The sequence below is a fragment of the Bos mutus genome, chromosome 12, assembly GCF_027580195.1.
Source record: "Bos mutus isolate GX-2022 chromosome 12, NWIPB_WYAK_1.1, whole genome shotgun sequence".
Taxonomy (NCBI): Eukaryota; Metazoa; Chordata; class Mammalia; order Artiodactyla; family Bovidae; genus Bos; species Bos mutus.
The window spans coordinates 70,570,914-70,640,671 of NC_091628.1; the positions used below are offsets into that span (position 1 = coordinate 70,570,914).

The 69,758-nt window shown below is 53.5% G+C and overlaps 4 protein-coding genes across 6 annotated transcripts in view; 3 read left to right on the forward strand and 1 right to left on the reverse strand.

Moving 5' to 3' along the window:
- Positions 1–4,086: 4,086 nt before the first annotated feature.
- TMCO3 (transmembrane and coiled-coil domains 3) lies at positions 4,087–26,108 on the reverse strand. 2 transcript variants are annotated; one of them, XM_070380691.1, is made up of 14 exons: positions 25,000–26,108; positions 23,680–23,759; positions 20,492–21,014; positions 19,599–19,778; positions 19,088–19,279; positions 18,731–18,859; positions 16,526–16,618; positions 14,386–14,572; positions 14,188–14,305; positions 7,687–7,882; positions 6,372–6,522; positions 5,743–5,822; positions 4,857–5,006; positions 4,087–4,695 (listed from the first exon to the last, which is right to left on the reverse strand). In XM_070380691.1, exons 3-14 carry the CDS (start codon positions 20,933–20,935, stop codon positions 4,582–4,584), a joined length of 2,034 nt encoding a protein of 677 aa, XP_070236792.1. In that variant the 5' UTR covers positions 20,936–21,014; positions 23,680–23,759; positions 25,000–26,108; the 3' UTR covers positions 4,087–4,581. The 2 variants fall into 2 exon arrangements, with proteins under 2 accessions (XP_070236792.1, XP_070236791.1); XM_070380690.1 differs by having other exon boundaries at positions 20,492–21,061.
- Positions 26,109–28,015: 1,907 nt separating this feature from the next.
- DCUN1D2 (defective in cullin neddylation 1 domain containing 2) lies at positions 28,016–44,575 on the forward strand. Its single transcript, XM_014483230.2, is given in 7 exon segments — positions 28,016–28,156; positions 28,159–28,224; positions 30,162–30,330; positions 36,988–37,118; positions 41,138–41,220; positions 42,973–43,069; positions 43,786–44,575. Coding segments are annotated over 7 exon segments (819 nt in total). The 5' UTR covers positions 28,016–28,050; the 3' UTR covers positions 43,953–44,575.
- Positions 44,576–47,017: 2,442 nt separating this feature from the next.
- LOC102271552 (inactive ADP-ribosyltransferase ARH2) lies at positions 47,018–61,094 on the forward strand. Its single transcript, XM_005902247.3, is given in 8 exon segments — positions 47,018–47,626; positions 51,724–51,888; positions 57,082–57,207; positions 58,080–58,151; positions 58,154–58,219; positions 58,831–58,958; positions 60,182–60,314; positions 60,734–61,094. Coding segments are annotated over 8 exon segments (1,062 nt in total). The 5' UTR covers positions 47,018–47,412; the 3' UTR covers positions 60,892–61,094.
- LOC138990223 (collagen alpha-1(I) chain-like) overlaps positions 60,936–69,758 on the forward strand; it is a 13,355-nt gene continuing 4,532 nt past the window's right edge. The window contains exons 1-2 of one of the 2 annotated variants that reach the window (XM_070380689.1): positions 60,936–61,074; positions 68,799–69,758. The exon at positions 68,799–69,758 is cut by the window's right edge and continues 4,532 nt beyond it. In XM_070380689.1, the coding sequence (XP_070236790.1) occupies positions 69,055–69,758 (704 nt within the window). In that variant the 5' untranslated portion in view covers positions 60,936–61,074; positions 68,799–69,054. Of the gene's footprint in view, positions 61,075–67,133; positions 68,704–68,798 lie in introns of those variants that run through there. The other variant, XM_070380688.1, reaches the window with a different exon arrangement.

The following is a 69,758-nucleotide window of genomic DNA, read 5'->3' on the forward strand; positions in this document are numbered from 1 at the left end:
GATGCCATGATCTTTGTTTTATGAATGTTGAGCTTTAAGCAAACTTCTTCACTCTCCTCTTTCACTTTCATCAAGAGGCTTTTTAGTTCCTCTTCACTTTCTGCCATAAGGGTGGTGTCATCTACATATCTGAGGTTATTGATATTTTTCCCGGAAATCTTGATTCCAGCTTGTGCTTCATCCAGCCCAGAGTTTCTCATGATGTACTCTGCAAATAAGCAGGGTGATAATATACAGCCTTGACATATTCCTTTTCCTATTTGGAACCAGTCTGTTGTTCCATGTCCAGTTCTAATTGTTGCTTCCTGACCTGCATACAGATTTCTCAAGAGGGAGGTCAGGTGGTCTGGTATTCCCATCTCTTTCAGAATTTTCCACAGTATTTGAAATGATCCACACAGTCAGAGGCTTTGGCATAGTCAATAAAGCAGAAGTAAATGATTTTCTGGAATTCTCTTGCTTTTCAATGATCCAGTGGATTTTGGCAGCTTGATCTGTGGTTCCTCTGCCTATTTTATAATCTTTCTATAACCTTTTCTTGAACATCTGGAAGTTCACGGTTCACGTATTTCTGAAGCCTGGCTTGGAGAATTTTGAGCATTACTTTACTAGTGTGTGAGATGAGTGCAATTGTGTGGTAGTTTGAGCATTCTTTGGCATTACCTTTCTTTGGGATTGGAATGAAAACTGACCTTTTCCAGTCCTGTGGCCACTGCTGAGTTTTCCAAATTTGCTGGCATATTGAGTGTAGCCCTTTCACAGCATCATCTTTTAGAATTTGAAATAGCTCAACTGGAATTCCATCACTCCACTAGCTTTGTTCGTAGTGAAATGTTCCTAAGGCCCACTTGACTTCGCATTCCAGGATGTCTGGCTCTAGGTGAGTGATCACACCATCATGATTATCTGGGTCATGAAGATCTTTTTTGTACAGTTCTTCTATGTAGTCTTGCCACCTCTTCTTAATATCTTCTGCTTCTGTTAGGTCCATACCATTTCTGTCCTTTATTGAGTCCATCCTTGCATGAAATGTTTCCTTGGTATCTCTAATTTTCTTTAATAGACCTCTAGTCTTTTCTAGGTTGAAGTTCATGGGGTCACAAAGAGTTGGATGGACACAACTTAGCAATTGAACAACAACTGCCCCCCATGGCTTCTAGTGAAAAATTGGCTATTAATTTTACTGAGCATCCTTTGTAAGTGATAAGTCACACCTCATTGCCTTCACAATTCTCAGTCTTTGTCCTTTGAGTTTGATTATAAAGTGTTTCAGTGTGGCTCTCTGAGTTTATCATATTTGACTTCACTGAGTTTCCAGGATTTGTAGGTTCCTATTTTTCATCAACTTAGATACCATTTACTCCAGGAATACAGAGGTAGTTCAACATAAGAAAATAAATGTATCACACCACTAGAACACACACACACACACAGAGACACACACACTCACACATACACACATACACACAGACACAGACACACACACAGACACACACACAGACACTCACACACACTCACAGACACACACACTCACACACACACACATACACAGACACACACACACTCACACACACAGACACACATGCACAGACACACACACACAGACACACACACTCACACACACTCACACACACACACACACACTCACACACACACACACCTCTCATATATTCACATGCTCTGAGCTGCACAGTGGACTCCAGTCTGTGCTTTCTCTACTGAGGGCCTTGGTGTGGGGCCTTTGCTGTTCGCCTACATATCCTTGCAGACTGTCCCAGAGGGAGGGCTACGTTAGCGCTCACGGCACACCAGTGCCCTCAACAAGGTAAAAACCTCTCTCCCCCGGGTGAGAGTCTGGTCAGGCTGCTGAGGGCTGGTGTGAGCTGCATGGTCGTACCTCCTCTGACCCCAGTGCCCACCGCTCCCGGGGACCCTGTAGTTATGGTCGCTGTTTCACTGACAACGTGGTGCTGGTTCCCGGTGCCTGACACCGTGGCCTGACGCTTGTATACATTACAGATTGATCACAACTGTAAGTCTAGTTACAACCTGTCAGAGACACTAGTTCTTCACTATATTCCCCTCGTACATTTCACTGTGACTCGTTTGTTTCATAACAGGAAGTTTGTTTCTCTTAGCTTCCCTCACTTCACTCATTCCCTCGTACTCCTCCCCTCTGGCAACCTGTTTGTTCTCTGTATTTTTCTATTTTGTTGTGTTTGTTCATTTTTAAGTTCACATACAAGTGAAATTATATAGTATTTGTCTTTCTCTGACGTATTTCCCTCCCTCTACCCTCTAGTTCCATCTATGTTCTCACAAATGGCAAGGGTCTTTGTTTTTATTTTTTATGGCTGAGTAGCATTCCACTGTATATAAAAACACCATACCTTTTTTATCTACCCTTGGACACTTAGGTTGTTTCCGTATCTTGGCTATCGTCAATAATGCCACAATGAACACAGAGGTGCGTGTATGTTTTTGACTTCGTGTTTTGTAGAGTAGAATTTGAGATTCTCTTGTCTCCCGAGGTAGGCTTCTATCACTGTGAACTTCCCTTTCAGAACCACCTTGCTGCGTCCCGTGGATTTTAGGACCATTGTCTCGTTTTCACCCACCTCGGGTACTCTCCCCCCTTCAGTGACCTGTTTGCCGTTTAGCAGCATCGGTTAGCTTCCGCGTGCTTGTGTTTTTGCAGTTCTCATTGTCAGCTGATTTCTAGTCTCATACTGTTGTGGTTGGAAAAGATGCTTGATAGGATTTCACTTTTCTTAAATTTAGGGAGACTTGTTTTGTGGCCGAGCATGTGCTCTGTCCTGCAGAAAATCTGATTTGTCTGTAACATTTCATTTCTCCTTCAAACTGAGTAACAGCCTTACTAAGTAGAGTATTCTGAGTTGTATGTCTTTTCTTTTCACTTAAAGTATATCATGCCACTTCCTTCTGGCCTGAAGTTTCTGCTGGGGCGTGCACAGGCCCAGAGGAAATGGTGATGGGTCAAGGCTTGCTTCTGGGAGGCAGGTGGTCTGCAGTTCCACGCGCAGGGGTTAGCAGGGCTCTGGGCCTGCTTGAGTCTACACGGGAAAGGGAGCATGAGGACAGGGGTTGAGAGACGGGGTTGAGTTTGTGAGTTTGCGATGGGGTAGCCTGGAGCAGGCTTATGGATGCTAAGGACAGAGAGAGGCGAGGGTGAAGACACTGCTGAGTAAAAGGTGAGGAGGCCACGTCCCAGGGCCAGAGCGGGGTGGGCCCAGGCCGGTGCCGTCCTCATGACTCCGGGCAGTGCTAAGGGTCCAGGCCTCTCCAAGCACAGGGCTTTTCCAACAGCATTTCCTCTTCACAGAGGGCACGTCTATTAATTACTTCAGTGTCAGAGTGGTATTAACTCCACATTTGAGGGAACACTTGCTGCCCGCACATCAGATAGGTTTCACGTGGTCTTACGAGCTCCTGGCTCTGCCGTGGGTGCTGGAGACGCGAGAGCAGAGAGGACGCAGGCTGGAGGCGGAGGCACGTGGACAAGGTGCAGCGCAGCAGGGCCGGGCTCCCCGGGCAACCCCGAACCCCCAGTGTCCACGTGCCCAAGGGTCGGAGGCCATGGCACCATCTGGAACGGTTTAGAAACGAGCAAAACCAATGCTGGTTTCTAAAAATAAGCACATTCACGTCATTTCTCCATGGATTTACTTCACACTAGTTCAGTTTACTTCATCTTAATGTTTTAGTTTATATTACTGCAACTCCTAATTTATGTCTGTGATCCATAATCACCCTTCACGTGTCTCCCTCTATGCCAAGGGTTCTGGTCAAATTGTTGGGCTCTTAAGGCCTGTATTTATAGAAACTCTCCACTTAGGCACCCCTTCAGGAAAGCTTTGTAAGGATCAGATCTTAGCTGCATGGTTTTCTAAAATGGGGCACATAATCACCAATATACACTTAGAGAATTAAAGTCAGAACTTAGCCTTCACAGATAGCTATGCATCTATCCGATCTCTCAAATAGTGAGGTAACAGGGGACACATCTTTATTTAAAAAAATCAACGATGAGCTCAACATAAAAATCTAATGAAATCAATAAATTTCAATTATTTATATTTTGGTCATAAATGATCTTTATTAAGAATGCATAGTCTCATGACTCAAAACAAAACACTTTAAAGAAATGGTATTTCTAATACAAATTGACACGAGAGTGTTTTAAAATTGTAATAAAAAACAAACAGACATGTAAAAGACCTTTGTCTCTAGAAAACACAGACTTTAAGTATTAAAAGTAACTTTCCAAACTGTCAGAATTAAAAGCTCACATCACAGAAACGTTTAATAAGTACTGACCAACAGATTACAACAAAAAGTTGTTCAATAAATAAAAAAGCCTCCTTAATTTTTTCCTTACCAAGAAAACACACAAAGTGATGGAGTAACAACATGAAGTTAACGGTAATTTCAGGAGAAAAGGCACATCCAGGCACAACCGCCAAGTCAGCGTTACACGGAGGCAGCCTCCCCAGACTCTCCAGTGCGGGCACAGCAGGTCCAGGAGCGGTGAGAGCTCTGCCGGTCACCTGGCCGGGGTCCTCAGAGGCTGGACCGCCTCTCTGGCCGGGGCGCGCACCGGGCGACAGCAGCGCGCCAGAGCAGCGGGGCGAGGAGGAGGCTGAGCGTCGTCACGCTCAGGATGAGCAGGTACACCTGCGGGGGCGGGGCATCAGCGGGGGGGAGGGGCTTCCTGTGGTGGGGGCGGGGCACCAGTGGGTGGGCTGGGCTTCCCGCAGCAGGGGTGGGGCCATGGAGGGCCCGGGACCTCGACCTGCACCCCCAACCCCCGACCCCCAGCCCCGGGGCAGACTCACCTCTCGGGAGATGACTCGGGCTCTGCGTGCCCGGCTCCCCAGGACCAGTGCGAACTCGCTGACCTGGGCCAGCCCAGCGGCCACGATCCACTTGACGTACTGGCTTGTCTTGGGCAGGAGCAGGGACAGGACCAGGGCTGCCAAGACGAACTGCCCGGGAGGTGGGTCATGCAGCCCACCAGAGTGGCCCGCTCGGCCCCACCACAGCCCACCAGAGCGGCCCGCTCGGCCCCACCACAGCCCACCAGAGCGGCCCGCTCGGCCCCACCACAGCCCACCAGAGCGGCCCGCTCGGCCCCACCACAGCCCACCAGAGCGGCCCGCTCGGCCCCCACCACAGTGCCACACGAGAGGACACTGGACCACCCCCACCCTGGGGAGACCAGGCCTGCTGCCCAGGAGTATGGAGCAGTGGTCAGGATGCAACTGTCCTCTTAACACACTGTGGGTGAGGCCTGGGCAAAGCAGCCTGGGGGTGTGGCTCCTTCGCTGTAAACCCCTCCTCCGCCCTCCGCACCCGGGTCGCATGTTAACACAGGCACTTCAAGAGTCTGAAGCCACAAAGGATACAAGTGGGAAGTGGCAAGATAGTTCTCCAGGGCCGTTAAAATGCACGTTTGGTACAAGACTGGGGTTTGTGTTTATACTCCGGACAAGACAAAGCACAGAGTGAGGGCCCCTGGACGGTCCAGAGCTTCTCACTCCCAGCTTCTAAGACCCCATTTTCAACAGAGTCTGAGATGGAGCCTCACCCTGACCCAAGAAGCCCGAGCTGTCCCAGCGGCGCGGGGTGAAGGCGGGGAGGCAGGGGTCACACAGGCAGGAAGCGGCGGGCGGGGTGTTGGGTAAACCAAAGACAGAGTGGACCTCACAAGCACGACCGTACCTTCATGACCACCACCGAGAGCGTGAGGACCAGCAGGACAGTGAGCTCGTAGAGCACGAAGGTGGGGAACACGTGAAGGCCTGCGGGGACAGGGCGGGTGACCCTCCAAGGCCAGGCGGTCAGACTCCCTGCACCTCTGCGTCCAAGACAGGAAGGGACAGGGGGTCTCCCCACCCATCCCACCCAGAGCCCCGCGCGGCAGGCCTGGCCTTCAGGAACCAGGACCAAACCAGGAGCCCATTTACACAGCCACGCACTCGACGTCTCTGGGGCTGATCAGGCCCACCAAGCAGTGCCCGGCGTGAGTGAGGGGCCAGGCTGATTCCCCCACCCCACGGGTGTTCCCAGGGCAGCAGCCTGAACACCAGTTTGGGCTTTTTGTATTAAAATCAGAAATCCCCCCACACTTGGTGTGGATGCGCTGATGTGGACCTGCCACCCTGCTAAGCAGGGGCCACGCAGGACCACCTGTTAAAAGCCCATGTCCCTCAGCTCAGACCTGCCCTCCTCAGTGAGAGTCCCTCAGTCCCTAGCCTCCACAGGAACTGTTTTCACCGCACAAATTGTTAGTCGAAACACGAGTGAGCAGACAAGACCCAGCAGGGGCATCAGCCCTGGAGGACAGTCACCTATGGACGCGAAGAACACAATGGCCAGAAAGTCGCGGATGGGCTCCACACAGGACATGACCTCCTCGGCGGCCGCGTGGCCCTGGGAGGACACCAGGGCTCCAGCCAGGAAGCAGCCCAGCTCCATGGACACGCCCAGCAGCTCGGTGACCTGGGGGGAGGACACGGGACATGCCGGGTACACGCGGCAGAGTCTCTGCCAGGAGGCTCACGCCAGAGGGGTCCCCATAGCACCCCACAACCAGCTCCTTGGCCCCCGCCCAGCATCCTGGGAGGACCCCGGGGAGGACACAGTGGCAAATGCCAAGCCACTGCCCACAGGCAAGAAGGAGCAGCCATAAACCAGGTGAAACCACCATTCAGGGAGACTGCTGTGCGATTTCTGAGTGAGAACAAGTATTTGTCATACATTTTCTCTATCCTGAATCAATAAACTGCCCGACTCCTGAGCATTAAAAACGTGGCATAGGAACCTGTGCCCACCCCCTGGTGCCTGCAGGAAGGGAGCAGACGTGTGTTTAACTCGGGTTAAACCAAGACAAGAGCAGCACAGGCCCTACAGACGACGATGCTGGAGCCCAAAACACGCCCGGGAGGGAGCGGACAAAGTGCTCGCAGCCGCCACAGCAAACAGCGCGCACAGACGGCCGTGGACCCACAGCGGCCTCGGGCCTGGAGTCACGGGCCAGTCCCAGGACCGCGCGTGAATGCTGACTGGCTGAACACGAGGTGGGTCGGCCCACGTCGAGGGGCGCAGCTGCTGTCCTGCAGGTAATGTCGCCACAACTCGGACTATTTACAGGGTCTCCCGGAACTCCGCCCTCCTTTACAAGAAGCCTGTCCCTCAGCTGGGATGTGTATGTGTAAGTCGCTCAGTCATGTCTGACTCTTTGCAACCCCATCGACTATACAGTCCATGGAATTCTCCAGGCCAGAATACCGGAGTGGGTAGCCGTTCCCTTCTCCAAGGGATCTTCCCAACCCAGGGATCGAACCCAGGTCTCCCACATGGCAAGCGGATTCTTTACCAGCTGGAAAGGCTCCATCCAAAACCAGCCTCCATGTGAGCCTCTCATATCACAGCAGCAGAAGTTATGCTGCAAACTAGCTCGTTCTCATCAAACACGATGAAAACGATTTCACACTGACTCTTGCCTTAGGTGTAAGGCGTGCAGGACAGACACGCGGGCACCCCAGCCGGGAGCGTGAGCGCAACGGCGCACACGTGGAAACAGTGCCTCATGCGCCAGCCGTGAGCAGCATGAGCCAGAGAGCCCTGCCCCAGCCATGTGCATGCCGAGAGGCCGGGCGTTACCGTCAGCATGAGGAAGGTGAAGGCGGAGACGCCCAGGACCAGGATCTCCTTGTTCCCTTTGCTCTCCACGTGCAGCTTCCGGCAGTAAGGGCCTACGAGGTAGGTCCTCACCAGCAGACAGACGAGCAGAACGGCGGCAAGCGAGAAGAGGACCTGCCCGACCAGGGCCAGGAGCCGCAGGGCCTCCATGGCGACGCTGGGGAAAGAGACAGGCCTTATTCTCCCCAAGGCATGCCCCAGTCCAGCAGAAAGACCTTCCGTTCCTTTTCAAGGTTACACAACAAATTACCCAGATCATACACATCTTTATTCCCAAATGCTGGAATAAAATCTATTTAACGTTAACCTCAGAAACTCAGTTACTTGAATCAAATATAGAGGCTGAATTGTATTGTGATCAACAAACACTCTGGAGCAGGTATGCTGTTCAGGATGCAAAGATCCACGGCTGACAGCTCATGTGTCCCTGCCAAGGGCAGGGGATAGAATTCCTCTCCAAGGTTAACCGCCACCTGAAATCCTGCATAAGGCAACCGCGCCCTGAACACCGCAGGCTTCCCGCCTGGGGGTGCCAGTCCTTCACCCCAAGCCAGAGCTTGGAGGCCCCTGTCACTCCGTCACAGAGAAAAGGGCTCTGCACGAAGCTCTTTTTAGAATAAAGGCAGTGTGACCAATGCTGCCATGAATACTCACATGAGCGTTTCTGTTTACTGTGGTAACACATGTTCAGGTAAGACTCATCCCCATCAGTGTGTGATTCAGGCAGGACCGTGCTGCCGTCACTCACAGGAGACGCCTGGGGACAGGCGCTCCCACTTCTGCGGGGCACATGCCCTGGCGTGGAGGGGCCGGGGCACGCGGTAGCCCCAGCTTCACCCGAGAAACGCTGTACATGCTGCTGCCATTTCTACAGTCTTAACACAACGCAGGGGACTTTGCCTTGTCAGTAAAGTTCTCAGTCAACATAGCATTCGTGACTAAACTGGAACAAAATCAGCGGGACCAGGACCTGTACTGGATGAGCTTTAAATCAGGAAGATAGAAAAAGAACAGCTTTCCCAGTCTCTCTGCATGCGCTGCGGCTGTCTAGCCAGTAGGGGCCTGCTCCCAAGTGATGCCCACGCTCTGCAGGGGCCCAGCACCCTCGGTTCTGCTTCTGTTTTGGGAGGAGGCCCCTCATCTCCTGGGAGTGACTTACTGTACATCTCAAACAGAACTCAAGCGACCTCCAGCTAAAATTAAAATCCTTTTTCTGTCCAGAATTTTGTTCAGTTACCCTGAAAATCTGTAGGCAGAAGAAATAAGGTTGTGACTCAGGTTGCTTTTCTGACAGTTAAACAGCTTAGGGTCAAAGGGACAAACAGTTAGCTTGCCTTCCTGCTAAACAGACTCTGGTGGCTGCATGTCCGAGGGTCGCGCTCGCGGCTCTGCGAGTCTCCCGTTGGCGACCCCCACACACCATCCAGGAGGCAGGCTACTCCCACCGCGTCTGCATCCTGCCAGTGAGGACACTGACGCACTGACGTCCAGCGTGTCCAGGAAGCTACCTCACCCAGGCCGTGGGGCTGGCTGATGGCGAGCTGGGGGCCTCCACCCCTGGGAACCTCAGTTAACCAGCTGCCCTTCCTACCCTCCCCAATGGGATGAGCTACCTGGGAGTGGAGCAGATATCTGAATCACTTTTGGATTGCTGAAATTCAGTATAACATCTGGCGAAAGGCAAATATATAAAATATAAAATGCTTCCACCTGCCGACAGGTGATGAGCTCCCCCAGGCCGAGCCCAGCAGGAGGATGACCCCCCCACCCCCCACCACACCTCAACGTGGGGCCTCTGGCTTTAAAAATGAGTAAAGAATCAGACACTCATCAGATACAAAACTCCAACAATCAGGAAAACCACAACTTGAGTGAGATTCCAACATCAAGACCCAGTCGTCGTTAGAATTATCTGACAAAGATTTTAAAGCAATTGTCATAAAAATGATTCAATAGCAATTAAAAATCCTCTTGAAACAAAGGGAAGAAAAAAACAGAAAATCTCAACAATGAAATGGAAGTTTAAAAAAAAAGAATAAAATGGAAATTATACAACTAAACAACATACTAACCGAAGCTGGATGAGCTGAAGAGCAGAGAGGCAACGACAGGCGCTGGGGCCCGGGGACTTGACAAACCGACAGAATCTACCCAGTGTGAGCCACAGACGGAAAACAGGCGGATAAAGAAGCATCTGGACAGAATCTACCCAGTGTGAGCCACAGACGGAAAACAGGCGGATAAAGAAGCATCTGGACAGAGTCTACCCAGTCTGAGCCACAGACGGAAAACAGGCGGATAAAGAAGCATCTGGACAGAGTCTACCCAGTGTGAGCCACAGACGGAAAACAGGCGGATAAAGAAGCATCTGGACAGAATCTACCCAGTCTGAGCCACAGACGGAAAACAGACGGATAAAGAAGCATCTGGACAGAATCTACCCAGTCTGAGCCACAGACGGAAAACAGGCGGATAAAGAAGCATCTGGACAGAATCTACCCGTCTGAGCCACAGACGGAAAACAGGCGGATAAAGAAGCATCTGGACAGAATCTACCCACTCTGAACCACAGACGGAAAACAGGCGGATAAGGAAGCATCTGGACAGAATCTACCCAGTCTGAGCCACAGACGGAAAACAGGCGGATAAAGAAGCATCTGGACAGAATCTGCCCACTCTGAACCACAGACGGAAAACAGGCGGATAAAGAAGCGGACAGAATCTACCCAGTCTGAGCCACAGACGGAAAACAGGCGGATAAAGAAGCATCTGGACAGAGTCTACCCAGTGTGAGCCACAGACGGAAAACAGGCGGATAAAGAAGCATCTGGACAGTCTACCCAGTGTGAGCCACAGACGGAAAACAGGCGGATAAAGAAGCATCTGGACAGAGTCTACCCAGTCTGAACCACAGACGGAAAACAGGCGGATAAAGAAGCATCTGGACAGAATCTACCCAGTGAGCCACAGACAGAAAACAGACTGATAAAGAAGCATCTTGGAGGCCCGGGAGGCAAGAGAAGAGCCGTGTTGGCCCCATGGGGTCCTGGAATGAGGGCTGAGGGGGGACTGGAAAAGCACCTGAGGAAACCAGGGCTGAAATCCCCGAATCAGGCAAGAGACGGAAACCTGTGGCTGCAAGGAGCCGAACGAACGCCGCGCAGAGCAGACCCAGAGAGAGTCACAGGCTCACAGGTTCATTGCTGCGGCCCCAGCGCGTCCACGTAGAGGGAGGCCTCGGGGGGCAGGGCAGCAGTGGGATCAGTGGCCTCGCAGGAGAGGCCAGAGGGCGCCCGGGGACAAGTGAGAGGCCAGCGGTCTGGGAGGATGCCAGCCTCGGAATCGCGTGCGCCGTCAGCTCGACCGAGATGCCAGGACACGCTGTAAACCATGTCTGAAAACTAAAACAGAAGAAGAACAGCCGGAGCGGAGCCGTGTGCTGCTCCGGAGAAACGCAGCCCAAAGGAGCCAGTTCCCCGCTGGGCCGCCAGAGGGAGGGGCAGCACACACGACCAGGCCCTGGAAGGAAGACACCCCCCCTCAGACTAGACGGGGAAACCGAGAGAGCCTGCTGCCCCTGGAAGGAAGACACCCACCCCGTGGACAGGCACCCTCAGGACGAAGTGGGGAGACGCTCAGACGGGGAAACCGAGAGAGCCTGCTGCCCGCAGCAGGCTAACAGTGAGACAGGGGCCAGAGTCCTCAAGCAGGAAGGAGACCGCACAGAAGGGAGGAGAAGGAGAGTCAGATGGGTGAAAGACAGGAAGTATAGTAAGTAGTACTTCTCATGAGCTTCAAAAATCCTATTTCAGGGGAATTCCCTGGCAGTCCAGGGCAGTCCCTGGACTGCAAGCTTTCACTGCCAGAGGCCCAGGATCAATCCCTAGCTGGGAACTAATATCCTGTAAGCTGCATGGCAAGGTAAACAAAAATAAAATAAAACTTAAAAATCCTATTTAATCATTGAAGCAAAACTTTAAAAAGCCATCAGATAACAGTACTCAACATAAGTAGAGAAAAGACGAAATACAACAATTACATTTAAAAAGTAGGGGAGGAAAAAGCCCTAGAAGGAAACAGGATCCACATTTCACACAAGTCGTGGAACGTTCTCCAAGAAACGGTGAAATGCTAACAGCGGTGACCAAGTCCACGTGGGGATACTGTGGCGCCTGAAGAGTCACAGAAGGAGCCACAGGAAGCAACACATTAAAAATCACTCTAAACAAACTAAGACGGAATGCTTAAAAATAAGCAAGTGCCGCTGGGATGCAAGGGAAACGGAAAAGGACATGAAACAGAGACAACAAAATGAAACGTCAGAACTTAAGCCCCAACGTGACGGTGTTCACCTCAGACGCAAGTGGTCTCAACACACCGACTGAGCCCCAACGTGACGGTGTTCACCTCAGACGCAAGTGGTCTCAACACACCGACTGAGACACAAAGACTTGCTGAGTTGATCACAAAAGCATCATCCAAAAACACGTGGTCCATAAGAAACTCGCTTCAGATACAACAGTACAAGAGGCTGAAAGCTGAAGGAAAGAGAAGGTGTACTGTGGGCTGCGTGAATAAAAAATAATCAGGAGGGACTATGTGTATCAATATCAGATAAAGTGAATTTCAGAGCAAGAAAGATTACTAGAAACAAAATGATACTAAATATGAATGCACCAAACAACAGAGCCCCAAACACATAAAGCAAAAGCTGACAGGGCTAAAAGGAGGAGCAGACAACGGGGTTACAACCGAGGTTTCCAACCACTCCCTCAACAGGTGGCTGAACTACAGCAAGAATTCAGAGAGACTGAACAACGTGCGAACAAACAGGAATGGCTGATACACGTGAGCACTCAACAATGATAAAAATACACACATTTTGTTTCCAAGCGACTCTGAAGCATTTACCAGATCATATCTGGGGCCAGAAGACAAACCTCAACAAATGAAAAAGAGCTGAAATCATACAAAGTGTGTGTTCTCTTGCCATGGTGGAATCAAACTAGAAATCAATAAAATAAAGACAACAAGAAAATCACCAAACACTTAGAAATTAAGCAACACATTTCTAAACAATCCACAGATCAAAGAGGAAGTATCAAAGGAAAAATCCTAAATGCATTTAACTGAATGAAAATAAAAATTCAAAATGTTTAAATAAGTGAGTGCAGCCAACAGCGCTATGAGAGAAATTTATAGCACTAAATACTTGTAGTAGAAAAGAAGAAAGGTTTCAAATCAATAATCTGAGTTCATACCAAGAACCTAGAAAAAGAAGAGCAGAATAAACCTAAAGCGAACAGAAGGGAAGAAATGATATTAAGGAGGGTAGAAAACAATGGACGCGAAACCGCAGACAGACAGCAACCCGTGAAACAAAGAGCTGGTTCTGAGAAAGGGCTACTGCAGAATCAAAGAGGGGCAATCACTGCAGACCTCAGACACCAAAGGGAGAGAAAGTACAACAAACGAGTCTACACTTATAAACTTGACGATTAAATGGAACGGACCGATTCCTCAAAAAACCCAACTAGCACATTCAACAACAGGAACAGATAATTCCAGCAGCCCTGTAACTATAAAGCAAACTGAATTTCTAATTCCAGAAAACTCTCAAAAAGGAACTCTCAAGACCCAGATGGTTTCACTGGAGAATTCTGCCAAACATTTAAGGAAGAATTAACAGCAATTTTATGCAATGTCTTCCAGAAAATAGCAAACAGAAGAGGAATGAACACCTCCCAAATAATTTTACAAGCCTAGTATTACTCTAATACCAAAAGCAGATAAAGAGAATAAAAAAGAAAACAACATGCCAGTATCTTTCATGACACAAAAGTCCTCCACAAAATACTAGCAAATTAGATGATGCAATGCATAGAAAGATTTATATACCATAACCAAGTAGAATTTATTCTAGATACGCAATGCTGGTTCAACTTTCAAAAATTAATCAATGTAATCCACCATATAAACTGGGTAAAGAAGAAAAGCCATACAATCATATCAGTAGGTACAGAAAAAGCATCTGACAAAATCCAACATGCACTCAAGACAGAACTTCCGAGCAACCCGGGAACTGATAAAGAATAACTACAAAAATCCCAGTTAGCATCACACTAAATGAAGAAAAGAATGAATGCTTTCCCTTTCAGATCAGGAAGAAGCAAGGACATCTACTCTTACCATCTTCATCAACAAAGCACTGGAAATTCTAGCCAGTGCAATAAGGCAAGAAAAAGAAAGAAAAAGCATACAGGTTAGAAAGGAAGAAATAAAGTGAATGCCCACAGCCATGAAGCTGGATCTGAGCCCAGGGGTGTGACGGCTGTCACTAAGCTCTGAGCCTGTGCTGCACAAGTTCCATGTCTTTGGGAAAAAGTGCTAAGCAGTATTTCGATAAACAAATGATCTGAAGCCAGAAAAACAAACTGCACTAAAGCACAGCATAAAGCATACCTGGCATGAGCACCAGCTCCCGCCTGGATGAGCGTGGGCAGGATGGCGATGAACAGCCCCAGCTGCACGTCCTGAGTCACCAGCATCCCCAGCAGCAATGCCCCATAGTCGATGTCGCCTGCTCGGGAAGACACCACTAAGAGTGTGTGGACTCGGGTCAGGCAACTCCAGCATCACTTGGAACACACGCCCACCTACCTTCCTTGTCACTGCGGGCGCTGCCCACGAGGAACTTGGATACCAGAGGTGTGCTCGACAAGGACAGGCAGGCAGAGATAAAGACGCTCTGGGTGGGTCTGATCTGCAGAAGGTGGCCCCAGACCAAGCCGAAGGCCACCATGAGCAGAGTCATGTAGCAGGGCCCCTGCAGGGAGATCTTCCACACCTGGGGGAGCACAGGGGCGTGCACACACCTCAGCGCCCACGGCCCCGAGGAGCATGTGCGTACATGCCTCAGAGCCTATGGCCCCAAGTAACACGTGCACACATGCCTCAGAGCACTTGCACGCACACCTCAGAGCCCACGGCCCCAAGGAGCACGTGCACACACGCCTCAGGACCCATGGCCCCAAGGACCACGTGTACATGCCTCAGCGCCCATGGCCCCAAGCAGCAGAAGCGCCCCTGCTCAGGAACCAGGTGGCCCTGTAGAAAGCGATTCTGCAGTAAACGCAGGGCACAACACCAGGAAACTGAGGTGCTCACACGTGACCCCTGAGCCCCGGGCACTGCTGAGGACTAAGCACGCCCCTCCCTCTCCGTGTGCACCCCATCCTCAGAACACAACTGGAGCCGAGGACCCAGGGCCCCTCTTCTAATGGAAACAGCGCCTGTCCCTGATCCTGGGGTCGGGGTTGGGACACACCGGGGCGGCCCAGGTGGCTTAAGGATAAACGACAAATCCAGGGCGCCCAACGGCAGAACAGAGATGTCCTCAGCCACAAGGCCCAGGAAGGAGCTCGCAGAGCCAGGCATCTCTGAACAGCCTCTCATCAGGCGTCTGGGAGAATTCACCCAAGCCTCGAGAGGGGCCTGCCCACAGTTACTAACACCTCAAAGCCCTACCAGTAATCTCCCACACGTACCCAACACAGCGAGAGAACTGTCAGCTCAGAGCCAACACGCCGAGCCTCCAGCCTGCCTACGAAGCCGTGGGGTGTGCCCCTGGTGCAGGTCAAGGGTCAGGGCCGCCAGGCGGGGAGCAGCCAGAGCTCAGTGGCGCTTGGGGATGTCGGAGCTGAGGGGCCGTCAGAGACCCCAGCTCACCCCAGACCCAAAGGCAGCCACTAGGGGCCAGTCCCTCCCAGGCTCCTGCCCCAACTCAGGACACACACTTGCCCTGTAAGCCCTGCTTTAGGCTGCAGCGACAGGTGCAAAACCCCCAGAGCATCACAAACGTCACCCCGACAAAGACAGGGGTGTCACGGTGGGCGACACCGCGCTCGTTCAACACTGAAGACCTGAGTGCAGGAAAGGGTGAATCTCAGCACTCTGGGGCCAGAGGACACCTGCGTCTCCCCAGTGTTCACGGCCTGGATGAGGACGCCAGTGACTAAGACGGCCAAGCCAGGGACACGTGGGGGCCAGACGCTGGCCCCCTCGCTCCCACCCTCAAGGCAACACCATCTGCTGTGAACGTCTGTAAACTGAACACACGTGAAAACCCAGGGACCTGGGAGCTGCCCTTCCTGCAGCCAGCAGCGTCCATCACCACCCCATCCTGTCCCCATCAGCTTTTTCCTCCTACGTGATGTGTCTGTTCAAACACAGAGTGGTTTTCATTAATTTACTTCTAATCTAACTCCGTTTCCATTCTGGAATACGCCAGCTTTCCAAGTAATCGTTCTAGGAGCCGAGCCACTTAGGGGAGCTGCGGCTTCCGCTAATTTAATGCTTATCGATACACATAGCCCTAAGCGTGCCTATTAATCTTTCAGGTACTTTCATCTCACAGTGACAGAGCAGTTAAGTCAAAATCTGCCACTCATTTAGGAATTAGAACCAGGAACTTCCCCTAGAGTAACACGCTGACTTTTCAATCCCTATGGTATTTTAGCCTCTGGCAGAGTTGGACCCTCCTGGTGGGACCCATAAGTTAGTAAGTCTGAACGTATCCCTTCTAAGACCTGGTCTGGAATTAGACACATAAAAGCTAATTCCACTTATTCGTTGTATTTTCACTTAAAAAAAATTTATCTTTTGAAATTTATGTTCCAAAAATAACATCAAACTATAACATCATATTCTACTCTGCTGGGCAAGCCACGAACGTGGACGCTGAGCACAGAGCGTGTTAGGCTGGGGGGGGACACCACCACAAGCACACGAGTGGACTCACCTTTCTTAGCTTCTCTGGGGAAAATTCTAAGCCAACGAGGAACAGAGTAAAGAACACACCAAATTCTCCTAACGTCTCCACCTGCACAATCGACTGAAAAACAAGAGTTTAAAACCATGTAATTCAACGCATTTAAGATATTCACAGAATCATCCTAACTCAGTGGGACTACCCCAAAAGCCCAGTAAAGAAAACAAAAAAGAAAAGCGAGCGATCTGGACTTCCTCTGCGTCTGAGATCTGGGCTTCCTGAGTGCGGTGCTTTTCTTCCTTTTTTCTCGATCAGCTGGAGGAATATTTTTATTTATTTTCTAGGAACCAGCTCACAAATTCATGTGTTTTCAAGCTCATTAACTGCCACTACATTTCTATTACTTCCTCCCACTGGCTTCCTGTGGGGACAGGGAGGCACTAACGCTGAGGTTGAAGCTTAACTGATAAGAGTCTCACGTTCCCTGGGTCTGGTGAGAGGGAGTGTGGAATCCTCCTGGGCCACGGCGGGCACCCCCACAGGCCCTAACAGACGGAAGCGTTCACCCCGTGTCCCTGCTCTACAGGAGAGAACGCTGCTTGTGTATTTGGTGCTATGCACATTGTTTACATTTGAGGTTTTCGTGGCGGCCACCAACTGGTCAGTTTTTCCAGTGTTTCCTGAACACGTGAAACTAGAGTCCAGGTGTTCGTGCGACAGTTGCTGCCCTGGCCCCACCGGGCACGTCCATGGTCCACAGGCCGTGAACAGCAGCAACCCGGCCGCTTCTGCCAGCATCTTCCTCCTTTCACTCTCAACCTTCAGTCATTTTATTTTGAGTCGACGTTGTTTACGCTTTTTCCCGACACCATCTACGAACCTGCGTCTTTTCATAGCGAAGTTTATTCCACGTATATTTGTTATAAGACATGTTTGCTCTTGCTTCTCTTATGTCTTCTGCTTTTCACACTTCTTTACTGCTACTATTTTTCCGCTTTTGAAAACTGGGCTCCAACCTGACTTTAAAGTAACATACTTAAACCTACACTTCTTGACTTAGAAACTGAAAGTCTATTAACTCCCTATCAGGAAAGATAAATACTGGGGTACAGTTAAGTACAATTACACTTTCTCCATTACCCACTCCCACTTTTGGCTAGTATGATCTTGGATTTTTATCTTGGTATCTTTATCTATTATAATTATATTATTTTTCCATGGTATAGGTAATTTATCAAGAACAATTTTCATAGTACCCAGTTGGATCTGATAGCCTTAATTCTTTGCTATTAAGAGAAAACGGAAAGGAAAATACGTCTGTGTCTCTACTGTTGGCAAGAGGGAGAAACAGGGCAGGAGGGGATTTTCCACCGACAGCCTTTATGCCGTCTCATCACACGAAAACTGCCACTTAAAAGCCAAGTCATGAATGAAACCAGGCTCCCAGGCGGCGGCCATGTACGTCTCCCCGCCGAGTCTGGGCTCTCGGCCGGCAGCACGGCCCTTCTCACCCGGCAGCCTGTCCACAGTCAGGACTGCTCAGCGTGAAGGCCTCCCACCTGGCCTGTGTGGTCTGCGGGGAGCCTGGGTTGAGGCGGGCAAGGCCGCAGGGCAGTGTCGGGCAGGGTGGGGACGGACATGCCCTCCCACGCCCTGCGTTAGGGGTCCCGCGGCAGGGGACCAGGATGCTGCTTCCTGGCTTTCTCTTTCCCTCGTGTCCACACTGTGCTTTCCTGAGAGAACACAAGGCCGGGGACTCTCTCCTCACTGCCAGAAGAGCTGCTCGTCGGCAAGCGGCCTCCACAGGAGCTGGCTGGGTCGCCCTATACGCCCCTGGCCGCACGACACCACGGCCTCATCACTGCTCAGCTCTCAGCCTCTCAGCGTGCAGAGTACTTAATCCAGCACTGCAGAGTACTTAATCCAGCACTGCGGAGTACTTAATCCAGCACTGCGGAGTACTTAATCCAGCACATCCAGCTCCTTCAGCGTCTGAGTAACCCAGTCCGCTGTAGTACTGCACAGAGAATCTCTAAAACAAGTATCATCTTACAGACGTGAACAGGGTCATCTTCTCTGGGCAACACGCTCACTCATTAACGAACACAACGATGTTCCTATACTTTAGAGATTTCCTACTAAATTCTAAAGGACATCTCTGATGAGCTTTATAAGAAACGGCCACCTTCCTTGATTTAAGCTCAGCAGGTCCTGCACAGCAGATTCTGTTCTGACCTTGATGCTGTTGAGTCCGGAGGGCCCCAGCAGCACGCCGCAGATGATGTAGCCGAACATGGTGGGCAGTCCGATGGTGGTGCAGAGCCAGCCACAAGGCAGGGAGAGCATCACGATGCTGACGAGGTCCTGCACGAGGGCGAGACGCTGGTCAGTGGGGGAAAGGGGGCCGCCAGCCATGGGGGACAGTGCCCTGCCTTCCCTGAAGGGGAGACGGAGGCAAGGAGGTGCGGCGTGGTTCGCGGCGCCTCCCAAGCATCCGGGGAGGAGCTGCGGCTCGCTCCCGGGGGGTTCTAACAACTACAGAACCAGAACACATGAATCCCATCACGGGGCAGGGGCGGGGGGCCCTGCTACCTTTATGAGGTGGTGGTCAGCCCGTGGGATGGTGGCATCCCGGGGACGCGTCAGGATGTACTGGTTGTTCTGGGAGTCGATGAGCATGCTCAGGCCCAGGTCCTCCTCCACCTCCCGCCTGCTGAGGTTCTGTTGAGGGTCAGCCTCCTCCTCCTCCACCCGCAGGACCGCCTCAAAATTGACCCCTCTGACCTTCAGGAAGGAACAATGTCATGTCACTGAAACCAGCCAGATGCGTTCAAATTCATGTATCCCACAGAGAGAGAGACAGGAACGCCTCCAGGATTCTGTCAGGCAGGAGGCAGATGGGCCACGAGGGGCAGGGGTGCGGGGGTGCAACGATGGCCAGACTCGGGGCCAAGCAGGGGGACCAGTGCACATCTGCGGGGCCACACAAGGCCCTTTCCGGGGCGCAGTGTTGCCCTTCTGCCTGTGTTTCCAGCCTGTGCCAACACACACGTGTGAGCCGGCGCAGCCGCACACCCCTGCAGGGAGCACGGCAGCCACTCACCGACTTATTGTCATCGAAGGCGTGCTCCTCGATCTCCAGCTCCAGACGGTCGGCCGCCCTCCGCACGTCCTCAAGGATCTCGTCCAGCAGGGACAGGCTCTGGTTTCGATGCTGCGTGTGTTTAAGGGCTTCAACTTGATGTTTTTCTGCTGCCAGAAGTTCCACATATTCTGTCTCCTCCTGTTCATGAGTGGGAAATGAAGAGTGATGCTTATTAAGAAGGGAACCCGCCCGCCTGACGCGCCAGGAGCGAGCTCAGAGGTTCCCGGTCGCACACAGCAGGGAAGCACACAGGCAGGCAGGTCCCGGTCTGTGTCTCATAACAGACGGGCCACACCCGGGAGCTATACACCCCATCACCTTACTGCTGGCAGAAATACCCACTTGGGTGAAAAAAAGCTTAATCATTTGTATCCTCTCACTTTTAAAGCTTGTAATAATATAGCCTTTCCAGGAAGATCAATAATGATACTTTGTATATTTAAAGTGTCTGCCACATAATAGATGGCGTAAATGATAGCTTTAAAATGTTATATAAATATTACATCTGATACAATAGTTTCTTTTAATTTTAAAAGTATCCTTTATCAAAGTCCTTAATTCAAGTGTATACATTTGTTTAAAGCTACCTTAACACTTTAGTTTTCAGAGTGTGGGCCTTGAAGAAAATCAGCTTTTGCGCTAAAAGTTCTCATCAGAGACTCGAAACACGGCAGCAGCACAGGGGGCCTGCCTCCACGTGGGGTCACTGTAGAGCGCAAGCCGCTCTTCTCAGGACACAGGGATTTCCCACGGCAGGCGCGTGAGAGACCCAGCGAGCTCAGGTGTGGCCCTGCGCAGCGCGCTGGGCCGGATCACAGCCCTGGGCGCGCCCGCCCCAGCCCTGGACCTGCCTTGATGGCCGCCTCCCGCAGGGCCTCCAGGCGCTGCCGGCTGCTCTCCTTCATGTTGGCCACGTCCCTGTAGTCACCCTGGAGCGCTCTCTGGAGGCCATGCACGGCCTGGAAGACCGAGTTCTCGCTTTCATTCAGCTCTTTCTGGAAAATCTCAAGCGTGTGCACCCGGAACAGCTTCTCTTGGTCTGAGAGGCTGGTGTCCCTCTCCACCACTCTGATCGCGTCCTCCAGCTTGTTCAATACTGCAGCCTTCTGGCGCAGGAGCCCGGAGAGCCTCCTGCAGCCATCCAGGACCCACGGCCTCTTCTGCGGGACGGCCGCCCCCCGGCCACGGGGCAGCTCAACAGCGGGCCCCGCCACGCCCTCCTGCTCCGCGCCGCTCACCAGCAGCTGCAGGAATGGAAGCCACATCCAGAAGTGGCTCCTCCCCGGCACCTTCATGATCTAGCCTCAGGGACAGGGCCGGGCTGCCCAGGGACTCTGGCTATGATGAGCGGGCATTTCAGATACACGTGTTCAGCTGAAGAAGAGACGAACTGTCACATATAGTTGAAGGATGATTCATTGCTATTGAGATTAAAGTATTACATAATTACTAAAAGCTATCACTTTTCTGAGGAAAATGTTATTTTTCCTAGATGAATAGAAACACCTGAGTTATTTAAGGCATCTAGATTACAGTCAATACTGAATGTAGAGTATGGTGCCTGGAAGGTTACACCCGAATTTAAAGGCAATTTTTTAAGGGAAATTCAGCCTCATGTATGTACCACATCTACCATGTGCAAACAACACACACCAATCCCATTCAAGGCCCGGGGACGCTACCCGCTTCCCCATCACAGACGAGGGGCCGGGAACCAGCTCCAGGGGCCAGAGGCGGAGCTCAAGTGTCACGAGACGGCTTGGGCCACCGTCCACTTCCCTGAGCCACCTGGACCTCGGTCCGATTTCCAGCACGAGTCTACAGGTGCAAGCTAACAAAACGTCAAGGACAGAAAAGAAACAGTCATAAACCACAGCCACACTGGAGCGTTTTCCCTGCCGCAGACCAGGCCCCTCCACTTCCTCTCTCAGGGGGGCCTCAGGCAGAAGCCTACACCCCGCCTGTGGGGCAAGGGGCTGGACGGGGCCCAGGTGTCAGCACCGCCTGTGGGGTGAGGGGCTTGGGGCCCAGGTCTCAGCGCCACCTGTTGGGTGAGGGGCTGGATGGGGCCCAGGTCTCAGCACTGCCTGTGGGACACATGGGGCTGGACGGGGCCTGGGTCTCAGTGCCGCCTGTGGGGTGAGGGGCTTGGGGCCCAGGTCTCAGCACCACCTGTCGGGTGAAGGGCTGGACAGGGCCCGGGTCTTAGCGCTGCCTGTGGGGTGAGGGGCTGTGCCGCCTAGAAGAGGCCTGGTGGAAGCGCGGGTGGAGGCTGTGCAGGAGGCGAGCAGAAAGGATGGCCACAGAGGCAGGCGGGCACAGGAGAGGTGCAGATGCGGGACAGCAGAAGGCGACCCGACACCCCTGAGCCAGGCAGTGAGGCCCGAGCCCTACACCAGGGACAGCGCAAAGGCCCCTGTTTCCAGGACGCATGTGGTATTCTACAACGTGCAAATACTGTTCACTTCACTGGGAATCCCAGCTCCAATGAGTTTAATCTGGTTTCCCAGGCAAAGTAGATTAGACACAGCAAAAATAACAGCATGCATTTCTAAGAATTCCAAACAAACCAAGAACTCAGAGCCAACAGAGAGCTCACGAAGGCACAAGAGGTTGCTGCGGGGCTGTGGCCCGTGGTCGAGTGGGGCCGACTGTCCCAGGCAGACCCTGAAGAGGCCACCACTGAACAGGAGAGTGACCCACGTTCAGAATGACAGTTAGAAGTCACCCGCTGAAAACTGCACGCTGGCCCAGTATTCTGATGAAGTCAGGAATCTTTTCAGTATGCATTTAGACCCTCTGTGTCCCCACGTCTCCCAGAGGACCACAGACTCTGGACAGCTCACTTTCCAACAAGCCAGGATACACAACTAGGGCTGTTTGCATTACTGTTTCCCGCGCAGTTTCAGTACAGCTTTAAGTAAATGTTACCACCTTAAACAAACCAACCACTGACCAATCACAGTGATACCAGCAATATGTGCTGATCTGTTATTTTATTGACTCACATGCTAAGATTCTACTGTTTCGAGGGAAAGAAATCAAGCTCAACTTCAGATGTGCACACATTCAGTATTTTTCAAAACCGAGACACAAACTTCAGATGCTGAGTTAATGGCACAGACCTAGACACACACGTTTTCTCCAAAGATCACAGAAAGCAAATCTCTTATAGATTTCAAACTTCAGAAAAATAAACTGCTGCACAGAGAGTTCGGGAGTAACGCCCTTTGTCCACTGTGACAGCTCCTCCCGCAGACAAGTCCCTGCAGTAGGTTCTCCCTCCCCCAACACCCAAGGGGCGCAGTCATTTTAAGGAGAAACCTTTGAGAATTTCAGTCGTAGTCATAATGTCCACTGAAAAGAGCGTCTATCTTTTGATAGATGTCCATGAACATGAAGCTGAAATTCCTTACAGACCCTTAATATGTGAACCAGGACTTCCCTGGCGGTCCAGTGACTGATACTCTGTGCTCCCAGAGAAAAGGGCCTGGGTTCAATCCCTGACCACAGGGACTGGTCCCCACAGGCCACAGCTAAAGGTCTCAGGCTGCAACAAAGGCTGAAGCTCCCTCAAGCCACAGAGAGGACCCAGCGCGATCAAATAAATACTTTTTAAAAATATGAATCACTCCTTCTTCATAAACTTCTGATTTTACCTTCAAATTCAACTACCAAATCCTATGGACTACTAAATTGTAACATGTTTCTCTCCAGTAAATGGTGTCATTTTGTTATTGCTATTTTTTTAAATAAATGGCATATATTTTCCTTTTTAAAAAATTCTATTCACTTATTCGGCTGTCCCAGGTCTTAGTCGCAGCATGTGCGACCTAATTCACTGACCAAGGACGGAAGGTGGGTCCCCTGCGTTGGGAGCCTGGAGTCTTAGCCATTGGACCACCAGGGAAGCCCCTCTTACTGCCATTTTTAATTATTGAAAACAGACACTCTGGACTAGTTTTGGTCTTATAATGAATTCTTAAAATTCCACACCCAGCTGAACCCCTGGCCCTACGTTGGGGGAGCGGGGCCTGACCTGGCACCAGAGCTCCAGGAGAGAATTCCAGAGCGAGCCTCCAGGGTCCAGCGGGATCAGGGTTAGCAGATGCAGAACCTCTGGAAAAAAGGAAGCAGGAGGGTTATTTGCAGTGGACGGTTTGTCATGAGCATTTTGGCCAGATTCTACCAGAGCGTCCAGGCAGAAAACAGCGGCAAAGAAGGAGGCAGAGACACCTGGGCGGGAGCGAGCTAACCCAACGGGACTTGCAGAGGATTTTACCCGAAAAGCCTATTTTACACTTTAACAAGTTAGATGATGTAAATTCTATTTGTTAAAAGATAAAGCACTTATAATCCTGTAAATACAACTTATGATTCCTTTCTAATCACTAAAAGAACTGGAAAATGAATTTAAAAAGCAAAACAGGAAGGACAGAAAATTCTTATGGACAATAATAAATTTTAAAATATGTAACGCTAATTAAACTGTGCAAAATCCAGTATTCTGGACAGGTACCAACCCAATCACTGGCACCTGTCCTGTGACTGGCAGCCACCCTCAACATCCCCTCCTCAGAGTAGCTCCCCGAAGTTGGGTTGGGAGCTGTCCCTGAGTCACGCGTTAACTGGGGGCCACGCTGTGCTTCCTTCTCAAGGGAGCTGGAGGCCGCGTGACCCCTGGACAAACACGTGTGAGCTCCCAGGTGAGGTCCCGCAGGAACCGGGGGTGCGGGGAGGGGGAGACTCCTCCGTACACCTGATCTGGCTGGGGTATGGGGGAAGGGGGGAGGGGGGAGGCGGCTGTGGACCTTCCAAGCCCGCTATGTCCACAGCCCCCGCCCGCGCTCCCATCGCGCCCTCCCCGTCCCGCATCTGCCCTGCATCCGCCGCCAGGTGTGCGGGCATGGAAAAGGCGCTCAGATGCAGCACGGTCCTCGGCACAAAGCCTGGGGGGGCGGAACCCCGAGAGTGGAGACAGTGCTCTGGGGAGGAAGCGGGGAGACCGGAGACTCTGGGAGGGAGGAGCCCAGACCCCGGGGAGGGAGGAACCCAGACCCCCCGTGGAGGGAGGAGCCCAGACCCCCGGGGAGAGGGAGCCCAGACCCCCCCGGAGAGGGAGGAACCCAGACCCCGCGTGGAGGGAGGAGCCCAGACCCCCGGGGAGAGGGAGCCCAGACCCCCCCGGAGAGGGAGGAGCCCAGGCCCCGGGGAGGGAGGAGCCCAGACCCCCGAGGGGGAGCCCAGACCCCCGGGGAGGGGGAGCCCAGACCCCCGGGCGGGGGAGCCCAGACCCCCGGGCAGGGAGGGGAAGGGAGCCCTGAGGGCCGCACTAGACGCCGCGCCGAGCAGCGCTCACCCGGACGTTCCGGCCGCGGCGCGTCCTGGGTCCGGCTCTCCGGAGGGGAGGACACGGAGGCGACTTCTCCGCATCCCTTCCCAGGCGGCAGGGCCGCCCCCGGGGCGGGGCCCAGGTCAGGCGCCCAGAGGGCCCGCTCTGCCCGCCGTCTCCCGAACGCGCTCGGCGCCGACGCGGCCGAGACGGCGTCCCGGCTCCTTTAAGGAGGCGGGGCGCGGTGTCCCCGGCCCGGAGCGGGGCGGCGCGGGGCACGCCGGGAGTCGGAGGCCGAGCGCGGCCTGGGTCCCGGCGGCCCCCGGGCGGCGCGGGGCACGCCGGGAGTCGGAGTCCTGTGTCCCCGGACGTTGTCCGGGCTGAGGCCCAGGCGGGGACGGCGCGGGTGGCTCGGCGGGCGCGAACAGGGGCGCTGTGGGGCGAGGGTAGGTGGCGCGGGGGTCGCCGGCGGGGGCAGCACCGGGTCGGAGACCGGCGGCGGTGCCCGGGGCGGGGGTCAGCGACGGAGGGGCTTCTGGAGCCTTCGGGTTGTGCTCTGAGGCGTCGTGGAGGCGCGGTAACGGAGGAGTCCCTTGTGCGGCAAGCGGGTCCCGGGCCGACGAGACAGACGCGGGTCCGGTGACGCTGGGGCCGAGGCCCGGCAGAGGCAGGCCGGGGCGCGGGGCCCCAGCCCCTTCTCCGCGGTCGGGGCCGGGCCGGGAGCCGTGTGGCGGCGTCAGACGCTGAGCCCGTGGACGCTCAGCCGCGGCTCCTCGATGCGAGCTGAGCGCTCTGCCGTGGGTGGGGCGGGGGGCGTCCAGAGGTGCGGGAGGGGCAGACCGGGTGCCCTGAGGAGTCAGAAGGCGGCCAGGGAGAGGACGCAGCCGGCCGCGCTGGGGCAGCCTTCGCCGTCCTGGCAGCGGGGTCCTGGGGAGAGGCCTCCGGGCAGGAGAGGGGGTCCAGGAGGGAGGTGCAGGGGCAGCGGCGGCGTGAGGACCCCTCCCGGTGGGGAGAGCCGCCGCGCAGGAGGCCGGTCAGAGCCGGGAGGGGTCCAGCAGGTCCAGAAAGCAGAGACCGCGCCCCAGCTCCCCGAGGGAAGGGGCTGCGTGGGCAGGAGCCTGGCCTTCTGAAGAGGTTGGAGGCGGGAGAGTGAAGGGGGCACTTGGGTCTGACTCCTTGCCGCATCCCCCGACCTGCTGAACCCAGAACCATCAGGGTGACTCAGCTTACACCGTTAACTGGGTCAGCCCCTTGGAAGCGACCCTAAGAGGAGATTTTGTTGTTGTATTCGGTGTCTCTGGAAGGGTATTTTAAGGGCGTATCTTCATTCGATATATGGTCAGTCTTGATGTCCACATCACAGAAGTGGTTCTTCACAAGGTCACAGTTTAAAAGGCTTGAGACCTTTTCCAGAGGTTAGAGAATTTATCTGATGTTTCTCCTAGGTTATCCACATTTTTAATGAAAATTTTGGGCATTTTAAGAGAGTAAGACAATGAAATGTAGGGAAAGCCCACCCACTTCCCTTAAAAGCCGTGGATAATAGTTTAATTTCCTTGGCATGGTGAGCCTTAGTGAAGTCCATCAGAGCTTGAAGTGTAGGCTGTGGTCCTGCCAATTTATGAACCTTTATTAATTTATTTTTTAGGCATGACCTCCAAATGGCCCAGCTCCTCCTGGCACCAAAACTGAAGAAAGTGGTGACATGAACTGTCCCCTCTGTACTTTGCTTTGGCAACTGAGAAGCTCAAAGCTTAATTTTCAGCTTTCAGCTCATATATATGGTATGCGTGTCTGTATCTTATCTCTGGGTTTTTTAGTCTATTTTCCTCCTCCTAATTTCTTCATCTACATCTTGTTTTCCAGTTACACGTTTTTGTAAGTTACAACTTATTCTGTGTGCTTCTGTAAACTATGTCATCATTTTTTGAACAAAACTGAGTATAAATCCTTTTAAAAGTAAAATTTTCCCCTTTGTCATATTGTTTTTTATAAAGTATTAGCATCTAGTAGATGGGTCTGGTTTTGTTTAGGGGGGACACTTTGTCCACACCATGCAGCACGTGGGATCTTAGTTCCCCGGCCAGGGATCAAACCTGTGCCCCCTGCAGTGGAAGCGTGCTGTCTTGGTCGCTGGACTGTCAGGGAAGGCCCTGGCGTCTGTTTTGATTTACAGCCTTGGTGAATCACTGTCATTTCTGCTGTCGTTTTCATCAGGTTACCTTCAATAAATAAAACCTTAACCATTCCGGTATCTGGAAGCATCGAAATACTATTTGGTTTCATCATGTGCTGTATATAGTGCAGTTACAGGGCAGTTTTGGTATTCACTACCCATCCACAGCCTCTGCCCTATTTTTCCATTTTATTTCTGTCACATGTACATGAACTTCTCATTATTAGTATCTTTCCTTAATCATCACAGGCTTTTTGTGCCTGCTTTTGAAACTTTTATAAGTTACTTTTCACACAATTTTTTGTTACCTGTGTGTGTTTTCATCAGTGTTCTGCTAATTTTAGACAGAGGAGGACTTAAAATAATGTTTCTAAATCTCAAGGGCCTTCTCCTGGTCATTAGGGCCTGAAATTAATTGAAGCTGAGGAGGACCCACAGATGGGCTGTGATGTTATGGTCAGACCTCGGGTTACTCTCTAGACTCACTTCATCAGATGGTACATGTGTGTTATAAAGGGGGATTTCACTGAGACTCGGAAAAAAAGCAGCATCCTACTTCCTGCAAAGGGAACCAGATAAAGATCAAAATGTATTTTGCATAGAATACTGATATTTCTAATCTGGGGGAGTTTAGACATTCCACATTTGTTACTATATAGATACTGTCGTTTGAATTTTCAGAAGGCTGTCCAGTGTTTTTATCCGATGGGCAACAAAGCTTTGTATTTCTGTAGTTCTGAAGTGCAGTCCGGTCACCCAGGAGAAGTTAAGTCCAGATACAATGTAGATGCTGGTGATCGAGCCGTAACAGCTCTCTGGGCTGGCCTCATTGGCTTTCCTGCCTCTTTCGCTTTCCAGAGCATAAACTTAAATCATCTCAAAAGGACAAGGTCCGCCAGTTCATGGCATTTACTCAGGCTGGCAAGAGAAGTGCCACCCACTGCTTAGAGCAGAGCAAGTAGACACCAGACCTGGCCACAGACAGCTGCTCCCAGCACCCGAGCTTGTTCACAGGGAATCCACGAGAACCTCCGTGGACAGGAAGAAGCTGGAGCGGCTGTATAACAGGTACCAAGGTAAGGGCACCAAGGCGCCGCACGTCCAGGGCGCAGGGGTGGTGCTGGGAGTTTCCCGTGCCGTGTCCCAAGGCCTCTGACCGTGTGCCGTGTTAGGAGCACAGTCCCCTCCCTTGCTGATGGTCAGCTATACGGTTTAGTTAGTTTAATCGGAACGTGGCTCCTGATGGCTCAAGGCTGGGGTGGGACAAGGCGCACAGAGTCTAAAGGCTGATGGGCAGCGAGCCCTCCTATACGCGGCCTGGGTCAGCTGTGGGGAGTCACTGGTGGGAGGCTTGGTGTCCAGGCCAGGGGGCTACGCCCGCTACGAGAGTACTTTTCGCCAGCACTTCCACTGGGCAGGAGTACCTGGTGAGAAGGCTGCTTGAGAACTATTCCACATCATCCGAGTAGTTCTGACAGGAGCTGCAGGTCACCCTGCCCTCCACGGTTGGTGGTGCCAGAGTCCTGCAACAGTGCCATGGCAGAAGCTTCTGGAAGAGCTCTTGGCAGAGAAACCTTGTGTTGTCAGTTGGAGACAGTGGTTATTTTTATTGAGATCTAGATTAAAAAAAATCAACCAAAAATGGCATTCTTTTTTTTTTTTTAATCTTAGTTCAGAAACCTTCTGTGGTTAAAAAAAACAGGTTTGTATTTGTAGTTCTCCAAAAAGGAACATTGTTTTCTGTGTGCTTTAGATTTTTTGGCTAAGTTAATTACTGAGCTGATTTTGTAAGTTCTACGCCCTGCAGATTTTTTAAGTTATTCATATATGTGCAACTGCCTTTGCAAAAATATTTTTGTATGAAAGTTATCTTTATCCTTTAGTTCAAGATTTAGGCCCTAAAAATAAATATATAGAGACTGTTGACAAACATCTGTCCTTACAGAATGTGTACACGTGAACAGGTGTTCCAAGCTACTGTAGCACACCCAGAGACGACGCACGTGACATTTGTCAGGATGGCTGTTAGGTGAGGGCACGTAGACCCAGTGTCCCGCCCTCCTGACCATGTACCGTGCTAGGAGCACGGGCTTGAGTCGGAGTGTGGTGAGCCCCTCTGTGCCATGAGCCCGCTCTCACAACCTGGGAGCGTAGAGTTGGAGGGCCTTGGTGACTGCTGGAGCGGTGGGGCCAGCGATCTCCTTGGGTGACGACGTACGTTAGAGGTGGTGCTGAGCACTGAGGAGTCTGACCTTGTGTGGTGAAGCGTCTGCTACACTTGACCTTGCTCTGAGTGAAGTGCCACGGCCTGCTCTGGTGCCTCCCGCAGCACCAGGCAGGTCGGGAGGCCGGTGACCTCGCAGGGCCTCACCGGTGTGCTCTTGCTGATGCTTTAGTGGGCTTCACTGTTTGATTTTCCCATGGAAATTTGCTAACTTCTTTAGTTTTATTTCTAAACTAGAAATTAGGGGAGGGGTAAGCCAGAATTTCTCAGCTGTTAAATGTGGGTGTATAAATGACCAAAAAACAAGTGTTGTGCAGTGGTATTAGCACTATAACAAATGAAATCCCGGCCCGAAATAAAAATTATTAAAAAAAAAAAAAAAAACGAAATCCCTTTTGAAAAATACATTATCTTTCTTTCGCCGTGACAAGGTGGAATACTTCACCATGCAGTGTTTTTCATAGCAGTTTGCCTTTGGGCAGGCTAAAATTCTGTAAACTTGAATTTTTATTTTACTCTAGGGAAATCAAAATTTTTATTCATGGTGACATTTTCAGAGAAGTTTCAGTGATTTTTTTTTCCCCCCTGAAAACCCAGAAACCTAGATTTTAAAAATAGGAGTATTTTCTGGATAAATTATTATCTGTTACTATTTCTTTCATATATACTTGAAAATTGCAGTGCATTCATCAATTGATGTATTAAAAATACATTCATTCCACCCATTTTAGTAATACTTTTGAAAATATCCAAGTTTTTAACTTATTTTTCCCTTAATTTTAACTGTAGACCCACAAGATGAAAATAAAATTGGAATTGATGGGATTCAACAGTTTTGTGATGATTTAAGCCTAGATCCTGCCAGTATCACAGTTTTGGTTATCGCGTGGAAATTCAGGGCTGCAACTCAATGTGAATTTAGCAAAAAGGAATTTGTAGACGGCATGACAGAACTTGGGTAAGTAAACTGGTCTCAGTTTAAACTTTTTCAGAAAGGAAAGTATTTTCAATGTTATTTTTCAGTGACCTGTAAATTTCATATCAATCTGTGTCCTTTGTATATTTTACAAATTTCTTGTGCATTTGTACTATTAAACCTTTAGTTTTCTTTTAAATTCCAATTAAGGTTTTGTTCAGTATTTTTATTCAGATTAATTCCTTTTGTTACACTTTCTCCTTTTTAATGTTTTCCTTCCAGTTTTGAGTTATCATAAACATCCAGGTGTTTTTGTTTGTTTTCAGCCATTTATTTCATAACACTGTGCACTAAATGCATAATTTGCTGTGTTGCTGCATTAAGCGTTAATAAAATGCCATTCTGTCTTTTGCGTGTATAACTTCTCTGCTCTACCTATAGTCGGAGTAAAAGGTTCGTTAATACCTTAAGATGTTTCTTACTTATTAGGTGAGTCAGAGAAGTACATGAAAGCACGTAGCATAAATAGCTTTTAACCATTAAGCTCACTGCACTGTTTGATGAAGTGTGTAGAAGCCGACCTGCTGACTTGCTGACACTCTGAGGTCTCAGTGTTGACAACTTAAACTCACTTATTTTTAGCTCCCAAAGGAGCTCGAAAGCCTTAGGTAAACATGTTCTAAGGCTGTGCAGACAGGGTGCTTGTTTTCACTAAAACAAGAGGAGTCTGTCAAGATAAGTTCTATGACACTTTATTTCTAATATCTTACCACATTCCAGGTAGTTGAATAAAACCAATTTAAAACCAACCGAACAGGTATCTTTATAACAGTGTTGTAAGCGCACTTGTGTTGATATTCTTTGCACCTGGGAAAGCCTAGAAGAAGCTGCAGTGATCTTAGAACCGGCTGCTGCTGCTGCTGCTGAGTCGCTTCAGTCGTGTCCGACTCCATGCGACCCCATAGACGGCAGCCCACCAGGCTCCCCCGTCCTGGGATTCTCCAGGCAAGAACACTGGAGTGGGTCGCCATTTCCTTCTCCAATGCAGGAAAATGAAAAGTCAAAGTGAAGTCGCTCAGTCGTGCCCGACTCTTAGCGACCCCATGGGCTGCAGCCTACTGGGCTCCTCTGTGCATGGGATTTTCCAGGCAAGAGTGCCGGAAAGACCGGTTAAAAGAGCACTCCATGACTGCTGGGCCACAGTTACCCCAGCTGTTAAAATCGCCCCAAAATAGAAGCTTTTGGAAATAAGTGCTTCTTACAGAGACAATTAATGGTATTTCTTAGACATTGCCTAGGAATATATCGTACAAATAAAATTTTTAAATTCCTATTAGCCTATGAAGTGTCATAACTTTACATACATATATTAAAGATTTTGAGCATGGATCTTCCCAAAATGTTTTTAGATCATCTCACACCCTGTTATCTGGAGTTTACAGAATATAATTTAAGGTCACAAGTTAGTGATGGTCAGTGGCTTGCTCTCTCTCCACACCTCATGGGGCAGTTAAAGGTGAAAGTACCATTTAAAATATTCAACAAAAGTTTTATGAATGTATTAGTGAACTATGCTGTGGAGAATAACCTGTGCTTCTAGGGACGTGAAGGACTATTTGCCTCTAAATAGTGCTGAGCTCTAGAAATACTCTGGCTTCTGTATCTGCTCTGTTATGATTTCCTCACACTTTTCCTGGCTGTTGACTCCTGACTGTGGTTAGAATACCTGCCTTTAACAGTTAATTCTACACCTTTTCTTTGGGTGCTTGAGGATTCTTAGATAAACTGAATAAACTTTATGAAATACCTTGACATTTTTAAAAACAAAAAATTGTGTGTGGGTCTTCCCTGCTGTACCCATGGGTCTTTTTATCTGTCTTTAACCCAGCACCACATATTCTTAATTGTTGTAGCTTTAGAATGAGTCTTGATGAGTTAGTACAGTCTTCCCACATGGTTCATCTACTGCAAGATTGTTAGTGTTTATTACTTCCGTGGGGGTAAGAAGAGTCTTCAACAAATGGTGCCGACACAACTGGGCAGACATGAGAGCCTTAGCCTCAGTCCCTCCTTCATACCATCCTGGGGGTCAGCTGGGGCGGACTGGGGCCCCTGGAAGACACAGACCACACAGTTTTAGACAGATTAAGAAACTATAACCTCGGGTTAAGCTTTTGCAGAAAAGACAGAAAAACTACTAACCATAAATGAAAAAAGTGGTAAGTTGGACTTGATCAAAGTTAAAAACAGCATCAAAAGATGCTGTTGGGAAAATGAAAAAGATAAAACAGTGGGAAAAAATATTTGTTCTCTCTTTGTATATGTTATAATCACTATAAAAACATAAAATTCAATCTGAAAGAATCCAAGAAAAAAAAGGACAAAAGAAAAATTAACTTATGGTGGGACAGATAGCAAGCCCATGATAAAATGGAGGGTTTAAGCTAAAAATGTTTGCATTTACATAATCACATTAAATGTAAGTGAACTAAATGCTAGGTGGGTTTTTAAAAGCCAGCTACTGTATATACTGTTTGCAGTAGATAAAACTGAGACATAAGGGCACAGAACAGTTTGAGGGACAGAGTCTAAAGTAGTGTGCGAGCAGGAACCAAAAATAGGCTGGTGTGGCTCTTAATGTGTTAGAACAAGCTTTAACGCAGAAAGTAATTCTACAAATAATGAAAGACATTTTCTTTTTTTTTTTTTTGGTGGAAAAAGAAAAGGTGCTTTTACTCAGGAGGCCAGCAACCTGGGAAGATGGTGGACTGGTGTCCTCAGACCACCTCTGAGTTGCTGGTTAGGGGACAGAAAATTGAAAGTGGGGTGCCAGTCAGCTCCAGCCACCCTCTGGAGGCTTGCCCTGCAGTGGTCGGGACATGTCGTCTCCATGGTCTTCTGCCTCTGCCATCTAAGGCCCTGGAGTCCTGAGGATATACATCCTGTGAGTTCCGGCTCCCCAGCTCCAGCCCAAGGCAGGCAGAGCAGGATGGTATTAGCACCTGGATCACATTCCCTGAAGACCTCATATGATGTCTCAACTAGAGACATTTTGACACAGAGAAACCAACCGGCGTGTAGATGAGTGAGACAGCAAGGAGGGAAGGTCGTGTGTAAGTGAATTAAAGAGCGAGGAGAAGAGGGAAGAGTGGAGGCAGGAGGAATCTGAAGACCATCTCTTAATGATAAAAGGTTTATCTTACCAGGACAGTACAGTTTATTTAAAGCAGAAATCAAAACTCTAAAGAAAATGATAGACATCTGCCAGCACAGTGGGGAATACATCTTCCCATCTTCTCACACACATCTTACCAACTGGTAGACTAAGTGGATGAAAAATCAGTAGTGAATAGAAGATTCGGAAAAGGAAATCGAACACTGCCCTTGATGTTGAGGAATACGTATTCTTTTCAAAAAGAACACTTAGGAATATTGACATAAACAGGGCATAAGGTAAGATGCCAGTGTCCCAGAGTTGAAGTGATACAGCGTGTTTCCTGGCCACAATAACAAAAAAGAGAGCTAGCTAGGTTGAAATCTGTGTGGATACTGGACCTCTGAATAACCCTTGGGTTGAGAAAGAAGTTACGACAGAAATTAGAAAGCGTTTTGAGTGATGAAACTATGAGAACACGTGGGAGTCAGCCTCTGAGATGCATATTTTAGAAAGCTGAAACTCAGGAAGGAAAGCATCCATCTCAGCAAGTAGAGAAAAGAACAGGAGATTGAACTCAGAGTGCAGACACAGGGAATTACAATTTTAAACAGGCAGTAATTTAATGATATTTTTTAAAAGCTATAAGTAGAAATGATTCATAAAGCCAAAACCTTGGTATTTGAGAAGACCAGTAAAGTAATGAATGCCACATAAGCCATATAGAAAGAAAGGGGACGTCACTATAGACCCTGCAGATAAATGAGACTGTATTACGAACAACCTTATAAATTTGAAAAATGAAATACAGCAGTTCTTTAAAAAATGACAACTTACTGAAATGGGAATGTGAAGACATAGTTCCATAAATCTTAGAGAGTCAGAACCCATAATTTAAAATCTTTTCAAGGAGAAAACTCATGGCCATGATTGGTTCACTGGCACATCTTACCCAACTTTTAATAAAGAGAATAACATCAGTTTCACACCAGAGAAGAGTAAGGAAAAAAACACTCCTAGCACGTTTTGAGGCCAGCATAGCTTCGATAGTAAGACCTAGAAAGGACATGTTGAAAAGGGAAAATTATAAGCCTCTCTCAGTCATAAGAATCAAAAGACACATATGATGAACAGAAGATGCAAAAATCCTAACCAGATTTTCAGCAAAATAAATCAAGCCTCCAAAACGAGTCAACCAAAAGTCAGGATAAATTGTGATGACAGTTCATTGTAGTCCAGGAATGCAAGATCTGTTTAACATTACAAAGTCAACTAATGTAATTTATTGTAGTAACAGAAAAGGGAGGACTGGCTGTTTTATCAGTGTGTAACATGGCACTTGCAGTAATTAGCAGTACGTGGAGTGGGGCAGGATGAGAGCCAGGAAACCTGGGTTTCCAGAACACTTGATTTATGGCAGAGGTAGCCTTTTAGAGATGTGGAGAAGGAATGGCTTTTCACAAAAGGGTCCTGAGGGAACTGGCTAGTTGTATGGGAAAAGTCGTATGGCTTCCCTGGTGGCTCACATGGTAAAGAATTCGCCTGTAATGCAGGAGATCCAGGTTCAATTCCTTGGTTGGGAAGATCTCCTGGAGAAGGAAGTGGCCACCCACTCCAGTATTCTTGCTTAGAGAATTCCATGGACAGAGGAGCCTGGCGGGCTGTAAGCAATGCGATCACAAAGAGCTGGACACGACTGAGCGACTAACAGTTTCGTGGGAGAAGGTTCGTCTTGGTCTCTGCCTCAGACTGTACATATAGTCAGTTCAGTGAGTTGTAGATCTCAGGGCAAAAGGCTGCAGGCAGAGAATACCTACAGCCGTACAGTAGCACAGGTGGTAAAACGCCATCAGAAACCACCTCAGAGAAGATTAGTGAGTAAATTGTGCTGCCCTGAAATCAGAACTTCTGACCAGAAATAGCACCAGGAGGCATCACGCGGGGAAGGAGGGGCAGGGGCCGTGAGACGCTCTGCTGACATGAGAATCCCCACAAAACAATAAAAAGATGACCTGGTTGAGAACGGACAGGAGACATGACCACGCCCTTCACAGAGGATGCTTTCCAAGGGGCCAGTGAAGATACAAGCAGGTACTCAGCCTCACTCACGGGGTGGGGTAGGGGGCTGCAAATTAGGAGCACATCAAACTAGGCCCTCCCAGGTCGTCTTCTGGGACAGCTGCCGCGTGTCGCGGTGGGCAGTCACCCTGGAGAAGGGTTTGACAAGAATTGTGGACTCGCGGGTGGGTGTCTGCCTCACACATTCACTTGTGTGCCAGGATACACATACGGGAACCTTTAGCATTCTTCATGACCAGAAAACTAGAAACAGCCAAAATGCTTACCTGTAGCACAGTGGCGTTGCGGTGTGACTGCGGTGGCTGAGACGGCGGAGATGAACCACCAGAGCCCACGTGTCACACGGGTGAGCCTCGCACACACAACGTTGGCACAGAAACCCAGACACAAAGTAGAACTCGGGAGTTCCCATTTGTTAACTGCAAAGCAGGGATAACTGATTGGTCCGCCAAGGAGCGCTGTGCTGTGATGGAGGCGGAGAAGAGCAGGGATGACAGCCTGGAGGAGGAGGGCAGTGGTGGGCGGGGCTGGGGTGCCGCTCACCCGCCAGACACCGAGCTCCACGCGGGCTCGGGGACCTGCCACACCGGGGCACGCGGGTCAGTGACGTGTGGCTCTCAGCCTCCTCCTTGTCGTGCAGTCAAACGACAGACTTTATGTTTCGTTGTTCTGAATCCTGCTTTAGTGAGGGCTTTTAATTATTCCTGAAGGTTGTTAGCTTTTTGGAGGAAAATCCAGTTTTAAAGCGATAGAGTGCTTTTCCTGTGTTGGCTGTTCTAAGTCCAGCCCACTGTAATGAAGCATGCCCTGGACACTGACCTGAGTCTGCAGGCCTGTCTCCTCCGGGATGGTACAGGCTGCAGGTTGGCTCAGCTCTGCCCTCAGCAAGGGCCCAGGTCTTCCCGCCCTGTCTCCATCACGCCCGGACACAGGGCTTATCCCTGGCTGTATTCCAGCCCACACAGCGAGGAGAGCCTTGCAGCTTCTGTGGGTTTTTTTCTTTACTTTTAATGACATCTCTGTGTGCGTGGTAAGTCGCTTCATTTATGTCCAATTCTTTGTGACCCCAATGGGCCAGGCTCCTCTGTCCCTTAGATTCTCCAGGCAAGAACACTGGAGTGGGCTTCCATTTCCTCCTCCAGGGGATCTTCCCGACCCAGGGATCGAACTTGGATCTCCTGTATCTCCTCTGCTGACAGGTGGGTTCTTTAACCACTGCACCCCCTGGGAAGCCCAGTGGCCTCTCTTCTAAGATGCAGTCCATGTGCCATATAAATCAGTGGGTTTGGTTCACAGAACGTGGGGTTATCACCACAAACAGGGCTAGCCCTTTCTAGCCCTTGTAGCCAGAACAGGGACCTTAGCTCCGCCCTTAGGCCCGAGCCTCAGGCCGCATCGGAGCGCGGGGAGGCTGGAGCCCTGTCCGCCACCCGCGACGCCCACGTGAGGCTCTGTTCCTGTCCCAGGTGTGACAGCACAGAGCAGCTGAGAGCCCTACTGCCTGGACTGGAGCAGGAGCTGAAGGACGCGGTGAAGTTCAAGGCCCTTTACCAGTTCACCTTTGCCTTTGCTAGGAGCCCGGGGCAGAAAGGGCTAGGTGAGTATACCTGCCAGATGCCAGGCAGCTCAAGAGGCCACGGGCGTGGCCAGCAGGGCTCCGGGCGGGCCCCTCCTCTGGGGTCCCCACTGAGGGCGCCCCTTGCCGCTGGGACAGTCCCACGTGCTCCAGCCCCTCAGCCTGCAGTCACTCCTGATGTGTGGAGCCAAAAATACGATTTTAAATGTGGAGTAATTTTCAGATGCTCTGCATTCTCTCCTGTTGATGTGTAATTGTCTAATGGGTTAGAGACGCGGGCAGGTGACGTTAACCTCGTCCTGGGCTGGGGATTTAATGTTAACTTACTTAAACTAATTCTGATGTGTGTTGGATTATATTTTTCTTCTTCTTTCAGAGATGTATGATTTTGCCAAAATGTTACTTGTGCATTACCGTATGTGGTATATACAGAAAATCTTTAGCTTGTATTTCCGGTTTGAGGTTTTGGTTTATTTGAGGATTATAAAATCCGCTTATTTCTGTTGCCATGTCACAGAGAACCTCAAACTCAGGGTTTCAAGCAGCCATCATTTTTATGGCGTATGATCCTTTGGCTCAAGGCTCTGCAGGGCTCCGCCGGGCAGCCCTCTGTGCCACACAGGTCGACTCAGACGCTTAGCAGTGTTCCAGCTGCCGCTGGACACCGCCCGCCCTGGCTGACCGGGGCTCCCCTGCAGGGCGGTGATCCCGCCGGAAGGCTGCAGGGCTGCAGGCAGGGGAGATGGGAGCTGCCTGGAAGGCCTACAGCATTGGTTCCATCTGAAGTCACCGCATTTGCCATGCTTTTAAAATTCCACTGTAACTTCTAAGAGGTTGTAAATTAGTCCAAGTTAATCACCTGTTTTAAAGTTTTATAAATTTACTTGCTTTGGTCATGAAGTTCAGTGTGAGGAGAAGTATTTTGAAGCACTTTTGCAGCATGGAGCCCAGCATAGTCTCTATTTTAAGTAGCTTTGCCTGAGTATCAGGCAGCAGAAAAGGAGAAATTTATAGTTTATCCTGTAATTCCTTTACTGAGAGAGAAAAAAAAATCATTATCTACTTTATACCTATAGACAAATGAGATGTTTATGAGAAATCAGTCACTGAAGAATTGGAACAGTTACTGATTTCGTGTCTGTGCTTCATGAGACTCATTGAGAGAACATAAAATCATATTAAAGGGAACAACAGCCTCTTCAGGAAAATTATTACATACCTGGACACTTCACAGACATCACACTTTATTTTAGAAGGTTTTTTGAGGGTTTTTTAAAAAAGATACAAAGCCAGATGAGCATAGGGGAGCAGAAGGGAGGTTTGAGGTGGGAGGCAGCAACCCCAGAACCGATCCCTGTTGTTCTATCAAAGAAGCGGGTACAACATTGTAAAGCAACTGTTAATTGCTTTTGTTGCTCGTGACTCGGTTGCGTCTGACTCTTTGCAACTCCATGGACTGCAGCATTCCAGGCTTCCCTGTCCTTCACTATCTCCCAAAGCAACTGTACTTCACTTAAAAAAAAAAAGAGTAATTTTACAGCTGTGAACCCCAGATGGAACAATTGATTTTACAGTTTCCAAAGTTTATGACATTGTCTGTCTTCTGAAGGGTTAAATATAATTTAAAGAGGTTGATTCAGGTGTTCCTACAATTCCTAAAAAAGTGTAGACAGCAGTGGAAAGGGGTGGAAAAACAGCCTACAGGTCAAGGCTTCATCCCCTTCAGACCTGTGTGCCTGTTGTGTGTGGCAAGAGGGGCACATGCCGTTTGGTGGTTGTTCCTTAGCCTAGCGCTGTTTCACTGCTCAGTCGTCCGACTCTGCCACCCCACGGACTGTACCTCGCCAGGATCCTCTGTGCATGAGATTTTCCAGGCAAGAAAACTAGAGTGGGTTGCCATTTCCTCCTCTTTAGCCTAGTTAAAGTCACTCAGTCGTGTCCGACTCTTTGTGACCCCAGGGACTATTCAGTCCATGCAGTTCTCCAGGCCAGAACACTGGAGTGGGTAGCCGTCCCCTCCTCCAGGGCATCTTCTGACCCAGGGACCAAACGGGTTTCCTGCACTGCAGGCGGATTCTTTACCAGCCACTAGGGACGCCCCCTAGTAGAAGAGGTGATTAACACTCCTTGACGCTTTGCTTTAATGTGAGATACTTGGCATGGCTTATACTGGCTAGAGTCCGTAATCAGCTGGCTTTGAGAAATCATAATTTTTGAGGAAGTAAAGTTTCATGATTATTAACTAATTTTTCCATCAGCCCAAAGATTCTTTTTTGACAGAATGATCATCTTTATGATCTAATTCTAAATGGAGCATCACAGACATAAATTTTACTTAGGAACATCTTATAATCATTTTCTTACTCAGGAGGTAGGGTTTTTCAGAGGTTATTAGAAAGAAAATAGCTGCTCTGATGATTCCTTTCATGGTCGTAGATTTTGTTCTTGATCTCAGCTCTCAAGTCTATCACTTGGAGTGTTGCGGTTGTTTTGCAAACGACCAGGTCCATCAGGACAGCACTCAGCGTGTTTACTTAGGTGATGCTGGGTCTCTGAAAATGCAGGCAGCTACTGCGAGTTGTGTGATTTACAAATATGCACATCGGGAACTTTATAAGAAGGGTTTCTAGGACCAAACGAACCCAAAGGTGACCAGACTTAACGTCTGCCATGAAGCTTTATTTTCCTCTCTTCCCCAGGTTTGCGTCCGTTTCTCAGTGTGAGACTTTCCCTCACTAGGATGAGTGTAGATTCTCCTCAGTGATAAGGAAGTAGACTCAGCAGGGCGCGGGCCCACAGGCAAGGTCCAGCCAGCCTTCTCTCCTGCCTGTTCCTCAAGTTTTCTGACCACTGCTTTCTTGCTAGGACTCCAGGTTATTTCAGACTGAGTTATCTTGTGGACGTTAAACACACAGGAAATAGAGGCATTTTATTTGAGGTTGGCTACTACTCACGTGTTTCTTGCTCATTCATTTCTAATGATTGACCTGGGAACCTCAGGTCAGAACTTCAGCTTTTATGACTTCTGTCCAAGTCGGGCCAAACCAGATTTAGATGAAAATCTTTTGGAAGGTGTTTAGTAGAATATTTTGCATTGAAAGCATTTGTTACCTTAAACATTTATTTATCGGCTTTTTGCACTCATTCTCCTGGCACACACACATAAGCACTATTTCAGTGCAGGACTGTTGTATCATCTGAAAGCGATGAGCTCTAGCCAACCTAGTTGAAGGGTGTCAGCTTCAAAAAGTTACCTTCTCAGCCCCTTGATGTTCTGGTGTATCAATCACACAGAAATAAATCGATACCAGCCTTGCAGTGAGCAGAGAATGAGTCCCTCTCCTGCAGCCCTGACACTCAGCTTCTGTGTCCGTGAACATCTCATCTCATGATGCAGCCCACGGCGTCAGTCTGTTTAGACATGAAATCGTCGCTACCATCCAACTGGGGAAAAATGAGGACATTGACTTTTACTAGTGACCAAACAACATGCTAATTTGTCTTGGCTTTATCTTAAGAAATCCCAAGTCTTTATGATACTTAACGGGATTGACTTTTGAATCAGATTCCATTTTAGTTCTTACCGTGGCAAGGAAGGTCTGTTTGGAAAGCACTGTGTCCCTTCCTTTCTAAACAAGTTTTTAACTTGTAGTTCATCACTTAGAAAGTGTGTGGGGCTGTTTTTTTTTTAAATGTATATATAAATGGTATGCATTAATCATATCCAGCTAATCATATCCAGGTCGGTCCAGCTGTCAAGAAAGCCCAGTACATGAGAAAAGCAGTCTTCATAATGGATTAATTAGGGAATAATTATTGACACATCCAGCTATCCTAGTACACAAATCGTTTTCCAAAGCCATTTTCCCCAAGGTACCAAATCAGATTCAGCTTCAGGAGCTCTTCTATAAGCCTTAGACCTCATGCAACCATGGGTAAGACTGCCGAGTGTTACTAAGTGACACCAGCGTGCTAAGAAGTGGTCACTGTGCTGTGTTAAAAGGAGTTGGGACTCACTGAGTGCTTTCTCTCTTTGCCAGATTTGGAAATGGCTGTCGCATACTGGAATCTGGTGTTATCCGGAAGGTTTAAGTTTCTAGATCTTTGGAACACCTTCTTGTTGGTAAGGGTCTTCCTGCTTGCCAGGTCCCCATGCGAGGGATCAGCCAAGCCGGTTACCGTCTTAATAACCGATTGCTTGTCTGCGGGCCCAAGGAACCAGTGTCCCCAGCGACGGTCCCAGGGAGCCCGCCCGCGACCACACTCTGCCTCCCGCGGAAAGTGGTGCCCATGGGCTCGGGCCAGGCTGCTCGAGGCCACCTCCAGCCTGTGTGTCTGCGGTCCCTGCCCCAGGGTGTTCATGGGCCGAGACTGCTCAGTGACCGTGGCTGAGGGGAGGGTGCGGGCTGCCGGGCCCATCCCTGACTGTGGGAGGTGACTGTGTTGTCCTGCTCAGGGTCCCCCTGCTCTGTGAGGACCAGTCCTTCTAGTGGAGGGGTGTGGGACGGCCCTCCAGGAGCAGCCTGGGGAAGGACCCCAGCACATGCGGCGGGAGGCCCGGGGCGTGCGGGGGGTGCAGCAGGGGGGCCCAGGACGCGCGGGGGGGTTAGCGGTGGGCCCGGGGTGCGCACAGGGGGCAGCGGGGGGCCCGGGGTATGTGGTGGGCTGCGGAGAGGCCCAGGGCGTGTGGGGGGCAGGAGGCCCGGGGCACGTGGAGGGGTTAGCAGTGGGCCCGGGGTGCGTGCAGGGGGCAGCAGGGGGCCCGGGGTATGTGGTGGGCAGCAGGGGAGCCTAGGGCGCACAGGGGGCGCAGCGGGGGGACCCAGGGCACGCGGGGGGGGGGGCGCAGCGGGAGGCCCGCCCCGGGGGGACAGGCCTGCTGCGCAGCGGGCAGCAAGAGCAGAGGAGCACGCGTGATGCACCACGTGCACGTGCTCTGGAGCGTGAGATGAGCTTGGGAGCCATCTGTGGACACGTGCACTCACGTGTGCAGAGACAGGCCTTAGAGGTCTGGGAGCCTCCAGGAGACCTGGGGCTGTTCTCCAGCTGGGGCCCCCCAGGAGCAGGGCGGGTCCTCCGGTGTCTGAAGCGTCCAGTGGCGGGGCGCGCCCACCCCTGCGGAGAGCCGCCTGGTTCACAGGAGGTGAGCACCTCCAGATGCTGCTTGCCCATGCTGTTTCTGAGCTGGTTTCAGGCTTGGACAAAGAGATTAAAAATGCTGCCTTTCTTTTTTTTTTTTTTTTTAATAAGAGAAGACAAAGACAATGATAGTTGAGACGGAAAGGAGAGACCAGGTTTAATAGGTGCTTTAGAAGTAGAATCAACAAGATTTATTCTTGGTTTCAGATATAAGATTAGATATGGACAGTTAGATAGAAGTAAGTAGTTGAGATTTACCTAGTTTCCAGATTAGACATCTGAGTGGATGCCAAGCAAGATGATTAACTAAAGATACCAGTTGAGGCAGTACATATTTAGTTTGGGTATTTGGGGCTGTATTTTTTTTTTTTTGAATTTCTATTATTTTTATTTTATTTTTTATATCACAGCATGTGTATACCTGAAATTTAAAAATGTTAAAAATTATTTAAAAAAATAAATATGAAAATATAAAACTTGAACAAATGCTGCCTTTCTATTTGAAATAAAAGTCAATAATTTTTGTTTTATTTTGTGTTTCAATAAGTCTGCCTTCTGCAGACTTCTGCACGTTGGCATCATGCAGCTCTTAACACTGACCCAAAGCACTGTTGCTGGATTAACTTCTGACAGTGCTGGTCTGGTTCTCACGCCTGGTCACATTATGTCCTGAGATCACCAGGCTGAGAGCTCCGTCTGAGCCAGCAGTCTGCTGGTTTTTCCTCTTGTGTTTTAGGAGCATCACAAACGATCAATCCCAAGGGACACTTGGAACCTTCTTCTAGATTTTGGAAACATGATCGCAGATGACATGTCCAACTATGATGAAGAAGGTAGGCAAAGTCCACAGACCTCAGGAGATGGCCAGGGGGCAGGTGGGTCCCTGTTGACCCCTGCCCGACCCCGTGTGTGAGACAGGAGTGATGAAGTGCCTAGTACTTACTTATTACGTCCTGTAAACCCCACAAGAGAAAATACCGCACACATTAAAGTCAGGAGGACCTCTTCTGAGCTGAAGCTTTCACGGTGGGTGTGCAGAGGCCCAGAGGCAGGACCACAAGCAGGACGGTGACTGCGGCCCGCTGACCCTGTGTGGCCAGCGGTTATTCCATCACGCCGCCAAGCACACAGCGGAGCCCCGCCTGTGTACTCACCTGAGCATGGCCACACCTGCAGTGGCCCCCACCCCAGGCGTTTCAGGGCTCAGGGAACTTCTCCCACCTGCTGCACTGTGGGCGCTGCCCGCTCAGAAAGAATGTCCACCCCCAGCCCCCTCTGCCCAGCGCGGACGTGACCCCGGACATGCTCAGCAGGGCTGGTGGTGGGCGCTGCTCACAGACGCGTGCACGCCGGCACACAGCACCTGCCACCCCCGGCTGGCCAGAGCCGAGGAGGGTAATTCCAGCTGATCCATCACGTGTAGAAGTTTAAAAAGTTTAAAATCATTTGAGTTCATGAGATATAAATGTTGGATTGTGAGAAAAACCTTTGACTATAAAAAATATTGTTCTAAAATGCCGACTTTTTCACACCTTTTGCTTTCCTTTAGGAGCATGGCCTGTTCTCATAGATGATTTCGTAGAATATGCGCGCCAGTGCTCGCAGGTGGTAAAGGCGGTCGTGTCTCGGCAGAAAATTGAGTTGGATTTAGATGGAAGGGAGCCGCGTCCTGCAGGAGATGCTGGCCAGCTGTGCCTGTCGCCCATTTCCTCCTGACCAGTCGTGAGCCTGGAGACCCTCTGCCGCTGCTTAAAGAAGACGCCGCTGACTATTGGCGCCGCACAGAGACTCTCCGCGATCGAGGCCGGGGGCCTGGGGATGGGGCCCTAGCTCTGCTGTGGAGCCCTCCGCCTGGCTGTGGAGGGGCGGGGCCTGTCTGCAGTCTCCCGCCTTCAGATCCCGGGGAGCCCTGTGCCCACACCCACTGGTTGTCCGGGAACCACACCTAAGAAACCGCCGGTCAGGCGGCCGGACACATGTCCTGAGAGGACAGTCGTAGACGCTGAGGTTTTTAGATTTGGTGCCAGGATTAAGACGTAAGTTTTTGAATTATCCAGATTTATCAGCTCTGTTTCCTCTGGATGATCACGGGAATGATTTTACAGGTCGACGAGCTGTTGAGGTTTGCACAGCAGCTTCAGACTGTGTGCAAGTCAGCGGGTCTGCTTACCGCTAGTAGTGTCAGTTCAGCTTCCTGAGAAGCTTCATAAAGTATGCAAGTATGCTTTTTTAAAAAAATGTATTTTATTACATTTAAAAAGACATTTTTCTGTGAGAAATTATCTCTTTTGTGAGAAATTTAAATTTAAAAATCAACTGTTGGCTCCTTTCTACAGTGAGCACTTGTCCTTCACTGTAACGTGAGCACTTGCCCTTCATGTGTGGTCACATTCAGAAGGTAAGGACACACGTGGTTGTCCCCAAAATGCCACAAACCGAAAACCATGTCACTTGCACGTGGAGTGGAGAGTCGGCACCCCGAGCCGCTGGCCTCCAGCATGTCCCCCGCCACCCCCTTCCTTCCTGGGGGTCACACCCAGCTTGGGGGCTGGGAGGATGGCTGGCCCGCGTGCTGTCCAGGTGGGCGCCGCGACCCACCTGCCCATCGTGGAAGTGGCTTCGTGTGGCGGTGTGAGAAGCGCTGGGTGGGCCACATCTCGAACACGGGCGATCACGTCACGGCACACCCGTGGCCCCACAGCGGCCCCACTTATGAGACAGAAGCTGGGGCAACTCACAGGAGAGGGGGTGCCCGCAGATTTGCAGAACGCGTGCCTAAAATGTGCAGTTTAGTTTGGCTTCCAGAAGCATGAGCCACCCAGACCTGCGTCCCGAGACCCAGCCGGGCGGGCGGTGTAGGAGTCAGCCCCTCTCGAGGTGCAGGGCCCAGAAGTTGCTGACCTCTCCCAGCCCCACTGCTGTGGCCGCAAAGAAAACATGGGCTACCTCTGCCCACAAGCCTGGGGTTCTTAGAGCTTTAACAGAAGCCTCAACAATCGTTCAGGGTCCTTTGAGGGCTTTTGGGTTCTGACGTGTAAGAGTTCCAGAGAGGTTGCAGAACTCAGGCCTGTGAGAGTCACGAGGTCCGCGGCACTGCTTCATCCTGAGGCTTAAGGCTGTGTGGGAAAGGCCATCGGTGCACGAGGGCCTTCTTGTCCACCAGCAGACCCCAGAGCTCAGTGACTGGACCGAGTCTCTCGCACACGGCTGGTGTCAGTCCGTCTATCACAAGCATTCCCGTCGGGCGTGCTGTGGAAGCGCCGAGCACTGGGAAACACTGAAGTGCTTCTCTCTGGGGCCGTGGTGGCTTTCTGCTCTGCCCCGGACGCACGGACGCCAGGCACTGGCTGGCCTGGCTGGCCTCCTCCGCCCCACGTCGGGAGCAGCCACCACACCCGGGGCCCTCCCAGCTGTGTCTGGCCTGCCGCCTCCTTACAGAATCGAGTCCCACGTGGACGGTCTGAACTCTCTCCTCTCCTTTCTTGGTGTCATGAGGCCTCTGCTGAGCATGCCTGCTTCAGGTGGGCGGTTACAGATCTCAGGACACAGAAACCTCAGGGTGCACAGAAGCCTCAGGATGCATGGGTGTTCCTTTGGCTGATAAGAACTGCACCTGCCTGACCCACCGCCACACACACACTGGAGACACACGGACTCACCACATGAGGGATGAACGAGCTGGACGCCCTGTGCCCACCGAGATTCCTGGCCTGAGCAGCACCGCCTCCTGCTGTAGTGGTGACATCCTGCGTGCTAGTCTGTGATGTCGGCTTAGTAGACGCTTACGAGGGCGGGTACGCGCGTCTCTGGCTCCTGGCTCTGCAGGGCGGCCACCCCCACGCTCAAGGCACAAGGCCAGGGCTCACCTCCCTGCGTCCTCTCGGCTCACGTCGACCGAACGGTGTGCAGTTGCCCTGAGCACCTCTGACGGTGCCTCTGCCTCAGCCACGAGTATTTCTGCCCAGCGGTGCCCTTCTCCCCACAGCAGGCAGCTGGCAGAGGGCTGCCCTCAGGGAGGGAGCTTGCGTGCCCAGCAACCGGATGGCACTCACTGTGAGGCCCCTGGGTTCAGGGTCTCCCAGAACCGTGCCAGCTGGAGTCGTGTTCCAGAGCCTCACTCTCAACACGGGCTGCGAAGATGCCACAACGCACTTACGGGCACCTTAGCACCTTAGCATCTTAGGATCTTAGTATCTTAGCATCTTAGCATCTTTCTGTTACTGAAACTTTATCAGATGTGTTCCTCACGTCCTGGTGCCCTGGCCTGACGTAGGACCGGGTCCTGTGGTACCATGGGCCTGGGGACACAGATGGCGGCTTTTCTGACCCTGGGCTTCAGGCCCGGACGCCTGCTTTACACCTGGGCCCCCCAGCCTCGGCACCACCGTGAACACTCCTCCCGTGGAGCAGGGGCGGGGGCCCTGCATCCCACCCCACACAGAATGGCCTGTGTCTGTCAGGGAGGCACTGCCAGCGCTGGGCTGGGGGACACCCAGGTCACTGCAGCTCCATCTGCTGTCTCCTTCCCGAGTGGCAGATTTCTATCATCAACACGCTCCACAGTCACACACCCTCCAGAAACCAAAGCCGCGCGCGTGACAGCTGAGTCCCAGCAGGGTGCTGGGTGCAGGAGCCGGGCATAGGCTGCTGAGGGTGACCCGTGTGATTGCGAGTCCAGGAAACGCAAAGACCCAGGGACAAGGCGGACGGGTGGAGGCCCGGGGTGGGGGGTCACGGGGGCAGAGGGGCCAGGGGACTCGGGGGTCTCAGCCTGGCTGTGGGAGGCCGAGGCACACTGTGCGATTGACTGGATTGAGCCTGGGTGTGGGGGTTCCACACCGGAGCTCTAGAAACGAGAGTGCTTCCTCCAGGTCACTGGGCAGACTTCCCCAGAGCAGCGGCTTCGCCCACCCAGGGCTGTTCTGAGCCGCAGACGCCTCCACGGAAGAGCCAGCTCAGTCCCGACCCTGTGGACAGACGCTGCCGCCCCACGTGGCTGGCGGAGGCTGTGAGCTGCAGTCCAGACGGTGTTCTCATTGGTGCCACCTGCAGAGACAGAGGAGGAGTGCCTGCCACTCGGGGAGGCTCCTGACAGCGGCACAATGACCAGCCCGGAGGTCAGCAGGGCTGACTAAAGGCAGAGCAGCACGTCGGCCGCCCGCAGCCAGGGGCAGATATGGAGAAGTTTCAGGCTGCGATGCTGCTGGGGGCCGTCGGGGACGCGCTGGGGTTCGGGCACGCTGCCAGGGAGAGCAGCAGCTTGGGCGCCAGGGTCCAGGAGGAGATGGGGAAGGGAGGTGGGCTGGACCACCTCGTGCTCTCGCCGGAGACGTGGCCGGTGAGCGACAACACCATCATGCACATGTCGACAGCGGGGGCCCTCATCACAGGTGAGGCTCTGCCCCGGGGCGGGGGTGGCGGGGGGATCCCGAGGTGAGGGGCCCAGAGCCCGGGTCGCCTGCTGCTGCGGCCGAGACCGGCTCGTCACATGGGGTCCCCAGCAGACGGGGTGCGCCTCCACTGCGTCCCAAGACAGCCTCTTGGGTAACGGTGTCACTTTACTCTGCTCACCTGCAGACTCGGGTTCTTAAGCCAAGACTTTGCATTGTGTTTGTAAACATTCACTCAGCAAAGCCTGTGTATTCAGAGTTAAACGCAATCAAAGGGCTCACTTTGGGCCCATTTGGGAGGAAACCTCAACTTCTCACTGTGAATAGTTAGCTTGCTTCTGAATTTATTTCAAAAAATATATAAAATAATAAGCCAGTTTGCAGTTGCGCCGATTAAGATGATATTTGGGGGGAGCTGCTTCTAAATCCCGATGAGTTGTGGTTAAAATGCCGTCTGCCAAATAGGGTTGAGCCTGGAGAGTTGCTGGAGGTTACCCTACGAAAATGCCATGAACTGGTTGGTTCTGGGGGAAACAGAGTTTAAGTAGCAGGTTGATTTCAGGAACACGTTTTTACTGAATTTCGGAAAAGCAGCGCGCGTCTGGGTGAGGCACAGTCTCCTTACAATTGCTGTTGAAAACCTGTCAGAGGGTGAGGGCGCCACTGCAAAATTAGAACCTGAGGCGGCTCTGAGTGGCTGGAATGTGTGTGTCACCGAGTGCTCACCCGCCAGCCACCCGGGAGCCGGGTTTAGCTCAGATGTCACGGCATAGGAATGCTGTCTGCTCCAAATAGCAGGCGGAGAACTGAGCCTCAGATAAGATAGTGTCACAGCAGGTTGACATGACAAGCCGTCCTTCTGAGTCTGCAGACTCCGAGATCCGGGGTGGGGCGGGGGGGGAGGGCAGGGTGCAATTGTGGGGCTTCCGGGCCGTCTCTGGGCAGGCCCCAGGCCCCTCCGTGTCCCATCCCCGGGCCCTCCTGTGGTGCCCACCTGGCAGAGTCCCTGGCATGCCTCCAGCCTGCACTGTGGTCCCAGGACTCCCTGCCGTGGCTGCTGTCAAGAACGTGCTCCCCCGGGTTGGAGCAAGTCACATCCCCTTGGCAGGAATAGGGCGGAATCCGCCCGGGTGAAGCATGTGGATCCGGAGCACATTGGTAGCAGGCCCAGTTCTGATGGGCTCGGGCGCAGCTGGATGCGGGCACCTCTGGACACATGCCCTCTGGCCCACAGGTGACCATGATGCACTCGGGCAAGTCTGTGCCCCAGACTTTGTTTTCACTCTCTAAACATCTAAGTTTAGTTTTCAAACCGCCCAACTTTTTTCTTTAATAACAAACTGTAGCTTGTGTAAGGGGCATGGCAAATAGATGGGGAAACAATGGAACCAGTGACAGGCTTTATTTGCAGGGTGGCTCCAAAATCACTGCAGATGGTGACTGCAGCCATGAAATTAAAAGATACTTGCTCCTTGGAAGGAAAGCTATGACCAACCTAGATAGCATATTAAAAAGCAGAGACAGAGACATTACTTTGCCAACAAAGGTCCGTCTAGTCGAGGCTATGGTTTTTCCAGTGGTCATGTATGGATGTGAGAGTTGGACTGTGAAGAAAGCTGAGCGCCGAAGAATTGATGCTTTTGAACTGTGGTGTTGGAGAAGACTCTTGAGAGTCCCTTGGGCTGCAGGGAGATCCAACCAGTCCATTCTAAAGGAGATCAGTCCTGAGGGTTCATTGGAAGGACTGATGCTGAAGCTGAAGCTCCAATACTTTGGCCACCTGATGTGAAGAGCTGACTCATTTGAAAAGACCCTGATGCTGGGAAAGACTGAGGGCAGGAGGAGAAGGGGACGACAGAGGATGAGATGGTTGGATGGCATCACTGACTCAATGGACATGAGTTTGAGCAAGCTCCAGGAGTTGGTGATGGACAGGGAGGCCTGGCGTGCTGCAGTCCGTGGGGTCGCAAAGAGACGCGACTGAGTGGACTGACTGAGCCACGTGCATCACAGCGCCAGTGGAGCCTGACTGTGGGCCTGTCTCACCGTGAGTGTTACCATCGCATCCTCACGTCACCCTTCAGGTCGACTTTATTACAGTGGATTACAGATAAAGGGACTGACACAGAGGAGCTGTGTCATCAGCCCAGTGCTGCCCAGCAAGCAGCAAGCTGCCCAGCCTCGGCCTGCCTCTGGAGCCCCGACCCAACCCAGGGCTGCAGGACCTGCGCTGTTTCAGGGGCCTGACAGACCGTGGCTCTTCACATGATTTCCAAAGGCAGGTAGGGCTCGCCGCCCCAGGCGTGTGGCTGTGGGCCGGGCCCTGCGGAGCAGTGGGTGCGCCCGGCCATGCCCACTCCGCCATGCCTCTGAGACAGGCAGTGCTGAACAGAAGTGGGCACTGAGCGGAACGTGGCGTCCAGGGCCCCGCAGGGCAGGCGGGCCCTGCAGAGTGGAGAGAGGTCCCGGCCCCACAATCCTCTCCCCAGTGCTGCCTGTGGCGGCATTTGAAACGTCGGTATTACCGAGTGATCCAGATGGGTCTCCTGCCTTCTCTCCGTCATGACTTCAGCCAGGAGGCTCACAGGGGGCTTTGTAGGTGGATCTGTCGAGTGGGGGAGACAGAGAAGTGAGTTCAGTGGCCGCATCAGCTCGCAGAGGAGCTCGGGCCAGAGGGCGCGAGGCTCTGTGGCTCTGAATTTGGGATCAGCTCCCGGCTTTTGCTGCCGTTTTGCTTTTAAAGAACTTTTGTCTCTTCAAAAAGAAGTAATTCCAGAATAAAACGACCCATCTTAGGGGACCTGGAAGGCCCAGGCTTCTTCTCCTTGGACTGAGACGGTAGAGGAGGTGACAGAGAGCCCGGTCTTGCCCCTCCCTGGCCAGGGCCACCCAGCACCACCTGCTGTCATCCGATGTTGCCAGGGTTACCCAGTGTCACCTGGCGTCACTGTCCATGGGCCAGATGGGACTCACACCCCCAGCCCGGACCCCACAACACCCCCGCCTGGCTCAGAACTGAGGCAGCATGGCGTGGCAGAGTCGAAGCAGCGGCCAGATGGCGCCAGGCCTCTGCCCCACTGCTGAGATGGGGGTGGACAGGAGCCGCTCCCCCGCAGCGCAGCTCCCAGAGCAGCGCTGGGACCCGCGGCGCACCCCCACTCTGCCTGGACTCGGGCGTCTGCCCTGCCCGCCTGCACCAGGGCCGGAGGCAACCTGGGTTTTGTGCCAACTGTGCTCTGCTGCCAGCTCTGCGCCCAGGGTGGGCGAGAGAGAGGGGGCTCCGCTGCCAGCTCTGCCTCCAGGGTGGGCAGGAGGTGGGCAGCGTCCTTCTCCACCCCCATGGCCCCCAGAGACGGGGCTTCACTGGGAGGGCTGCACACAGCCCTGCACAGACAGGGCCCGGTGCCGTCAGCCTCGCTGGCAGGCACGCCCTCTGCCTGCTCCATCCCATCCGCTCTCGTGTGACCAGGCCCCCTGGGCTCCAGCTTTGGAGGGTGTGTGGTCTCTGTCCACCACGCTGTGGACTCACTTAATGGCAGAAATGCCCAGTTGTGATGAAAACCCATTCACAATCCCTCGCTGAGCCTACAGCAGGCAGACAGGGGCCTGACCCTGCAGTGGGGGCACATGAGGACATCTGGACACCGGTCAGCAAGCCCTCTGTGCCTGGCACCCTGAGATCTCCAAGGACACGCTCCAAGGACACGTCCCCAGACTGCCTTCCTGAGGGGTCGCGGTGGGGATGCTGGGGATGGTGGGGGGGGGGGCGTGGCTGTTTGGCTGGAGCGGGGAGCAGGCAGCTGGGCTGGGAGGGCAGCTCTTGGCACCCTGGACGGGGGACACTGAGGGCCACGGAACAGGTGGATGTCGGCCCAGCAGGCCCCTCGTGGACAGAGCCATCGCTGTGCATGAAGACCCCAGGTCTTCCTAGACTCTTGTGTGTAACAACGAGAAACCGCAGCCTCTGAAATGAGATGAAATCCAAAGCGCACTGCGTCTGCAGTCAGGTCTCTCCGGGGAGCCGGTCCCAGGGCCTCCCTCCTGTGGTGGGGGCGGGCCGCGTGCTGGGGCTCATCTGATCCTCCCTTCCTCCCCAGACTTCTGGTGCCTGGACGACCTCTACCGTGAGATGGTGCGGCGCTACGTGGACGTCCTGGAGAAGCTCCCGGAGCAGCGGGCAGACCCGGCCACCCTGGAGGGCTGCTCCCAGCTGAAGCCAGACAACTACCTCCTGGCATGGCACACGCCGTTCAACGAGAAAGGTCAGGGCGCTCTCCCCTTCCTCTGAGGAGGCGGGGCCAGAGGGCCTCGGGACAGGGCCCTGCTCGTCACCCCCAACAGGACCCCAGGGACCCGGCCCCACCTGGGCACCAACCGGGGATGCAGGCATCTCAGTCACCATCCCTGGTGTGCCTTAAGGATAATCTCCCACTGCTTCCCTTTTAAACGTGTGCTCTCAGCCAAAACAAATGTCTGTGTCTGTGATGATCCCATCTGGGGTGATGTTGGCAGGCAGCCTCTGCCCCTAGGGCTCTGCTGCTGGGGTCCTGGACCCGACCTCTGGGCTCACAGCAAGGGCAGGCCTGACCTCTGGGTTGATGCTGAAGGATACCATCAAGTCAAAGATCAGATCAGATTAGATCAGTCGCTCAGTCATGTCTGACTCTTCGCAACCCCATGAATCACAGCACGCCAGGCTTCCCTGTCCATCACCAATTCCCGGAGTTCACTGAGACTCACGTCCATCGAGTTGGTGATGCCATCCAGCCATCTCATCCTCTGGCGTCCCCTTCTCCTCTTGCCCCCAATCCCTCCCAGCATCAGAGTCTTTTCCAATGAGTCAACTCTTCACATGAGGTGGCCAAAGTACTGGAGTTTCAGCTTTAGCATCATTCCTTCCAAAGAAATCCCAGGGCTGATCTCCTTCAGAATGGACTGATTGGATCTCCTTGCAGTCCAAGGGACTCTCAAGAGTCTTCTCCAACACCACAGTTCAAAAGCATCAATTCTTCGGCTCGATAAAGGACAGAAATGGTATGGGCCTAACAGAAGCAGAAGATAATAAGAAGAGATGGCAAGAATACACAGAAGAACTGTACAAAAAAGATCTTCATGACCAAGATAATGACGATGTTGTGATCACTGACCTAGAGCCAGACATCCTGGAATGTGAAGTCAAGTGGGCCTTAGGAACATTTCACTATGAACAAAGCTAGTGGAGGTGATGGAATTCCAGTTGAGCTATTCCAAATCCTGAGAGATGATGCTGTGAAAGTTCTGCACTCAATATGCCAGCAAATTTGGAAAACTCAGCAGTGGCCACAGGACTGGAAAAGGTCAGTTTTCATTCCAATCCCAAAGAAAGGCAATGCCAAAGAATGCTCAACTGGCAAATAAAGAAGCAGGGAATATGGTCCGTAAAAAAGAGAAATATCAGTAAATCAGAAACGACAAACTCTGACAGTCATTAGAGTTATCAGGTAAGGATATAAAATTGTGTGCGTTCTATACTTCTGAAAAGTTAAGTAGATACATTAGGACTTCCCTGGTGGCTCAGATGGTAAAGCGTCTGCCTACAATGTGGGAGACCTGGGTTCCATCCCTGGGTTGGGAAGATCCCCTGGAGAAGGAAATGGCAACCCACTCCAGTACTCTTGCCTGGAGAATCCCATGGACGGAGGAGCCTGGTGGGCTACAGTCCATGGGGTCGCAAAGAGTCGGACACGACTAAGCGACTTCACTTTCACTTTTCTTTTCTATACTTTTGTAGGTACACAAAAGACCTACATCTCAGTTCTAGAGAAAACACTGCAGTGTCTGAGTGAAACTCACTGACTGAGATTCACAGAGGATTAGACATTTCAGAAAAAAGATGAGTGAGTTTGAAAGGCAGAGCGATAAAAACTGTCCACATAAAACTGGGACATAAAAACCGGGACACACAGAGAAGAAAGAACCCGAAAACGTGGAGGGACATCAGGGAGCCATGGGACAGGTCGGAGCACTGGGTCCTTAAAAGAGGAGGGAGAATAGAAACGATGTGGAGAAACAGTGGCCAGAATTGTCCAAAGTAGATTTTAAAAGACGTGAATGCACATGGCCCAGAAACTCAATAAATTCCAAGCATAAGAAACAAACAAAAACCTCCAACAAGACCCACAGCCATCAAATCACTCAGAACTGTCAACAAAGACGGAGCGCGCCTCCCTGCGGACCGCCAAGGTGAGGGCGGCGGGTTCCAGCGGAAGCAGCACCTCCGGGCGCAGAGAAACCCGGTCAGACCGACGCCCAGAACAGCGAGGCCTGAGCAGCCTCTGTGGGCGGAGCGGAGGAGTCCATGCCCGAGGGTGCTGGGGAGAGATGCCCGCACGTCCTGACCACCTGCACAGGCCACGCGGGCAGCATTTCATCTGTGAAGGAAATGACGATGGGAACGCAGGCCCAGCATGCTCACGGGGAGGCTGCCGACAGCGGCAGAGGCTCCGGAGCCAACCGCACACGGCCCCTCCGGGGAGCGGAGGTCAGGAGCCCCCAGGCGCCCTCTCCCGCCTCAGACGCAGCCGCTAAGAGGCCAGGCAGGCAGGTCACGCGCTGGAGAACGCACTGCTGAGCACAAGTCTGCGAGGGATGTGAACCCCAAGGACGCAAAGAACTTGTTTTTTAAAAGTAACTTTGTTTATTTATTGTTGCCAGTGCGGGGTCTCCGTCCACCCGGGGCTTCCTCCAGCTGAGAGATGGCGCTGCCTCTCGGCAGGGGCCTCTCCTGCTGTAAGCACAGGCCCGGGCACTCGGGCCTCAGCAGCTGTGGCCGTGGGCTCAGTCGTCACGGCTCCCGCGCTCTAGAGCACAGGCTCAGTCGTGGTGGGGCGTGAGTGTAGTCTCTCCACGCCATGTGGGGTCTTCCCGGATCAGGGATCAAATCCGTATCTGCTGTGTCGGCAGGTGGATTCTTTACCTCTGAGCCCCCAGGGACGCCCTGAAGACCTCTCAGAGCCTAATGATGAGGGACGTCCCTGGTGACCCTGTGGTTACGAACCCGCCTGCCACTGAAGGAGACGTGGGTGGGATCCCTGGTCTGGGAGGGTACCACATGCCGCGGAGCAGCTAAGCCCGTGTGCACAGCTCCTTAACCCGAACCCTAGAGCCTAGAAGTCACTTCCACACCTCGTGGCTCGAGAGCAGCCCCCACTCATTGCGGCCAGAGAAAGCTCACGTGCAGCGACAAAGACGCACTGCGAGCATAGATGAGTAACTAATTAAAAAGCCCTGATTATAGAAGAGCAACCCCACACAAAAGTGGGAAAACCACTGAGACAAGCGCTTCACCAGGGAAGACATGTGCATGCCAGGGAAGCACACCCGTTATCACATGCTGACACGGAGCCACGGTGAAAGGCCCCAACCTCACGGGTTCACCCCCAACCTCAAAGGCTCACCCCCAACCTCACAGGCTCACCCCCAACTTCACAGGCTCACCCCAACCTCACAGGCTCACCCCCAACCTCATAGGCTCACCCCCGACTTCACGGGTTCACTCCCAACCTCACGGGCTCACCCCCAACCTCACAGGTTCACCCCCAACCTCACAGGCTCACCCCCAACTTCACAGGCTCACCCCAACCTCATAGGCTCACCCCCAACCTCAAAGGCTCACCCCCAACTTCACGGGCTCACCCCCAACCTCACAGGCTCACCCCCAACTTCACGGGCTCATCCCCAACCTCATGGGCTCACCCTCAACTTCACGGGCTCACCCCCAACCTCACAGGCTCACCTCCAACTTCATGGGCTCACCCCCAACCTCACAGGCTCACCCCCAACTTCACAGGCTCACCCCCAACCTCACAGGCTCAACTTCACGGGTTCACCCCCAACCTCACAGGCTCACCCCCAACCTCACAGGCTCACCCCCAACTTCACAGGCTCACCCCCAACCTCACAGGCTCACCCCAACCTCACGGGTTCACCCCCAACTTCACGGGCTCACCCCCAACTTCACGGGTTTCCCCCAACCTCACAGGCTCACCCCCAATCTCACAGCCTCACCCCCAACCTCACAGACTCACCCCCAACCTCACGGGCTCACCCCCAACCTCATGGGTTCACCCCCAATTTCACAGGCTCACCCCCAACTTCACGGGTTCACCCCCAACCTCACAGACTCACCCCCAACCTCACGGGTTCACCCCCAACCTCACGGGCTCACCCCCAACCTCACAGGCTCACCCCCAACCTCACGGGTTCACCCCCAACCTCACGGGCTCACCCCCAACCTCACAGGCTCACCCTCAACTTCACGGGCCCACCCCCAACCTCACGGGTTCACCCCCAATTTCACGGGCTCACCCCCAACTTCACGGGTTCACCCCCAACCTCACAGACTCACCCCCAACCTCACGGGTTCACCCCCAACCTCACGGGCTCACCCTCAACTTCACGGGCCCACCCCCAACCTCACGGGTTCACCCCCAATTTCACAGGCTCACCCCAACTTCACGGGTTCACCCCCAACCTCACGGGCTCACCCTCAACTTCACGGGCCCACCCCCAACCTCACGGGTTCACCCCCAATTTCACAGGCTCACCCTCAACCTCACGGGCGAGCTCGCGTTGGCAGCGGTGTCCGGATGTGGCGGAGATTCCAGGGTGGGGGGTGTGCAGCGGTGTGGCCACTTCGGAACCTGGTTCCGCAGTTTCTCACACGCTGAACATTCATGCGATGTGTGAGCTCAGCGTTCCTCTCAGAGATGTTTACCCAAGAGAAGAGAAAGCGCCCATCCGCACGAGACTTGGTCATCAATGCTCATAGCACCTTTATCTGTATTAGCCTCAGACTGGAGACAACTCGATCGTGCATCAGCTGGAAGTGGACCAACCAGCTGAGGTCCCTCCACCCACACGGTGGAGCCCAGCTACGGACACACAGCGCAGACAAGTCTCAGCAGTTACGCTGCGTGAGGGGAGCCAGGCGAAAAAGGCTACTTTCTACATGACTCTGTTTGTATACGTTTCTGAAGGGGGCAGAGGCACACTTTGGGGTGACAGATGCATGTGCAGTTTTTCCTTGGGTACCGGTTTCCAGGGAGTATCATGTCAAGACAACACGCATTTGTTAAATACATGTGGCCGGTTGTCCGTCAGCTGTAGCTCAGGGAAGCAGCTTTTAGGAAGAGGGGCAGACATGACTGGGCGTGCACCGTGGACGGTTCTGGCTCCTGCGTTTCCCAGCCGGGCCACACTGGGAGCGGGCCCCACCCCAGCCGAAAGCCTCTTTCGTGGCTGCGTCTGTTCCAACACGTGCCCCCATGCAATTTCTTTCGTCTCTCGTCTTAGGAATGTGGGCAGTGTCCCTGTCTCTGAGTCACCGACACTGATAAACGTGGGCACAGACTGCTGTGCGTGTCCAGGTTAGGTGGGGTTGCAGGCAGAGGTCTGAACTCGGGTTCTCCACACAGGTTCGGGGTTTGGCGCTGCCACCAAGGCGATGTGCGTGGGGATGCGGTACTGGCAGCCGGAGCGGCTGGAGACGCTGGTGGAGGTCAGCGTGGAGTGCGGCAGGATGACGCACAACCACCCCACAGGTGATGGCGCGGGGGCGGAGGGCGGGGCTCGGGGGGACCGGGAGCCACGCTCGGGAGTGTGCCCCAGCGGGCGGTGGGGCGTCCATCCTGGCCTCTGTCCCGAGCGTGGCCCTGGTGGGCAGGGGGGGGGGTCCATCCTGGGCCTCTGTCCCGAGTGTGGCCCCAGCAGGGGACGGGGTGTCCATCCTGGCTTCTGTCCCAAGCATGGCCCCGGTGGGCGGGGGGTCCATCCTAGCCTCTGTCCTGAGCGTGGCCCTGGCGGGTGGGGGTTCCATCCTGGGGCCTCTGTCCCGAGCGTGGCCCCGGCAGGCGGGGATCCATCCTAGCCTCTGTCCTGAGCGTGGCCCCAGCGGGCCGGGGGTCCATCCTGGCCTCTGTCCCGAGCATGGCCCTGGTGGGCAGGGGTGGGGGGGTCCATCCTGGGCTTCTGTCACGAGCATGACCCCAGCGGGTGGACGGGGGGTCCATCCTGGCTTCTGTCCCAAGCATGGCCCCGGCGGGCGGGGGTTCCATCCTGGGGCCTCTGTCCCGAGAGTGGCCCCGGCAGGCAGGAGTCTATCCTGGCCTCTGTCCTGAGTGTGGCCCCGGCGGGTGGGGGTCCATCCTAGCCTCTGTCCCGAGCGTGGCCCCGGCGGGCGGGTGCAGGGGGTCCATCCTGGCCTCTGTCCTGAGCGTGGCCCCGGCGGGCGGGTGCAGGGGGTCCATCCTGGCCTCTGTCCTGAGCGTGGCCCCGGCGGGGGTGCAGGGGGTCCATCCTGGCCTCTGTCCCGAGCGTGGCCCCGGGGGGCAGGGATCCATCTGGCCTCTGTCCCGAGTGTGGCCCTGGCGGGCGGGTGCAGGGGGTCCATCCTGGCCTCTGTCCCGCATCCCAGGCTTCCTTGGGTCCCTGTGCACCGCCCTGTTTGCATCATACGCTGTCCAGGGAAAGCGGCTGGAGCAGTGGGGCGAGACATGCTTCGGACAGTGCCGCTGGCCGAGGAGTACTGCAAGAAGACCATCCGGCACCTGGCAGGTGAGCCGGCTCCCGGCAGCTCCATCCACACACAGAGTGAAGTGGCCAGGCCCAGGGGGAGGGGGCTCCATGTGACAGGCGGACCCCAGGTCTGTGGTCTGTGGTGTCACCTGGCTGCAGAGCGGGAGGCCCGGTGTGGGGACCCTCTCTGGGTTCTTGAGACGCAGGTTCCCCCTCACCCCCAGCATCATCCATGAGCCAATGGAGCTGCACAACGATTCAGAAAAGTTACCAGTGCCTCTGGGGCTTGGATGTCAGGCCATTAATTAGGGGCAATGAATGTCCTGTCTCCTGACTTTGCAGGCACAGCATTGAGTTAATAAAAACACTCATGTTCAGAATTTCCATGAGAAGCCGCTTTGATCTTGCGATGGTTGCCTTACTTCAGCCCATCATCAAGCATCCTTTCCCCTCTCCATCTTCCCTGCTAGTATCTCAAAGCAGCTACAATGTGAGCATCTTTTAATTTTGGGAGCCATTGCTAAAGCCCCAGGCCCCCCTCCAAGCCCATCTGGGCTGGGGCATGGGCTCTGCCTCTGGCCCTCCCCATCGCTGTCCACGGTGCCCGGCTGGACGGCCGGCACAGCCTGCTTCCCGCTCTTTGTGTCTAGAGTACCAGGAACACTGGTTTTACTTTGAAGCTAAGTGGCAGTTCTACCTGGAGGAGAGGAAAATCATCGAGGACACGGAGAACGAGGCCAGCTTTCCTGACCGCTATGATGCAGAGGAGAGGGAAAAAGTAGGCTCTTGGGCCCGAGATGGATGGGGTGGGAGAAGTGGGGGCCACTGCCCCGGATCCCAGGCCAAGTCCTGCCTACCGCCCCCACCTGTGGGGAACCAGGGAGGTGAGCTGAGGGAGCGTGTGGGGGGCTGTGGAAAACTTCATGCAGGAAGCCCGTTTGAAATGGCTACTACTTTTATGGTTTCATCTTCTTGAATACAAACACAATTTGTGCAAAAATAGTCCATCTCACTTCATCTCTTCTGAAGACCAGGGATATAGGGTTGACCTATATCCCTTCAGGGTTGACCTGAAGACCAGGATATAGGATGAATAAATTGGTGCAAACCAGTGGCATTCCCCATGCTGAGAAAACCCCTGAAGTGGCTGAAATCACCGGGATCATGATTGGCAACACAAGAGAAAGCCTGTGTAGCTACAGTTTAACCAAGACAGACATTTATTATCCTCACATAAAGGGTATTCAGAGCTGGTCAGAAGTCTCTTGCAGTGAGGAACTGAGGATCTTCCTGTTTGGCTGCTCTGCTATTCTGAGAACTTGCCTCATAGTCCAAACTGGCTGCTCCCGCTCCAGCCAGCACACCTGTATTCCAGGTGTCAGGAAGGTGTGGAGGAAGAAGCAGCACCCACCCTTTCCTTTTTAAGTGCTTCCTACTGCCCTTTCATTTATCCCTCACGAGTCCCCTGATGCAGAAAGACTCAGTCACACTGTTCTGGAGATGCTGCTGCCTCAAACCAACTGGCTTTGTTGCCAAGGTGCAGCGGTGTGACCTGCCTGCGTCCATCTCCCTGGCTGTGTCTGGCCCCTGCCCCTTATCAGTTTTCTCTCCCAGACAGAGGGACCTGCCCTGAGGCCCCAGCCGCTTGAGCCACCGTTGCTCCCACTGTGTCCACCGACTGGTCTGCAGCCCAGAAAACACCCACAACCCACCCAGCCTCACTTGTCCCCGTGCCCCGCGCAGGCCACAGTGACGCCCGACCACAACATTCCAGGCCCCTTGCCAGCCATCTGCATCACAGAATTTGCCACCTTTGTCTGCGGGACAGCTGGGGTGTGAGAGCCCTGGGAAGCAGGCCTTTCCTGCCCACTGTCCACCCTCAGCCGGGGGCAGTGCCTGGACACAGGGGTGTCACATCAGTGCAGGGGTGGGCTGGGAACTGTGCCCCGAGGCCCTCGGCATGGCCCGGGCCAGGCCTCTGACCCGTGGTGCCTTCCCCAGACGTACAGGAAATGGAGCTCTGAGGGTCGCGGGGGCCGGCGGGGCCACGACGCCCCCATGATCGCCTACGACGCCCTCCTGGGAGCCAAGGGCAGCTGGACGGAGCTGTGCCGCCGTGCCATGTTCCATGGAGGTGAGGGGCCGCCTGCGGGCCTCCTGCTGGGAGGAACACCCACCTCCCCAGCACCAGGGGCCTCTCCGAGCGCCCAGGGGTGCCCAGCGGCACCTCTCGGGGCAGGCAGAGGGGAGAAGGGGGCAGCGACCTGGGGCCTCGGGCGGGTAGGGAGGAGGGGGCTGGGAGGTGAGGTCAGCGGGTGGGGGCACCGTGAGGACATCACCCCTTCAAGGCCGTCCCCTGAGTGCTGGGTCCTGGGCTGGGAAGACCTCTGCACGCAGGGGTCCAGCCGTCCAAGGAGCGGGAGGGGACACCCCGCCCCCTCACTGGGCTACAGCCGAGGTCAGGGCAGAGGCTGAGACAGCTCAGCCCCCTGGTGAGGGGATGCGGGCGGGGGCGGGACCACGGGGCAGCTCTGAGGGTCCCGCCTCTTCCAGGTGAGAGCGGGGCCACCGGGGCCATCGCCGGCTGCCTGTTCGGGCTGCTGCACGGCCTGGACGCCGTCCCCGCGGGGCTGTACCGCGAGCTGGAGCACCAGGAGGAGCTGAGGCGCCTGGGCGAGGCGCTGCACCGCCTGTCCTCGCAGGAGAAGTAAAGCCCTCCCCGCGGGGCCACACGCAGCCCCGCGCCGTCTTAACCCGCCCTCCGGGCTCCCGGGGCCTAACTGCTGCATAAAATGCATTGTTTGTCCGGTGAGCGTGTCCTCCCTGCCCTGGCCGAGCCTCATGCCTTACTGATGTCACTCTGCGTTCAACAGCCTCAGACCTCCAAATACAAGGTCACGAAGGGCCTCTTGGACACTCGGTGTATTTTATTCTGTTGCAAAACTAACGCTCTCTGCTCACTGACTGGACAGCACTAACCGCCACGGCTCAGCTGGGACGGCCTCGGGCTGCAGGGCGTTCTGCACGCCTGCTTTCTAGCTCTTAGCGAGGCCTGTCCACCCCACACACCGCTGGGTTCCCAGCCCCGGGGGGCAGCTGCTGTGTCTGCATCCTCACTGCGGTGTGTCCAGACCAGGAGGAAGAGCGGCCCCCAGCCCGAGCCTTCGGGGCACCCCACACGCTCGTCTAACCGCCAGCCCATGTGTTTAATCACACCAGCGCTTAACACCAACCCCTCTGGGAGCAAGTAACCGAGGACGCCTGGAAACGGGATGTCCGTCCCCAGGCTCGCAGATGAGGACAGAGCTGGGCCTGCTCCCTGTGGTCCGGCTTCTCCCTGAGGACACTCGCTCTTGTTAAAAATAACCCTGACCACAGCCTTGGTGAAGCAGCGGCTAGCGTGAGCGGAACAGTGGGTGGCGGCTGACACATAACACGTGCTTCACCAGCTTGGCGGGCCTGTCGTGGGGTGGCCGTCCCCACGGGGAGAAGGCTTGCTGCGGAGCAGTCAGGCGCGTCCCCTCCAGACACGCGCGGCACTCACCCCAAGCCCTGGGCCGCAGTGACCCGGGGCGCGTTTCCAGCCGAGGCCATGGGTGGTGCTCCGCCGGCCCGCGGGGCCCCTGGCTGTGCTGACAAGCCCTTGGCCTCACACGCATTGCGACACAGGGGCTCCACGCAGCGCCTCTGAGCCACCGAACTAACCTCGCTGCTCAGGACTCTCGGCAGTCAGAGTCGGGGGGAGGGCAGGTGCCCCGCCGCGCGGGTGCAGGCAGGGCTGGGGGTGTGGAGATTAACAGAGTCATCTTCCAGGAAGGGAAGCCGGCTAAGGTGAGTCGACCCTGGCCCAGGCGCACAGGACGTGTTGGGCTTCCACGCAGCCTCTATGCCACGTGCCCCGCCCTCCCGTCAGAGCCGCGTGCCCGCGCCACTGTGCCCAGGGTCGGGGAGCCCCTGGGCTGGAGCCGTGGGGCCTCCACCCTCCTGATGATGCAGGAGAACTAATCGCCTCCTTGGGAGTCAGGCAGCGAGTCTACTTACAGACTGATTATAAACTAAAACACAGAGATTCTCAGGCTCATAAAATTAGAGAGAAGTTCGTTCCCCCCACTTCCTTTTCCTATTCCAGGGAAACGCAAATCTTGAAAAGAAAAAAATCATAAAAGGAAAGACAATCCCATATGTACTCAGATGTTCTAAAATGTAATAGTTGCTGATTTCATTTTTATTAGAAGGGGGATACGTACACACAGCTTTAGAAACCCAGTCCATAAATTGAGGTGTGGGACCCAGGATCCCTCAGACCCTCACCCGACTGGTGTCACCAGGCTGAGAGGTCACGGTGCCTACACGTCCTTCCAGAAGGCTCTGCACACATACAGTGAGGGTAAGCGGGGTGCCACACACGTGCATTTGTGTGATACACACACACACGACTTCTCTGCACAAATAGGAATCACACATTACCTGTGACTTGTTATGGGTGTTTTTCACTTGACACTTTTCTGGACATTTTCCTAGATCATCACACATACATCTCTCTCCATCTCTTCAGCTCTTGCCTGAAATTCCATTGCCCTGAATTTGGTGGCCATTTCCCTCCTGCATTTGTACTGCACGCCTGCATTACGGCCCCAGGGCCGGTCAGGACGTGGGTGTGAGAACCACAGGTTCACACCCTGCGCCACAGCTTCAGGGAGGGGCCCTCCAACAAGCCGACCCCCACCCCCAGCCCCCCTGCCTCCCTGAGCGCCCCATCAGTTATGAACCCAGCACCCGGACCAGACGGAGGGAAATACCAACCAGATGTCAAGCAGGAAGCCTCCAACTTTGTGCTCCACCGAAAAGTGGAGTTTGAAAACTCCGTCCCCGAGACTCACCCTGAAGGTGTAAGGGATCCCTGGGGTGACAGAGGCAGCGCTGACCACCTGGGTTAAGACGCCCCCTGTCTTGACCTGTTCCCGGTGAAGGAGTGGATATGACGTGAGCGCCGGTGTGGCGGAAGGATGCCAGCCTCGAGCCTTTCGGGGGCTCCAGCGGCCAGCCACCCGCTCAGCCTCGGCTTCTCTGGACGGGGCTTAGGTTCCGGGGCCGAGCTGCAGACAGGTGACGGCCAGGCTAAGCCCACGTCAGCTCCTCGGGCTTCTCCTCTCCCCTGCCCACCCCCAGACAGAAGCGAGGAGACACTGGGCCCCAGACGTGAGCAAGGAGACGCGGGCTGGTCCTCCCAGATGCCAGCGAGGAGACGTTGGGCCCCCAGACGCGAGCGAGGAGACGCGGGCTGGCTGGAGCCTGACCACAGGCCAGCCCTGCAGCACAGGCAGGGCAGGTCACCCTCGACCCAGAGCCTCACCCACCCCGCCAGGGCTCACGCGCCCCCCTGGCCCAGGGGCGGTCTGCTTTCAGGGCCCTGGAGGCCCTTGTCAAAGCCAGTGGCTTTTCTTCCTCCCTGTCCTTTCCCATTTGTTTTCAAGCACTTCAAGCACAGAATCGCAAACAGCTTAAGGAATCCACGTTCCCTTCGCCCAGCTTCACCCACTGTTACTATGCTCACACTGGACCCCATTTACTGCAGGGGCTTCTCTCCCTCTCATGACATGCAGACACACGGAGACACCAGCAGAGACACACACACACAGACACATAGACACACAGACACACAGAGACACACAGGCACGCAGAGACACACAGACATGCGTAGAGACACACACAGACACACAGAGACACACAGGCACGCAGAGACACACAGGCATGAATAGAGACACAGACACTCACAGAGACACACAGACACACCTAGAGATACAGACGCGCATAGAGACACACAGGCACGCAGAGACACACACAAACACGCACAGAGGCACGGACAGACACACACACACAGACGCACATACAGACGCACACAGCAGCCCTAGTCGCTAGGCATGAGGGGTGTGTCCCCACAGCACTCTGCTATTTAACTCTCAGGTCCTGAAATAGTATCCGACCCTCAGGGCTGGAGGCAGCCTGTGCCCAGGAAACCTTTATCTCAGCGGGGGACGCGGGGGCGGGGCCGTCCAGTCGCTGCCCCCAACACACGCCCACGTGCTGCAGAGCCGGCCCAGGCCAGGCAGAACAGGGGCCCTGGTGGGGGCGTGGCCCCGCGGGCGCTGGACGCCGCTGCCTTTTAGGACAAGGAGCGGGTGCAGGACCCCGGCGTCCTGCCCACCTGTGACGGCCGCGGGGGCCCGGCACTGGCCGGGGGGCGCGGTGTCGCCGGCGCTGACTGGTGATCCTGTGTTTCAAGTGACCTCTCGGGAGCCTGAGTTCCTGACAGGACCACCCTGGGCATGTCTACTGCGGCCCTACTGCTTCCACTGGCCCCCGGAGAAACGTGCTCCGCTCTCCTCCTGGGATGGGCTTGCTCACGCCCACCCCGGGGCTGTCCCCCGGGCAGCGCTGGGCGGGCCCCTGCGATGGGCAGGCTGCAGAGGCCCTGGGCTGGGAGCTGGGGGCCCGGGCGGGCCGCGGGAGGGCGCGGGCGGGCGCAGGCGCAGAGCGCGGCCCCTCCGGCGGGCTCGGAGCTCAGACGCCGGTGCTGCCCCGCCCCGCCCCGCCGTTTCTGCTTTCAGCCGCGGTCCCTGCGCCCTCTCGGGGCTCGCTGCCTTCAGGGCTGGCCTGTTGAGGAGCCTCGACCCCACGTCGGGGTCTGAGGCTGGAGAGGCCCCGCCGCACGAGGTTCTCACGGTGGGTCCTGGGCGCTGCGTCCGCTCCGGGAGCCTGCCGGAAACGCAAGTCCAGCGCCTCAGACCAGCCGCTCTGGGTCCTGGGGGCCGAGGCGAACGCGCGGAGCCGCGCTCTGTGCGAGCTCACGGCGCCGCGGTGAACGCAGGGTTCCCAGGAGAGGTCCGCGGACGCGTCCAGCCCCCTCCGCCTGGACCCGAGCAACTCAGCCCGAGATCCGCTCCCAGGCAGTGGGCGTGCGCCCGGCTCACGGAGGACCCCACGGCTGTCACACCGCTATGGAAGCCCCCCTAACGGCCCCTTAAGAGAAGTTTGTGTGCAGCTTCTGAAAATAGAGCTCTCGCTTCTGCAAAAATAATAGAAGTACGAAAAGAAAGTGTGTTCGCAGGCTTGCGTCCAGCCTGTGTTTCTGCCCGCTGTGTGTCCAGCATTTTCCCGCCGCAGCCTTCTCCCCGCAGACTCAGAAGTGCTGGTTTCCGAGGCTCTGCCCGCCGCCCCTAGCGTCAGCCACTTAGCGTGTGTCCCGGCCCGCACACAGCCCAGTAATCTTCGCACTGTGCCGATCATCTCCGGGAATGAGCGGCCAGTGGGGGAGGGCTGGACTGCGATTCTGGGCCCGTCTTTGCCAAACGACCAACTGTAGAGGCTGGGCCCCACCAGGGAGGAGGCTTCAGCAGCACTCGGCCGACAGGCTCAGGGGAAAGTGTCTCGTCTGGACGTCGGACTGAGACCCCCACCCCAGGAGTCCTGTAGAGGCACCGCCTGCAGGTGGCCAGGCTGGAGTGAAGGGTCCTTGGGGACAGGGCTGCAGGGTGGGGCTCAGGCTTCTCAGTCTTGGGGTTTCTCTGGGGGCGTTTCTTAGGGGCTCAGGAAGGCGGCCCGGGTGGTGACCTCAGCCCTCCTCCCTTGACACACAGCGAAGTCTACCCACTCCAGCTCTGCGGCCACCACTCCATCATCCCCGCCCCCCCATCACTTCCACTCTAGTGAGACCCTCCAGCGCCTGAGTCCCACTGTCCACAGCGGGCAGAGTCTCAGAGCTGGGGACGTTCCCCTTCGGGCTGAGTCAGGGCACGGTGTGGTTAGAGGAACCAACAGAACCACAGAATAGAAACTCCTTTTGCTTTTTCCTACCTTATGCAATGGCACCCTACTCCAGTACTCTTGCCTGGAAAATCCCATGGATAGGGGAGCCTGGAAGGCTGCAGTCCATGGGGTCGCTGAGGGTCGAACACAACTGAGCGACTTCACTTTCACTTTTCACTTTCATGCCTTGGAGAAGGAAATGGCAAGCCACTCCAGTGTTCTTGCCTGGAGAATCCCAGGGACGGGGGAACCTGGTGGGCTGCTGTCTGTGGGGTCACACAGAGTCGGACACGACTGAAGTGACTTAGCAGCAGTGACCTTATGCAAACAAAGCTCATTCAATTCAGTCACTCAGTCACACCTAACTCTTTGTGACCCCTTGGACTGCAGCACACCAGGCCTCTCTCCATCTCCAACTCCTGGAGTTTACTCAAACTCATGTCCATTAAGTCAGTCATGGAGTCCGTGATGCCATCCAACCATCTCATCCCCTGTCATCCCCTTCTCCTCCTACCTTCAATCTTTCCCAGCATCAGGGTCTTTTCCAATGAGTCAGTTCTTTACATCAGGTGGCCAAAGTATTGGAGTTTCAGCTTCAGCATCAGTCCTTCCAATGAATATTCAGAACTGATTTCCTTTAGACTGGTTGGATTTCCTTGCAGCCCAAGGGACTCTCAAGAGTCCTCCAACACCACAGTTCAAAAGCATCAATTCTTCAGTGCTCAGCTTTTTTTATGGTCCACCTCTCACATACATACATGACCACTGGAAAAACCATAGCCTTGACTAGACGGACCTTTGTTGGTAATGTCTCTGCTTTTTAATATGCTGTCTAGGTTGCTGCTGCTGCTGCTAAATCGCTTCAGTCGTGTCTGACTCTGTGCGACCCCATAGACGGCAGCCCACCAGGCTCCTCTGTCTATGGGATTCTCCAGGCAAGAACACTGGAGTGGGTTGCCATTTCCTCCTCCAATGCATGAAAGTGAAAAGTCAAAGTGAAGTCGTTCAGTTGTGTCCGACTCTTAGCGACCCCATGGACTGCAGCCTACCAGGCTCCTCTGTCCACGGGATTTTCCAGGCAAGAGTACTGGAGTGGGGTGCCATTGCCTTCTCCAGCTGTCTAGGTTGGTTGTAGCTTTTCTTCCAAGGAGCAAGCATCTTTTAATTTCATGGCTGCAGTCACCATCTGCAGTGATTTTGGACCCCCCAAAAATAAAGTCTGTCACTGTTTCCATTGTTTCACCATCTATTTGTCATGAAGTGATGGGACCAGATGCCATGATCTTAGTTTTCTGAATGTTGAGTTTTAAACCAACTTTTTCACTCTCCTCTTTCACTTTCATCAAGAGGCTCTTTAGTTCTTCACTTTCTGCCATAAGGGTGGTGTCATCTGCATATCTGAAGTTATTGATATTTCTCCCAGCAATCTTGATTCCAGCTTGTGCTTCATCCAGCCCGGCATTTTGCATGATGTACTCTGCATACAAGTTAAATAAGCAGGGTGAAAATATACAGCCTTAATGTACTCCTTTCCCAATTTGGAACCAGTCTGTTGTTCCATGTCCAGTTCTAACTGTTGCTTCTTGACCTGCATACAGATTTCTCAGGAGGTAGGTCAGGTGGTCTGGTATTCCCATCTCTTTCAGAATTTTCCACAGTTTATTGTGATCCACAGAGTCAAAGGCTTTGGCATAGTCAATTAAGCAGAAATAGATGTTTTTCTGGAACTCTCTTGCTTTTTCAATGATCCAGTGGATGTTGGCAATTTGATCTCTGGTTCCTCTGCCTTTTCTAAATCCAGCTTGAACATTGGAAGTTCATGGTTCATGTACTGTTAAAGCCTAGCTTGGAGAATTTTGAGCATTACTTTACTAGCGTGTGAGATGAGTGCAATTGTGCAGTAGTTCGAGCATTCTTTGGCATTCCCAAAGAAATCCTTTCTTTGGGATTGGAATGAAAACTGACCTTTTCCAGTCCTGTGGCCACTGCTGAGTTTTCCAAATTTGCTGGCACACTGAGTGCAGCACTTTCACAGCTTCATCTTTTAGGATTTGAAATAGCTCAACTGGAATTCTATCACCTCCACTAGCTTTGTTCACAGTGATGCTTCCTAAGGCCCACTTGACTTCACATTCCAGGATGTCTGGCTCTAGGTGAATGATCACACACACCATTGTGGTTATCTGGGTCATGAAGATCTTTTTGGTATAGTTCTTCTGTGTATTCTTGCCACCTCTTAATATCTTCTGCTTCTGTTATGTCTATACCACTTCTGTCCTTTATTGTGCCCATCTTTGCATGAAATGTTCCCTTGGTATCTCTAATTTTCTTGAAGAGATCTCTAGTCTTTCTCATTCTATTGTTTTCATCTATTTCTTTGCATTGATCACTGAGGAAGGCTTTCTTATCTCTCCTTGCTATTCTTGGGAACTCTGCATTCAAATGGGTATATCTTTCCTTTTCTCCTTTGCCTTTAGCTTCAAACAAGGAAGGCCCGCATTTAAAAAAAAAAAAAAAGTGTGAACACCACCGGTGCAAGCAGTTTTCCCAAGTGCTCTCTCCAAGCTCTGCAGAGGCCCGGTCAGAACAATGGCCAGTTAACAGAAGGGGACACAGTGGCCCAGAGGGGCCTGGGCGACCCTGACTCTTGGAGCAGAAGCAGGGACGACTAGAAGCCAAGCCCTCGGCACCCAGGCCCCATTCCTGGGCTTCCTGAGGTGTTTTAAATGGGATCGTCCCATAAGAAATGTTGTACGGGCTCACCCTAGAAAAACGAAGATAAAATCTGTGACGATTCATTCTTTCCCTGCAGCCCCAGGAGCAGCAAGGTTCGCAGCGACAAGACGCCCATCGCAGTCCAAGCCCTGAAAAAGAAGGTGGGCCGGGTTACCTGCAACCCAGCGGCGCGCGCCATCCTCAGCAGCCTGCTGCTCTACCTGACCGACCGCGAGGACGCGGCCCTGGGGCCTCTTGCCGCCCGGAGGGCAGAGGGCAAGGCTAGCCGGGCCCCTGAGCCCCAGGACGCCCAGCGGCGGCCCACGCGCTTCCAGCTGCTCCAGGCCAGGTTCATGGGCAGCGGCCGCGAGCCCCGCCTCAAGAGGACCCGGGAGGTGGGGCGGCTGATCTTCAAGGACAAGCAGGGCCCTGGAAGGAGCCTGGTGGCCGCCACCATCCACAAGCTGCTGGAGAAGGCCGGGGAGGCAGCCGGTCGCCCGGCCCCCGGCAGGGAGCCACCGGGCCGCGAGAAGCCGCGGGCCCTCCCGGCTGGGAGGAGCTCGGTGAAGAGCATCCTGAAGGTGTTCCTGGCCGCGGAGGAGAAGCAGGCTGCGGAGCAGCCTCCCGCAGAGCCGCCCGCAGCCGCGGGGGGCCTGGCCGCGAAGGCGAAGGTGAAGGCCGGTGCGCGGAGCGCGGCGCTGGCCAGGCTGCGGGAGAAGTTTGCGCAGAGCGGCGGCCTGTGCGCGGAGGCCGGACTCCTGCCGCGGCGCGCGGAGGAGCGCTCGAAGAAGCGCCCGCCGCGGAGGCCGCTGCACCGGCCGGAGCCGCGCGTATTCCGCGTGGCCACCCTAGCCAGTAGCTGCCTCCGCGCGCCGGCCGCCCGCCTCCTGGCCTGCTCCACCGAGCCCGCGCTGCCCTTCAGCGTCGCCACCGTGGTCTGCGGGCCCCGGAGCTGGCTGTCCCACGGCACCCGAGTCACCCACACGGGCGTGGGCCGTGCGCCCCGAGGGGAGACGGGCAGCTCCCCCGACGCGGCAGAGACCCCCGGAGGGAGCAG

Coding starts and splice junctions, on each gene's coding strand:
- TMCO3 (XM_070380691.1), bottom strand. CDS start 20,935: ATGAAGGTGCCGGGGAGGAGCCACTTCTGGATGTGGCTTCCATTCCTG. Junction 19,779..20,491: donor TGCGGGAGGCGGCCATCAAG/GCAGGTCCAGGG, acceptor ACTCATGAACAG/GAGGAGACAGAATATGTGGA. Junction 18,860..19,087: donor CTGACCACCACCTCATAAAG/GTAGCAGGGCCC, acceptor GCCCTCGTGCAG/GACCTCGTCAGCATCGTGAT.